We start from the raw sequence: 72,089 nt of genomic DNA on the forward strand, positions 1-72,089 counted from the left end.
CTTTAACATTGATTTCTGTCCTCTCAAAAACTTCAAATAGTGATGACATATTGTTACAGTTATTACAAACTGGTCCCAATATTTACGAATAATCCTTCTATTTACAAGTAAGAAGCCTAGTGTACTATCACTAACTGGTGCCGAGAAATGTTAAAACTAAGAAAAATTTGAACATTGATGAAGCTCTACTTCCATTATTTGACGCAGTTGTTATCCACGGTTATTTTTAAGCCGTTTAACAACGAAAATAGTTAGACAATCAATTCCAGGTCGGCCAACCGGTGGATGCGTACCAGAGACGAGGTTCCTGTCTTTTTTTTAAAAATAGCTTCCCATTTTTCACCAAAGTGACTTGGTACTGCTTGCATCTTGTTCTCACGTACCATCCAAAAAGTTGCCCGTTTTTTCGCGTTAGTTTCTCGTTTAGGAACAGTTTGGGCAACGATCCCTCTGCGGCCAGAGTCCTCAGCTTACCTCGCGTTGCGAGCCACTGTTCTCTCAGAGACACTGAAATCAATCTAACCAGGGCACCTGGAGGTTTATCGCGCCGAGATGGCAGACGACGCGCCATCAGTATGTCCCTGGGCTGAAAGTTTTCTAGGCCTGGCTTGTCAGCCAACTCGCCCACAACGGAGACTAAGTTTTCACTTAGAATATCAGGAAGTCCATGTATTTCAAGATTTGAGAGTCGACTGTACTGCTCACTATCGCACAGTTCGTTTTGCAGGTGCTCGATGGTCTGAGACTGCTCCGTTACGACGGTTCTTAGTAATGTGGTTTCCTCGCGAAACTTTGTTATCGCGGTTGAGTTGGTAATGGCTGTCGATAGCAGAGTGCCGTGCCGAGCCGACAGAAAGGCTGTGGCCTTCTGAACCCCCGTTACTGCGGATTTCAGACTCTCGAATACCGGCTTCAATGTCAGGAGCTAATTCATCTGAGTTGACAGGTCGAGGATTCAGTAAGGTGAGACACTCCAGTTTAGCTTCCAGCGACCGAAAATGTTCCGTAGCAGCAGGAGACGTGCATTGCGACAAGCTGGCCTCACCTTGTAACTCATTCTCGCTATGCTGTTGTCGACGTACACGGCAGCGCCAGACCTCTCGTTTTGCGGTCTTGAATGCAGTTTCAGCAGCACCGGAGCAAAGCTTCCCTAGAATGTATGATGTTCCGCACTCGGCGCAGGACATGTGCCGACCATCGGTCACAATCTTCTCGTGGCATTGAGAGAATTTGACCGGAGAAGACATGGCAGACGCGCAGGAGGGAAAAATGCGAAATTCTGCACTCCCGTGTCACGTGTGTTGCCCTGATGTGTTGCGAAGGCTGCCGCGAGATGCTTCGCTCACCGTGAAGATCGTCGTGCGAGGCAAGCTTGCGCGAGACAGGCGTTCCAGAAGCCGAGCCGGGCGAAGACGCGAAGTCACTTAGGCCTAAACGGTATGATGCTGTTAATGAAGACATTGAGGAACCGATGTTGATCAAAGCCGGTGCCCGTGACAACACCGGAGATTCATCGAAGTCACAGACAGCTCGTTGGCGCCGGATGTCTCGAATTAAATTGATTACGAGTGGAAACTTGCAGAGCAGTCGAAAAGGAGCGACTGTAGTGCCACTAAATAAGCGCAGCTCATTTAGTGGCTCCAGAAGCGACATTTCCCGGGGACTTCTTTTTTAAATAATAATAATAATAATAGTAACAACAATAATAATAATTATTCAACTTTCGATGTTTGTTTTTTACATATTCCTGCCCTTCAAAGTCATAGTATGCTGGTGGGACATTGCCCGGGAGAGGCACTAAGTCACTATCCACGTAATAAGTTAACAAACTAACACAGACAATCATGGTTGACCGGTGTGGGCTGTCAGTCACTTTGTGCATGATACCAATAGAGATAATGAATCACGGTAGACTGATAGAAACACTGTAGAGATATATACAGGTAAAATAAAAAGGTTGCAACAAGTTGTCAACGTAAAGTTAAGAAAACATTCATGAGTAACTAAGGTAGAGTCCAATCACTGAGAAATATTTTAAGTGTTTTTTTAGGTTAGTGTAAAAATGTGCTTAGGAAGGGAATAAAATATTTTTGAGAACATGAATATCAAAAATAGCTTGTCCGCAGCGGGTATAGGAACGAGGTACAGCATTGTGAGGGCAATCTCTCTGAGCACTCGGGGTGACATAAACGTTTTTTTTTTAAATCGTCCTTCTAAAAGTGGCGTAAGATTACTGAATTCACGAGCGAATTTAGAAAGGTAGGTAAACAAAGATACTCAAAGATACTTCCGTATTTGGTCATATCACAGATGTACGCCACGCTCTTCAGTAGGTTTCGCATAATATTATCATGCTTCACATCTTACGGGACAATTGGGAAGAATAGTAATCCCAAATCTTAAAACACCGTATGCAAGACTGCTGTCAGTAGCTCTGCTCATATAGATTGTAGCAGAAGGTCTAATGGTCTACAATAGCCAGGCCGTACTTCTAAGTTTGCTATAAATATAGGTAAGAAAAGTGTTCCAAGCAAGGTCCCTGTAAAAGTAGACGCCCAAGTATTTAACAAAATAGACATAAAAAATCGCCATACAGGACAAAGAAGCACCACCAGAGGTATAAATGAACAGAAGAATTTTCATCACAGTTTGTTAGAAAGGATTTTAAAGCACACTAAACGAGTTTTGAGGTGTTGATCTTGGTACAGTTGTCACGAAATCAGTTCATAGTGGTGAAAACAGCTTGTTGTTGCATTTGTACCGTCGATGTGTAGTTGGTGTAAGAGGTAACTAAAACTGCCCCATCCATATGTTGAAAAAAATGACAATTTAAGACGTTTTCTACAAGATAATTCACTTAAATATTAAACAGTAAGGGTAAGATAATGAATCCTTGTAGAACACCACAAGTAAGAGGCACGTCTGTACTGAGGTTGCGATTTCCCAGGGCAACAACATTCGAACGATTAGAGGGATAATTGCTAAAAGGTTGTGAAAATTGCCTCGAAATCCGGGCTTCTTCATTTTTTGATGCAATATACCGTGGTAGACCCAGTCGAAAGCTTTATAAGTATCTAAAAATAGGGCTCAACTGTAGAGATTATGGTCGAAAACAGAATGGAACAGGTGAAAATATTTTCGATAGTGAAACACTTCCAAGGTCCGGTACAAAGCCGAATTGCCTCGCTGAAATTATTAAGAACTTGTTGAGGAATCGCGACAGCCATTAGGAGGTGCGTTTATGAAGGCTGACCTATGATTGGCCGATAGTTTCCATATTTGTCTTTTTGATACTTTTTGAATGAAGGGTTTAAAGCTGCTGTTTTAAGGTTCTTGGAATTAACCGGTCGTTATGAAGCCGTTACGCATGAATAAATAAAAAATAGTCAATTTTCATTGTAGAATTTTTACTGCTATGCCATCAATATCATTTGGTCTCGTTTCTATAAAGCTAAACACGGAATGCAGGTCAACATCAGTGAGGACTGGCAAAAGTGTCGATTCCCAAAGTTAAGTTTTCAGGCTGCAAAGCCGTGAGAAGACCCTGGTGTCACTAGTGATGTGGCTGCAAAGTAATTCTTGGTTGAAGTTTCAACTAGCCGGGGGTCATCTTTAAAAATTGCAAAAGATGCTCTGCATGTGTAATTTTACCGCTTAGTTGGCTGGCGATGGAACATATTTCTTGGGGGTAATTGGCGGCTTTGTCAAACTGCCCTCAAAAGTAACGCCGGCTTGAAGCCCGTGTCAGCGCACACATTTAATTTCTATCTTAAATTTGAGGTTGAGCGCAGTAATGCTCCGGCACTTTTGGATCGTCTCCTCAACAGGTCTTTATATTGATTGTTTCAATAATATATGGGGTTATCCAATGGCTTTTCTTTTTTTGTAAAACTGACTGGATGCTTCGCCTCATATCTGAAAAAACTGGATTTGTTTGAAACTTTTTTTCACACATTGGACAAGCGTCGTTGGAGTCAATTAACGAGGTTCAACTGAAAAATTTTATAGACAAGTCAAGTTTCCGGTTATCTACAATCCAAGCGTCAGTTGTTCTATTTTCGCCTGGAGACTTTTGCGAGTCATGAGTGAAAAATGAAAGACGGTTACAATTCTTTGTAATTCCGAATTAGAGCGCAGCTCCTGAGGACGAGGAGGGGAGGGTATGGAGAGGAGGGTAACCTCTCCTCATCCTCCGTACCCTCTCCTCTTCCACTCCTCTCCTCCTCCTCCCCTCCTCCATCCTCCCCTCCGCCATCCTCCTCCTTCCCCTTCCTCCATTTACCTCCCTTCCTCCTCCTCTCCCTCTCTCCCTCCATTCTCTCTCGTGACGTCACTCGTGACCTTCATGATGTCACATTTGTCGTCACGTGTGACGTCATTATGAGAAACATCCAATAATGCAATGCTCAAGCCGGAAACGGACGCCTAAGAGCTGCGCCTTAAATAAAAGGTTAAAAAGCGCAAACAAAGGGGGACAATAAACACGGACGACAGGACAGGCGCTTTCTTATGTTTTAAAGACGTATAGATACGTAGATGACTATATTTTAATTTTAGGTACAGACTAGGGTTTGGAGGAAGCGCCTGTCCTGTCGTCCGTGTTTCTTTATTGTCCCCGTTTGTTCGCGCTTTTTGACCTTTTATTCAGGAATGGACCAACTAGCCCAAACCCAAGTTTTAATGCGCTTTAAAACAAGGGCGTCTATTGGCATGCTGGAAAATAATGGTCTGCGAATTTTTGATTGATTACGCAGGACTGAATGTTAAAACTTGGACCACGCACGTTTATGTGATCAAGACACGGATGTTACAAGCACCTAAAAAGTCTTCCCTTGTTGGGGACTGAATGCTCCATTCAATACCATGATAATAAGAGTGTGAGGTAGACAATTACTACCGGTTTGGATGAGGCTAATGCATCTATGTTAAAATCTCCCACCACGCACAACAGTTGTTCTAATGTCCATGATGATACGACATTTTCAAGTTCCTCAATACAATTGGAACTACTGTTGGACGGAGGGCGATAGATAGAATTAGGAGAGAGTGTTGGTTAAACATCTTGGTTGCTTGAACAGAAAAGGTATGCGCTGGCTTACCAAGAAGAAAAAACAGAGTTATGCTCGACACTCTGCAAAAGTCCTTTTAAAATGTCTATCTTAGGGTGCCATGCATTCGTACAGTGGGCAAGGAAGGCCATGCCACATCGCAATGCACTGTACCCAAGTGCTTCAACAACCATATTTTTACATTCAGTGGAACAAACGCTCATACTGTACAAGATGCATGCAACTTTCCTTAGCACGCTACATATATGTGCCATCTATATGTATTTTGTTTGTGAATATTTTGTTGACAAAATATTGACAACAACAAAATATTGTTGACTCAACAATCTTTTGTTGAGTCAACCCAGGGAACAGGATTACTACTATTATTATTATTATTATGATTATTATTATTATTATTAGTATTAATATGAATACTCTCATTATTAATAATAATCTTGATTTTATTCAAAGAAACTGATAAAAAAAACACCCAGCCCCGATAAGCAAAGGCTTCTTCTTTGTGGTGCCAGGGAAAACTACAAAGCACAGCATCAAATCTCTTATTAGCGGAGTGCGCAACCAAGAGCGCCGCTGTGGTCGCAATTCGCGGTTGGCCAAATGCTCACCGTGAAGTATTTAGATTGATACATTTTGTTTCATCGACGGAAATCAGCGCAATGTCGGGGTGTCAGCTGTGACGGTGTTTGTTTAAGAGTGCTGTTACTCCAGGTTTCCACTGCTATTTGTACACGTAGCATCAAAATTATAGTTCACAAGTGATGATAAGTAGTCGAATATTACAACTCGTGACTTGACGGCGAGGTAAGTTCTGGTCGTGATGTCACAGACGGAGTCCATAAGAGTTAATGCAAAGGTACAGGAGATTTGTGTTGTACTGTCCTTATGTTTCCCCACTCTCGAGGATTAAAAAAAAAAAAAAAAGTAACCATACGAGGACGCTACCGAAATACCTAGGCGCTTATAACACTAACCGAGTCTTTTTACTCTCTAAAAAATGCCTGGAAGTCTACTTTCACGCACAACACTCGGAAAGCCAATCAGCGCAACTTACGAAGGAAGCTCAGCGAATGGCGATGCCGAAACCTATGTTTAGACCAAAAAACGCAGTCTGAGTTGTGACATTAAGCTATGCAAAACGTCACGCTTGCATTGTTCAATGTCACAACTCGGTCTGCGTTTTTTTGGTCGCTGAGCTGCTTCCGTAAGTTGGGCTGATTGGTTCTCCGAGTGTTGTGCGTGAAAATAGACGCAGAGACTTTTTTTAGAGTGTACCACAATGAATGAAACAAAACATATCCATCAAAAGCACTTGACTGTCGAATCAGGCAGCTACCTACTTGCCGTGTAGCTGATAACAACGTGCCACTTTGTGAAAGGACAGACTCTTTGCAAGCAAGAAGGAAGCTGCAGCGTCCAAGGGGGGACCGTAGGTCAAGTGCGTTTTCTTTTCGGGTTCGCGGCCGTCCAGATCTCGCTTATCTCGCATCAACAAAGCCGCTTCATATACCAGTCGAACCTATGACGCTTCGATATTCCTCCTCACAGCCCTGCCATCGTGAGATCACGCATCACTCACCTGGCCATTCGTGACGTAGCTCGAGCATCGGCCCACCCGTCTTGAGCCAATCGCGGTCACGCTGATGTGTTACGTGAAAGTGTCGAACGTTCCGCGCTTTGTTTGATCAGTTGACAATGGGTCGTGCGACTCTTGATACGCGATTACGTCATTGAGTTTGTACATCTTGAGGGCTGGCGATTTCAATTAAAATTATTTACAGGGAATCACTCGTGAAAGTTGCTCGTTTTGTCATTGAATGGGAAACTATCGTGTCAAACATTTTTCTCCATTTAATCTGTCCAAAAAATGACTATTTTGCTGGAAACTAAATATATTACGTGGGACTAACACACAAGTATATGTTTACGAACGAGCTGAAATAAAAATTGCGACGCTCCGTTCGTGTGAATATTAATATTATACTAAGGGCTCTATTTCTCGGTCATGAAAGGATAATTGAAGCAAAACGAGGAATTATTGTGAGGTTTAAAACGTTCTCAAAGTTTCTGAACTGCACAATGATGCTATATATATATTCATAAACGTAGGTGTGATCGCGAAATCACATATGACCAGATTTTTAATTTTAATCCTAATTTAGTTCAGGTAAAATGGCAATATCGCTTATTTTATTGTTTAAAGCAATCTCACATTAATCACTTCAAGAAAGCGAAAAGTGTCATTAACTTATTTAACAATTAGTTCAAAATAAGTCAAACGCACACTTTGTGTCCGCAGATCACTGTAAACTTGTTTAAGGATAAGAAAAAACATACACAAAGCAACAAAAACAACGGACATCATCTGATCGCGCTGCTAAACGCGCTTCTTCGTTCGCGCTGCTGTGTTATGGAGGAGGTGCATTTTCATTTTTAACGCTCACTTTATTTTCCTTTGGTGCTGTTATATTTATAATACCGACATATTCAGTTTTTATTTGAAAATAAAAACAGATTCGCGCACATTAGCGAAACGGCTGCAATGAGGGGGAAGCAGTTCTTACAGAAGAAAGCCTTATGACCCCGACCCGTTTGCAGTCCAGATTTAACACCAGACGCAGTTCCCGGGAAAACAACGGCTCGGTATCTGAAGCAGCAAGTAAGCTGGTGGTATGTCTGCTTAAATGGCTTTACTCCTTCTTCCGAGAAGGCAGAGACGGCAGCGGGGGGCGTACGGGAGGACGACGAGGGTGAAACGCCAGAGATGGGGGAGGACTCTGACGTCACAGGGTAGATCACGTGCTCGCCGTACCCGCTTCACTTTCGATTTTCTTCTCTATTTGTTCTTCTCCCACTCTAATCTGCGGGGGAGCCGGAGAGGGTCGGCTCGCGGTCTTTAAAAAACTAAAAGGAACAAAAAACATTAGTCAAGCATTTTGGCCGGCGGCAGTTTGAGCGTCGTCTGCTCTCGAGTGTCGCCGCCTGCCTTTCCGGAGAAGTCGTTGTCTTGTTCTACTGGGTTGTCGGCCGCTCCTTGCGCTGCCACTGCTGCTTGACGCCGCGGGAGCTCGGTCTTGGCTTTTTTTGTGTTCGGCTGAACGATGCGGTTTTTGCGAGGACCATGCCAACTGCCCACAGTTTGGGTGGCCGCGGTGTGTTTGCTCTTCGTTGCTCACTGCGCGGACACGGCGACCATCGTAGAGAGGCTTCGCAACACCATCTTTCCCACCACGAATCATCCCATCATATTCGGTAAGTTGCGCATCAGCTTTTGTTGCTTTTGTTTCGTATGCGATGGCTCCACACTCCTGGACTCCGCGTTTCTTTGTTTCGATCGCTTTCGTAAAACCTTTCCAGAACTGTGTCACTGCATTCACGGTATAACTCTCGGTTAGTGGCGGACCAACCGAGATTCTATGAATGCTGCCTTTAACGTAGGAACGCTATGTGTTTTTTATTGTTTAATTCTATGAAGCCGCTTCTATGATCTACGCAACATTTACAAGTCGGTATGAGGCATATGTTTTTGTTTGTTTTTGCGGAGTATGCTTTCATTCTTGGAATATGCGCCGTAACGTCTGCTAGGCGTTCGCTTCATATATGACACATGCCAATACACAGTCGAAATGCGTACATTTTGCTACAGACCGTGCTGTATTGAATCACTCGCGTTACTTTAACGGCTTCTGTTAGTACTTAAATAGAGAAACTCTTCCGCCGTTGTGCTCGATATGATATTAGTGGGTCATTTATTGAGCAGTTTCGAATGAGATATTTGACAATGCTAAGGTGTGTGCATATGAGGAGCTCTCTTGACGCGCCACCCCATTCGTACACTACCCTTGGCAGTGCTTACTTTAAGACTGTCATAAATAAGATGCCAATCATTTCGTCCCGAACAAAGTCACCCATTGGGCTTCAGTGATTAAAATTAACAATATAACAAACATTTTTTGTGATGCGTCTAGATACGAGTAAGCCAACAGAAAACGAAACAGACTGATACAATTAAAAACCCATAAGCAATTGACGTGAATAACGAATGATCAGTTAATAAAACCGACGACCTTTTTTAAAATAAGTACACTGAAACCCCTAAACCAGTAATACTTTGTTCCTTCTGCACAGTTTTATTATCATTGAAGCTCTCTTATATTGAAGAAAAAAGCATCGGCTTCGAATAATGTAGTGTCTTTGATCGAGTTTTACATTATTTTTTAAAATGCCGAGACTAACGTTTTTTTCACGTACGCAGTCGAGATTTAAGACAGGCTTGCGATTTCACCTTTCAATTTCAGGGTTAGTAAATTTAATGTATGATTATTGGTTACTCCAGACAGAAAAGCTATTTGTTAGACTGAGACAATTTTCTTGAATGAAAATTCAGTTTTACGATCTACGTGCATTTAAGGACAATGAGCGAATACCAACTAGGCAGGGATGGGCAGTATTTCAAATACAAGTATTTGAATTACGTATTTAAAATAATTTGTGTATTTTGCGTTTGCACTTATTTACAAATTGGGTAATGTATCTGACGTGTTTATTTAAATACTAAAACGTGGGTATTTCAAATACAGTTGTAATTAAATACAATTTTGTGGGCGAAAATACGTCCGTCAAATTTATTTTCACTGTCCAGAGCAGGAAGAAACTACGCTCTGCACCGAACGCAGTGTCTCTCAATCAAGCACAAGCGTTTAGTGACTTTGTGATTACTGTGCTAGTCCAGGGCAAGAGTAGTGACGAAATCGACGTTCACAGGCAGACTGGCTAAAAAGGTGCCTGTGACAACTTGTGATGATTTCCAGCCTGATTTCCATCCATATTTTTGCCTGGAACTTTCTAAATGTACGGGTCGTCCAGATTTTCGTAACTGGTGCGAGTTGCAACAATAAAAAATTCTCTAGCTAGTGCTGCGCGTCTTGGCCGTCTCGGTTCTTTGTTGGTCTATACCAAAATGTACCCGACACAAAAAACTGCTTGAAGCTCTGTACTTTTTTCACATATTACGTCCAAGCTGATTACAGTTTTTTTTGTGATTATACATCTATTACGTTACTAGAGCCTCGCCCACTAAATCCCGAGTGTGCGATGCAAAATTAAAATGAGAGGCTTAGAAACTTGTTGCAGGTGCCCTGAAGGTCCAAATACATTTTGTCTGCTCCAAATGTATTTGGAGGAGACCAAATAGATTTGGTTGTATTTGTATCTTGTACTTAAATGATATTTTTGGAAATGTAATTAGATTTGTAATTAAATACATTTTGACGAAGTATTTTGTGTTGGTATTTCGATACATATTTGCATGTATTTTGCCCATCCCTGCAACTAGGTGACCCCGGCCACGATTATGCTCTTAGTGGCCCATAGACTGAGTTTTTGCCTTTTAAAAGATTTTTACACGGAAAGCTCAGCATTGCACAGTGTCGATGCTTCAGTGAAATAAATATTTCATACAAGTTCAAAAATATTTTAATGCTACATATATTGGCTAAATTGAGGTTGACTACACTAGGAAGAACCATGCCAACAACCGCAAGAGACTGAAAGGACATAAGACATTTTTTTATTTACAACAATGGCAATTTAAAGTTTCAAATGATCAGCGCAAATAGTGCGGTTGCTGCGCATGCCGGTTTTCAATTTCCAACACTCGGTGCCATTTGTAAATTGCCCATGCTATATCTTCTCTACTTTTTAGTATTACATCAGGAAATTTAGTGGTCTTATTTATTGCATAAATGATGTTTAAACGAGACATCGTTCCTGATATCTAGATACTGTAGAGTAGAGAGTTGTAACTTTGATCAGACTTGCGCAATGGCTGAAGGGGCAACCAGGAGTGAAAATATATGTTTTTTGTAATGTTCGGAACGCTGTCTTCACATGGTCGCTCCCATATCCTGTTTAAAAATAAGGACAGTAAATGTTACACCGGTGGCCTTGGATAAAATAATCTCTTTCGCGCGTTCCCTCAAACGATACGTATACGTATTGATGTGAAAGGCAAAATGTAGGACAAGCGGCCATCACCATCAACCGATATCAGCGAACGATTGACTCACAGTAGCGAATGTGTATCGATGGGCCAATTTTATCTTGCTGAGGGCGACAAGGACGTCGTACGATGCGGTTTTGCTATCGCGCGCTTACGCCACATGTCTTTTTTTATCTCCGCTAGGTCCTCTGAATCTGACGGTCAGAGAGCTACTGTGTGACAGCGTAAACCGGGTGACTGCAAAAAAAAAAAAAAAAAAAAGAGAAAAGAAACACTTTGAACTGTGATTTATTTAATAAGTAACACAAAGACCTTTTTAAAATAATAAAATAAAAAAAAAAAATCTACCCAATCTTTAAATGATAATATCTCGGCTTGATTCAAACATATTTATAATGAGCAAGGTAACCCTGCCGAAACAAACAGTATTAACTGGATTATGGAACAGAAAATCTAACAGGGTTTCTTGCTGGAAACCTGCAATCTAGTGAACAGGTAAACTGGAAACCTGAAATCCAGTTTGCAGGTAAACCAAATTCCAGGTTACCAGCAAGAAACCCCCCCCCCCCCCCCTTCCCCCCCAGTTACATTTTCTGCTCTGTATTCCACTTTATAGTGTTTTTTTTTGGTAGGGAAAGCCATGAAACGGGTGGTTTTGGGAATTTTCTCTTTTACACTGGCTGATTTGAGTCAGAAGCGCTGTTCTCACCTAAAATTGAAAACAAGCTCATGTGCAAATTTCGAGCGGCTAGAGACAAGAAATAATTTTTCAACGTTTGTTGATGCGTTTTTGATTTTTCAGGATCTTAAAATATGTAGATTTTTGTTTTTGAACTGTCTTGTATCACAAGCTGTCTTTAGTCATTGAGTAATGCGTGAATACTGATACCTCAAATCGGTGCGAGCTCAGCATATAAGAGCAGCGAGGAGAGGTACTACAAGCAGAGTTGAACAGCTGAGCATAAATGTAAGCAATTACCCAAAGGTCTCCTGAGAGTTTGCAAAATGCTTTTACGTTTGCTTATCAGCTTGTACTTTTTCTGCTCTAAAAGGCTAGTTTCAAAACGAGTGGTAACTAGATACATCTGAAAGCTTTTGTCGAGAGAACAAAATACAAATCTAAATAAAATATCCACGTAGCTGATTATTCATTTTGCGTGCTTTTGTACTGGAGTATTCAGCTGACATGGGGTTTAGCGTGTGTTTCTAGGTGTTCTCACTGTCTATTCTAGTGAAAACATTATACATTATAAGACATCTCGGGCGTCTTAATTCGAACAAAGCACTTTGAAGAGTCGATCTCTGCAGCCTGCGAGGGACCTCAGCAAGTGAGGAGAATACAAAAGAATTAAAGCAAATTGCTAGGCAATTGTGTTTCATACGTGAAACCTCCTGGTATCACAAACCTCTAGCGATACTCCGAGTTTTCCAGACTTCAGGCGCCTACGTTCCTGGCCCTCTTCATCAGATAGTTTAACGCGTACCACTTGATAGGTGTTCCTAGAAGGAAGCGATACTACCTCTAATCGAGCTGAAAAACCCGACGATCTTTTAGAGCCTTCCATACTACGGACCTCCTCTCTCCCAGTGCGCACAGATGGTCGTGCTCGTCCTCGCCTGCCTCGCTCCTCCTCGACTACTTCACTCCTCCTAGCATACTACTCTGGTCACACGAATTCGCCGTTAACCAATCGACGTCGAGCACCTGACTCCTTCCCTCCAAACCGTCAACCAATCAGGTCAAGCCTCGTGGCCACGCTTTTATCCAGGCTTCACTTTTATCTGGGCTTTTCGAAATGCCGAAAACCTAGCCAAAGAACGTTTCACGTGAATATGTTTATAGCTGAAAAAAAGACCAGTCCGCGATGTTGCAGTGAGGCATGGTAAAACATGATGCTCACCGCCATAGCGCAGAATTTACTTTAGGCATATTGTTTCAGACTCGTAGCTCCCTCAATAGGTTACTTTGATGAGCTCCCCAAAGTTCTTTGCTGGAATCTAGACATACTCGAAGAATAAATTCTCAGAAGCAGAAAACTAATATATATACATTTTATTTGTTGCGTTAGACTTTGCATAAAGGCACGGTCAACTGTCATGTGCCGAAAGACAGTTAAAATTTATCTGAAACTCCCACTGTGATTCACGTGGTGTCGCAGGTGAAAGATGTGTTCGAATATCATATACTACCTTTATACAAAAGCTTGAGTGCGCGCGTACTCTTGCAGTTGATTGTGTCACCACTGGGAAGGAAAATAGCCTATATCTTTATGTTTTATTTCTTTCTGATGAGCAAGTTACTCTGTCGTCGCATCAGCACTCAGTTGACGAAAGAGAAGATTTTTGCATCTCAGTTTACGCTGATAAGGATTTTATCGGAGCCACCCCATTCTGATCTTCCAATTTTTACAATGCACCGACAGCGTTCGTACAACTTTGCACAAAACAAAACTTGCCTTTATGGAATTGTTAAATGTTTGGAAAGTGTCAGCGCCCTTTAGCTTCAAGATATTTTAATACCCTTGAGTACTTGACACTGAACGGAGAAGGGAAAAAATACAGTTAGTTCACTGGAAAAATGAGGATAAGCGACATTTTCGAAGACACGATTTATTGTTTTATATACCGGGTGTCTCAAATAGTGGCCAGGCTCTTTAAATCGAGCGCGAAATTCGGTTTCTTAGCTTATGGCACTACGATTTTGTGCAGCGTTGCCCGCAGGTGGTTCATTTTTTCTATAAAATTTGCAAAGACCGAACTTTCCCGAAGAAAAAGTAAATAAAGGAAAAGGCTTAACTCCTATGGAAACCACGCAAAGCCACCGGTCTCCAATCAATAGGGCGCCCTTTTCTTTGAAGACCGGTGGCTTCGCTGGGTTCCCAGAGGAGTTAAGGCTTTTTCTTTCTTTATTTGTTCCTCAGGTAAGTTCGTAAGTTCGCAAATTTTTTAGAGAAAACGCATCGCCTATGGGCAACGCTGTAGAAAATCGTAGCGGGATAGTTTAAGAAACTGAATTTTACGGTCGATTTAAAGAGCCTGGCCGCTACTTGACACACCCGGTATATCTATTTTAGTGGAAGGGAATTTTACGTACAAAGGTTGCTCATAGATGAAGCTATGAATTCTCGAGACTCATAGATTCCTGCCACGTTTACAACAGAGAAACCAATATTTTTTATGCTTACATTTATTCACCAACTGTAGTTTTAGCGGCAAGTATTCTTCAATTCATTTTAACCTTTACGTACTTCTTTTTACATCTGTTGTATTCAAGAGGTTTCAAGCAGCTCGCGGTAAAGAAATTCTTGGTGTTGCGGAAAAGAATTTGACCACAGTCACATGCTTCATCCTCGCCTGCGTGTCTCTTCTCTTACGCTTCTGTCGGCACGTTGTAAAGAATAGGATGAATTGAATTATTTCTTGATATTACGATACGATGATAACATGAGTATTTAGTCAGAGGAATGCGCAGGTGCTCTAACAACAATTGCAAGCAATTCAAAAGTGCGATTTCTGATGCCGTAGCGCAAGCGATGAGGTCGTATTTCTGTTACTTGATCGAGACAAGTTTCATGCATTCATTGAATAAAACACAATTGCAAATCCTCTAAAAAAATATCGCGTACCGAATGCAGCGTCCGTGCCCTTTGTTTTTATGATATAACGACCAGAAACTTGACAACGAAGCGCTCGCCATTGTCACATAGAGTACGAAAAAATCTAGTGCGTCTATATTCCCACAGGACTCTTGGAAGCACCAGTGGCTGCAAACTACGAAAGGGGCTCGGGAAATGCCTAAGCTAAAAATGTAATTAAAAAAAAAAAGAAACAGAAAAAAAAAACACAGCATGACGTTTTAGGTGTTTGCGTCATGGTCAGTGTCGGACCGCAGACGGTTTTCTTTGAGGCCTGAACGTATTTCTAGCTCCGTTATTTGCTGATCTTGCATTATCCAGTGTGCTTTGCTAATTCCGAGTTCGGCGCGTTTATCCTTGCATTCTATGTTTTAGGTGCATATCCGTTTACATATCTCGATCTTCGCCCGACACACTTTAAACCACGAGCCAGCAAGAGTTCATTTACCGCACCTTTGCAGGGAACCGACGTTTCCCGATAGATTTCTTGACAGATTTTTTTTTGTTTCTTGACCGTAAAGGTGTCTCGCGGTTCAATTTAAAGACAAATACCATATTTAATCAAACCATTTTGGCGTAAGAAAAAAAAAAAAACTGCGAAACAACTACCTCTAGCTGGCCAACTTTCTAATTTATGTTCTTGATAGTAGTTTAGCAGATGCGCATCTACACTGTTGATAAGCGAAATCTAAAATTTATCTTTTTGGGGTACATACACCACAGCGCTCGTCCCGTGGTGTGTTCCTTTCCTTTTCTACGTTGCTACGCGCTGTTACACTGACACCATGTCTGAACATCTAAATGTTTGGCTCAATACCAAACTTTAATGTGGACACACAAGCTCCTGCTTTCCGTCGCATCTACCATCTAGCACTTTATTAACGCTATGTTGAGCAATTGGAGAGCAAGCATCGGGCAGCACAAGTCGTCTCTGTCAAACACATAATGCCCCTGTTTAGAAAATTAAGTCGCAGCCTTACTACGTCGCAAAAAATCAGCGACTAAAAAAAATGTTGCCAGGATTTTGGTTGCGTAGATCTCTGGACGAGAAAATAACTCGTTTTAAACTCGCCAGCTGGTGTTATTCTTTCTTTGTTATTCAACAGACGAACCTTGCCGAACTGTTTATCATCTGGTCGACCTTGTGTCAGAGTATTTACTAGAGCTAGGGGTAAGAAAGGTATTTCGTGAAGAGGAGACGTTGTTCTATCACAGGGGTCATCAGACGGACCCCCATAGGCGAGTCATAAAAAACAACTTTAGGTAAAAAGCCACCGTAAAAAGGTGGTCTGACATTTTTGTTTGGTATCAGTTGGTGGCTACAGCGAATTCCACACATTAGGAATTGCTCGTTATGTTTTTTTTTTTGTTTTTTTTTTCATTGTGCGTTTCTATATTGAAAAAAGCATCTTGAAGTTCGACTTGAATCATTACGTTACAGTCATGTAGGAGTTTGCCCGGCGGTGTCGCACACTGTCTTATCTTACCGCATTGATTGTTGAGAACAGTGTCACAGCAGTACGTATGGTTACACACGGCTGCCAAGATGCACGGTGTCTTTTATTTTACGACCGTATTCTCCCGATGTCTTTCTGATTTGTGGGCCCGGGTGGAGGAGAAGGGGGGGGGGGGGGGTGGGCGGGTAAACTTACTAGACATTTGAAGGCGGGGGCTGCACTTGGACACTCGAAGAGCCGTTTGCGGCTCGAGAGCCGGAGTTCGGCCACCCCCGTTCCAGCAGAAAGGCTGAATTTTAATATTTATATAAGGGGTATCAAGAATTATCAAACCGATTCGACAAATTCAACGCCCAGTCGTGTCACGTGAGAATAATGCTAGATGTCTAATGGTAGAGAACAGATGGCTAAAGACGAGCAGAGCTAGGAATAAAAAAAACAACGAAATAAATCGACGCGATGATGGTGCTGAAGGTGTTACGATTATGGACGAAAAGGGCGATGCCTTGTTTTTGTTTACGTCATTTTTCTTGGTTTCTTTTTATTCTGCTGAATTGGTTTTCCCGACGAATTAGCCTAGCAGGCTACGCTCTGAGATAACCCATGTTTTAGCAGTGTAGCGCATGAGGAAATATTTCTCTTCTAGCGGCCTTCGAGCTCAAGGCAGTTTCTCTAAAATTGGTGAAAGAAAAAGTTGTATCGCATCGCCTTCTTATTCGCTTCTCATGCTCTTCCTGCCAGTGAACAGGAAGCCGACCCTGAGAGATTTGTGCGGCCGTGCTTTCGCGGATGTTCATGGCTCGTGGTGTTATCTGACACCGCGACGTGTCAAGAGACACCGCACGACACATAGCATTGCATGCTATGTGTCGTGCGACGTAGCGTCACGTCCCACAGCGTCACGAGACCACGTAGCGCGGCGTCAGGTCACAGTGCCACGGGACACCACAACTTGACATTATGGGACGCTCAATGTTTATAAACAAATTTGAACGATCGCTTCTTAAGTGCAGATATTCATTATAAAACCTGGGGAGTAAATCCCACCGCAAATTCTTTAAAAGGCAGATTTAGGACATTGACAATTTGAAGTATTTATGCGTGCGGCGCCTGTTTTTGTGGAATTTTTATGGCGCAAGAAGGTTACTCCTTGAGTGACATATTTGGACATTGAGTTTTGCAGTTTGGAAACACATGAGTCGCGAATGAAAGGAATGTTTATCCTTATTTGTTATTTATAAAATATATCTATATTTGCGTTACATTCGGAATGCATTGGTTATGCAGGCATTTCTCCAATTTGTGTCCGAAACTTCTGCGAACGTTCATTCCTTTGTGCCTGCATTAAATGCACGCGCTGTTTCGCACTGATAGTTGGTAAGAAAACCGCCATGAAAGGCAATGTCTCTTCGCCCAAAGCGCTCTGGCGGTTTTCTTTTATGTGTAATATCTAGCGCAATCAAACCCCTCAATAAAAATGAATTAAACTAAATAGTTGGTATGAGGAGTGTTCAATTTAACATAACGCGATGTGCAAGACAGAAAGCCACGACATTCCTGAAGTGTCTACGGTGCTTTGTTAACGCTAAAGCCTGCCTAACAGCCGCTAAAGTTTTTTTGCGACTTTTAGCGTGCAATTTGATTAATTTTTTAACATTTGCAAATGGTTTTCTCAAACTATATTCCTATGGTGGCATCAATCCTTAAGCATCTTACTAGATACGCCGAAAAAAAGCGATATTACGTAGGAATCCATTAAGGTGAGCCCGTTGAAATGTAGATACTTAAAATTGAAAGAATAAAAACACGAAGGACGAGGACGATACAACAGCACTCTTTTGTGTGGTAAAGTCGACATTTAAGAGAACAACAGAAAAGAGCGCCGCTCACAACTATACGTTTACTCACAGGAATAGAAAGGGAAAGGGTAAGACAAAATGATATACCCCTTAGATCTCCATCTAGCACCCCTTGTGAGTGATGGTGGCTCGTTCATCAAGGCGCGTGTGGAGCCTTTATTGTGTGTTGAAGGAATTCGCTTTCCTTTTTTGGTAGCGTCACGGATTCTACACTAATAGTACAGTTCTTGTCTTTACAGATGATGTTGTCAGTGGTGCTTTTTTTTTGTTCTGTTCTTCTCTCTGCTTTGTGCGCTAGTTTGTGGACCTAGGGAGCTACGTTTTGTTCACAAATTAATTTTAGTAGTCTGTTATACCTTTTTACATTTTCAATGCGTAGAAACGTTCTAGTAACAAATGATAACGCAATTCTTGCAATTTTGAAAGTGGGACGCTGACGCAGATGGCCGAATCGGGATAAAAGCCAGGTACAGTGTTCCTTTTGAAAGTTGGAGGTGTTTGGTGGTGAGGTTAGGAAAATTCCACGACGATGGGCTATGGACAAAATTGAATATAAGCTTCGTTCAGTCTGTCTCCATTTAAAATTAAACATGTACAGGTCGGTTAATGTTGGGAGCCAAATGAATCTAGTTAGACGCGATTTTGTTGATGACGCGTCGCTCACGGGTGTAAACTTTTTTCATTTAGGTGCCCTATGGTGCCAGCTCTCATTAAAAAAACACTTGCACGCCCAAAGTTAATTTTTTTATTGTTCGCCAGGTGATTTAGTACGGCGTCAGAAGACTACTTAATCGGTATTTTGCTACAGATTCACGTATATTTTAATAAAGTTAAAAAAAAAAAAAACGCAACTGCTAGAAGTTGCAACTGGACTGGGGAAGAAGAAGAAATGCAGAGGAGAGGGGTGGCGGAAGTCACGTGACAGTGATACTTCTTTTTCCCAATCATCGTATTTCCAGCTTTTTAGAAGCCACGAAAATTGGCCATCGCATTTCTTTTCTGGTTTTAATAATGTGTGTGTTTCTTCGATAGCCCAGGACTTTATTATATTTGGTGGCTGTGTCCAAACCACAGGAAACGGCACGCGACCACGGAAAAGAGGGTGAGCGCCACTCGAACCGGCCAGTTCTCGATCGGCGGTTTCGTGCGAAAAGAAAGCGAATTTCAAGCCGCGAATCGTTTTCTAAATAGTTGGGCTCTATTACTTCATGGACGAATAAAAACCGTGGCAAGCAGGCCTGTCAGTGTCCCTTTAAAAAAATTGATTAGAGAAATAAAAAAAAGTAAAATGCGATGTGCGCGAGGACGATGAGCGTGACGTTTCAATTATCGATTGTCCCCACGCGCGCGTGATATTTTCGATATCTAATTGTATTTTGAACCATTCGCTGGGATCCTTCTATTGTTCGCCGCGATTGGCTGTATCCGTGTTCTGACACCTTCTAGATAAGAAAGCCTCTGCGCTGAATTTCTTTCTGCGTCTCCTACAAAAGGTTAGTGCGAGGCATAGACTGTACACTATTGCTGAGTTAGCGTTCAGTTGAAACTCGGGTTCAGTCAGTGAGTTCCTATCTGGGAGGTGTCGGTATACTCGCGGATGAATGGGCCCGTATAAAACGTCTCCGCGACCATGGGAAACTTTACATAAAGAAATGAGAACGCTGCCATCTGGAGCACGCCGAGAGACGCGCACTTCGATGCTTCCGGTCGCTATATTCGAGGCTTTGATTTCTTTTTTAATATTCGTTCCTTCAAGCAGACGGACAGCCCACACGTGTTGATTTTCTCGGAGTTTTCGAATGCGCGATACCGCCCATCAAGACGCCTATCTGTTTCCCGGATGTGGTGTTCACGTGGACGAGTATCGCGTGAAGCGAAGACATGCGGGAGGGCGCGAGAAAAGACACCTGTGCCGTGGAAACCGACAGGAGTGATATTTGGTTTTCTCTTCTATCGACAGATGCCGCTTGAATGTGAGAGCATCGGCACATTATGCATCCCTTGGCCGTCGACTCCTCCTCCTTGAATGCTCGAAAGTCCTTGATATAGCAGACCTAGCAGTCCATGCTATGTAAAATCAAGGCTTTAAAATTCGAGTTTCTTAGACGCTGCTAAAATATGCTTGAAGTTCTTTCCTAAAGTTCGACAACGTGCCGGGACTGGAAGCTTTTTTTTTTTTTTAATTTCCTTAAGCGTAACATTTTTTTTAGGTTAGACTGTGCGCACTTTGCAAAATGTTCTCAAATTAATCTAATAAGAGTAATAGGTGCATCCTATAAAAATTTCAATCGTACGCGGTTCAATAGAATCAGATTGATGGACATAATAAACATATCATTCAAGGTGCACCCTAAAAAAAGCCCGTGCGTCTGCTTTCTCGCACAATACTCGGAGAGCCAATCGCCGAAACTTACGGAGGCAGCTCAGCGAATGACGATGCCGAAACATAGGTTTAGACCAAAAAACGCAGTCTGAGTTGTGACATTAAGCAATCCAAGCATGACGTTTTGCATAGCTTAATGTGACAACTCAAACTCCGTTTTTTGGTTTAAACATATGTTTCGTCATCGCCATTCGCTGAGTTGCCTCCGTGAGTTGCGGTGATTGGCTCTCCGAGTGTTGTGCGTGAAAGTAGACGCAAAAACATTTTTTAGAGTGGGACGCCTCGCTGGCTTGGGAAGCGCTGACCTACACTTTAAGAAATACCTACGTATCTATTTACCCCCAGAACACTGAAACAGCCAATCTCTGCGATCTTCAAAATCGGCTCACCGAATGATGAGGCTGAACATATGTTTAGACCTCAAAATTAAATCTGCGCCGTGGCATTACGCAATGCAAGCATGACGCTTTGCATTGCGTAATGCCACAGCCCAGACTTCATGTTTAGGTCTAAACTCTAAGCGTATGTTCCGCCTCATCATTCGCTCAGCTGATTTCGTTGATCGCAGAGATTGGCTTTTCAAGTGTTTGGAGGGTAAGTGGACGTTCAGGCATTTCTTAGAGTGTACGAAGCCCCAACTTTTGCGAGGGATTATTGCTGAGAACGGCGTCGAAAAAACTGAGATCCTAAATGCAGGCCAAAATATTTCCATCTGGTAGAAATACTTTTTTCGTGTTTTCTCGAGGTGTGCTTGATGACCTTCCTTAGTTCGATGGGTAAACTTTCAAATTTGCTTCCAATTTTACGCTTCAAAAGGGTCACCTTTGACGAGAGCTTCGTTAAGTGACTACGCCACAGTGATTTCTCTCCGATATTGAAGTCGGCACGTAAATTATGGCTGAGACAATCCAAGAATATCTGATAATGTTCTGGCACGATACATATTTTTTATACCGTGTATCGCAATTCATTCCATGTAGTGTTTTCCAAACTAACTTGACGCTGCCAAGTGACTAATCGGTTTAGGCATTTCGAATGTTATTCGTGAGGCCACCCACCGATCTGTGGTGAGTCTTTTTTTAAATTTGTTTTTGCGGATTTCAATCATCCGCACAGGGGGCAAAGATAAAGGCATGATGCCTCACAGCGCCTCTGCCCCCCTGCAGTTTATACAGCGGAAATAACATTTCAAACAAGTCACAGTGATAATAAATAACAAGACAGGAATGTCATAAAAACAAATAGAAACAATTATTATAGAAATATCTGAAAACAGATGAAATACGATGACTCACTCAAACAACTACACAAACGGCACAGCTTGAACAATGTGGGCGATATGCTTTTCATAACCCAGAAGTAAAATAAAATTGAAATAAAGATAAAGATAAAAATTGATATCGGTTTTTTACATATCTACTAAAAATTTATAAACAAGGCTTTATAAAAGAGAGCGGAAACAAGCTAAATCAAAACCAAAAATCATGCTACAAAGCCAAAAATGAGAATTCCAAAGTTTCGTATACGTTACGCTTCATTGAAAATAAATATAAATAGATATACATGTCTTAAATAGATGAAAATGCGATATCACTGCAAACCAAAGCTCGTCTGCAGTCTTTTTTGAGCTTTGGAAAAGGGGAATTGAAATTAACATGAATGCCGAGGGAATTTAATGATTTAGTACTCATGTACGATAAACTTTGCCTGCCATAATTTGTTCGTATGCTTGGCATTCTACGTTTCGGGTCTCGTAATGTGTAGGCACTAGAATTAGGTGTCTGTGTCAAATATAGGTTGTTTTTGTAGATCCACTGAAATAATTTAAAGTGATATATCTGCTCTGCCTTCAATATAATATATTTAACAAAAAGCGGTTGAGTGCTCAAATTCCTGGCATTACCTCTGTAATTTTCGCAAATACGACGAATTTTTTTCTGAAGGATGATTAGTGTGTTGTAGTTAGATGCAGTGGTCGTGCCCCAAACCAATATACCATAACTGATCTTAGAATAAAAGAGAGAATAATACAGCGTAATTTTAAGCCAAGTGGGCATCAAAGTTTTCATTTTATATTAAGTACCAATAACTCGAGACAGCTCTGCCTTCGTTCTAATTACACGGGTGGACCACGTGAGCTCTTCGCTAAACCAGACGCCCAAGAACGTTTGCTGTGCAACTTGTTCTATAACGGCGTTTTCAAATATAATGTTAATAGAGCTGTTGTCTCGCTTACTAACAGGTTTGAAGATTATGCATTTTGTCTTACTTTTGTTTAGTTTCAATCTATTTACTCGTAACCATTTCGATAAACTAATGAGGTAGGCATTGCAAGCATTTTCTAGGTATTCTTTAGTCACACCAATAAAAAAGACATTTGTGTCATCCGCATGCATAACTAACTCAGGGGAGCCTGGCATTATCGCCTATGCCATTCACATAAACTAGAAATAATAAAGGACCGAGAATAGAACCTTGAGGAACGCCGTGCTGTATTCTCAATTTACTAGATGCTATGTTGTTAATAGAGACGTACTGCTGACAATTTTGTAGATAAGTTTCTATTGGTTTCGCACTATTCGTCTTATACCGTATCTCTCAAGTTTTTTTAGCAGGATATCATGCTCAACAGTATCGAAGGCATTTTTTAAAATCTAAAAACAAGCCAAGCGTGAGCTGTTTGATTTCAATGTTTTCTACAATTTTGTCCTTAATATCTAGAGGTGGTTGCTCCGTTAATTTATGTTTCTGAAAGCCATATTGCTCTTTCATTATTATGTCACACTTTTTGAAAAAAAGCTAGTTAATCTATCATTGATCACGCGTTCACAAATTTTTGAGAATATTGGCAGAAGAGAAATTGGTCTGTAGTTCTGAATATCTGCTGCTCCACCTCCATTGTATACAGGAATAACGTTTGCTAATTTTGGTTCGTCAGGAAAGTCACCATTTACAAGCATCTTGTTTATAACGTCGGATAGTAATGGACTCAGCAGAGCTGCTTTATATTTAATCGGCGGCGCCTTTATTTCGTCATCACCGGCGGAAACATTATTTTTTAAGCTGTTAATTATTTTATTAACTTCCCTAGGCGTCGTCGGAGCTAGCATTATAGATGCAGACGGATTAGCGGTCGTTGTGTATTCAGCTCTGTAGTCATGTTGTTCAGCGTACTTGCCGATATTAACAAAGTGCTGATTTATTTTGTCGGCAAGTGCTTTACCAGATACACTCTGATTATCTATTAGGATATGTTCCACGTGGTTGTTTGCTTGCTTTCTATTAGTGAGATCGTTTACTGTCTCCCATATGTTTCTATGGTCATCGTGATTGCGTTCGAATTTATTTTGATAAGAATAATTTGAACCCGCAAAGAACCCGGGAAGATATAGGAGCTCGTTTGGTGCGTCATTTATCTTTGAACACACTGCAACCGCTCAATATTTGAGAAACTGAGCAAAAACAAACAAACAAACAAACAAACAAACTATATTGAGTGTTTTGTGGCAGGAATAGCTGTAATTTTTTTTTAAAAATAGAATATGTAAACTATGTAAACTATACTGTGCGATGCATAACGCTCACAAAAACCTTTTGTCGTAAAACAACAACAAAAAAAAAAAAAAAAAAAAAACTAACAATTTTTGACGAGAATGTGGGAACTTAACATTTGAAGATCAACAGCATCTTTATGAATTGATATGAATTTTGACCAATTTCACGGCCCTAATGTTAATATAAGTATCATATTTTTATCGATGTTGCTTAACCAACAGGAACCCACATACGACTGGTTTCCCGTACTTCAGCCAGAGCACGCAGTTTCCGGACGGCGTGTCCATCTGACGACCTCGAATTCCTGGGACGCTCGTGATGACGGCGCTGTTGAAACGGGACTCGTTCAAAATTTTGCGCCCTTGAAGTACGAAGCTCGCTTACGAAGTTGCGCATGGACGTTGTTGTGCAAGGGAAATTAAAGGCGATTGAGAAATATATTCGTCAAGCTCTCCAGAGTGCGTCGTTGCACACGCGAGAAGGATTGCCGTTGCTAGTTTCATGCCGTGATGCGTCATTTATTGTCTCAGATGACAGGACTCCATGGCACAGCTTTTGCAATTCCATAGCCACGCAACGCAGTAGGTTTCCTTTTACTTAATGCGCATGTTGTATCGTAAACGTCCGCTGTGCTGCCGTTCACGATACAACATGCGCTGTATTCGCCCAATTTTTACGTTCGGCAGACTCTATCCAATCGCGAACAAATAAATAGGTAAATATGGCATTCCACAAAGGTAATATTAGGCCGCGTGATTCGCTTTCATATCGGTAGTGTTATCGGTGACCTGTCGTTGCCGACATTGTATTCAACCAAGTGAGTCGTCAAATGGCATGTGATATGACGTATCTAGTAAAGTATACACCAACTCAACTCTCCTACGTCACACCGCGGTGGTGGCGCGCCGGACGCACTTCCGGTCTATGGCGGTGGGCAGAAGTCGCCGTGCCAGACATGCATTCCTGTGTTCCCTTGGAAGAAACGAGACAAAAAACCTGCTTTCTCGTCAAAATGCTGCGACGGGGGTTGTATTAAGAGAGTCTGGAAAGGTTTGAAGATCAGTTTTCACGTGTTTTTGCTCCCTCCGTTCGTCCGAGAACGTGGATAGTAGCCGTGAAAAGGGCAAACCAGACGCTGTCGAACTACGATTGCGTGCGCGGACAACACTTTGTGGTCGCCAGATGTATTTGCTTTGTTCCAACATAAACGAGAAAAAACCGCCAAGTTGTCCGAACCACGCACGGGTTCAGTGCGTCTTCAAGATCACACGGCCGCCTGATCGTTCGAACTTTCGTCTGCTCTTTCAAACGTCTGCTTTTTGTCGTCTGCTCGTTCAAACAAAAGCGGCCCGTAGACCAAACTTTGACCCGGTGATTGCAATAAGAAGTAATTGCAGACCTCAAAAGACTTAAGTAGGCTTGGTGTAAAAAGTAGATACAAGATGTTGATCATTGGTACCGGTGGTCATCACCGACTTGTTAAGCTTGGTCTGTTCCCGCTTCCAATTTTCAGTATTGACGTCGATCATCTCCGCTACCTTCTACACTTCTGCAACACGAGCGACGTCGCTACCGAAAATAGCTGGAAGAATAGGTAGTTTTCGTAGACCGCGTTGCCCCCTCCGCTAAGCGTTCCGCAACGAAGAAGTTGCTACTGCGCCTGCGCGCCGATAGCCTTGACTGTGGAGTTCCCGCTATCATAGCGGGTTGCGGAGGGCCTTGCGGGACGGCAAAAACGATCTACGAAAACTCCCTAATCTCATCATGGTTTTGGCGTTCATTCTGCGGCGTTCATGCGAATGAATCGCCGCACGTCAAATTATTTACGGAAAGTTTAGCGGCGTAACGAGCCTTGATAATTTCGCTGAAGCGATTAAAGTGGTAAGACATTGCGATGTGGACGTAGAATCGACAATTCCAACGCGAAAAAGAGTAGGCAGACTCACACAGACGCCGACAGCGTAACATTCGAGTGGTTTGTTGACGCCGGACGGCGGTGCTTCTCGCCCGTACCCCATTACGCATGCGTTCGAACTGTCGTCTGCTCTTTCAAACTTGGCCGCTTTTTGTCGTCAGCTCGTTCAAACGACAGCGGCCCGGAAACCAAACGTTGACCCGGTAATTGCGGTAAGAACTAAGTGCAGGCCTCAAAACACTTTTGAAGGTTGGTTGGGGTAAGTAGGCTAAGTGTAAACAGATACAAGAAGATGTTTATCATTATTGTTACCAGTGGCCATCACCGACTTGTAATGCCCGATTCTGCTTGCGGTTTTCACTATCGACGTCCACCATCTCGGCTACGGTCCACGCTTTTGCAGTCCGAGCAACGTCGCGTCTGAAAACAGCGAGCAGAATCTCATCGTGGGAGTCAAGCTTTAGCGCCCATTCTGCGGCGTCCACGTGAAATGAATCGGCGCACTTCACATTATTCGCGCAAAGTTTTGCCTCGTTAGTTTTGCTGAAGCCGCTCAAGTAGTCAGACATTGTTAGGAGGACATAGCATCAACAATTCCGACGCGAAAAAGAGCACGGGGACTCCCACCGACGCCGACAACAACGCAATTCAATGGTTTGTTTATGGGCGACGGCGGGCTTCTTGCCCACCATCCACCGCGCATGCGCGGCGCCGGTGGCGTCCGCTAGGGGCGCTCCGGTTTGTTTGTAAACATGAGTTGGTGTATAACACGCTTCCTCTTTCCGTAATAGATTACTATCAGTGGAACGAGTCACGCGTATCGGACTTGGCACGAGCAACGCATTGTCCCTGATTTTTTTTTTACTTTGGGAAGTTTGGAAGACCTCTTTGTTGTGCTGTTAACAAACTTGTGGAGCTAAATTTTTAAAAAGAAAAAAAAAAGAAGCGTCAGAACCTGGTTAAATAAACTGAACGAAGCGTAATAGATGCGTCGTTCCGCTTTCGAACTACGTATCTTTGACGATGATCGAAGGAGATTACTCCGTTTTTGAATCTGAGATGCCATGCCGAAGCGAAGCTTCATTACGTGTGACTATGGCAGAAAAAGAAAAAGAAAATTATCAAGTAGTATTAACTATACCCTAATTACTAAGCTAATATTTTTATTATTAGTATTATTGTTATTATTTTTTACACGTTTTCAGCGATCATTGGAAACGTGATTGGTAGAAATATTTTGTATCTTACTAGGAATATTTTTTATTTTTTTCTTGATGAAAATTAAAGAAAGAGCATGAAAAGCTTTTTTTTTATGAAAGTAATAGTGTAAGTCATTTTCAAGAGTAACTGTGACTGCGCATATCTTTTATCTTTTTCCTTTTGGAAAATATAAAAGCTTCTTTTCTCCTTAAGAAAAGCAATTCAGTAAAAATGCGTGCGCGTCTTCCTTTTTTTTGTTTGAGGAAGTAAGCCAGCCTTTGGCAGTTCGCTCCTGCTTCCGATACGACTACGTTCTTTATTGTACCCTCGAGCTACTGTGCATGTGCGTATGTGTGCAATGCTTTCTCTAATGAGACTACGTGTTTTCCCGCTCATTTTCAAGACCGACAGAAATGTGAACTTGCGCCTTGAGCAGAAGATATTATCGGTATGTGATTCGTGTTTGTGCGTGTGTGTGTGTGAGTGTGTGTACGTGACAATGTGAACATTTTTAATATCCTTGCTGGTACTGCCGGGTCTAGTCCCACAAGCCTTTGAGGCTTTGGCAAGACCTGGAACTTGATCCTGACTCTAAGAATTATTTATTAAAGATTATTATTATTATATTATTATTATTACTATTATTTATTCAGACAAAAACTAGAGTGAAAAATTCAAACCCTTTATGATATTTTGAGCTCGAATACCTTACTGCGCATTCCTATAAAAGATTTTGCGCATAATTTGTCATTGTTGTCTAGTTAAATTATTGTTTACCAATTTGATTTGTGCTCGTTGTGGTATTCGGTGGCTCCATTTTTATTCCGGATTTTTTTTTCGCTTGACGTGTCTCGCACACGCTTAAAGTCCTATACATTTTTCTAAGGAAGAGCAAACATTATTGACATGCAGTATGCTTTAGGTGGAAAACTATCTTTATCGATACTATATGCTTGAGTTTGTTTTTTGTTTCTAGAGGTCTTCTGCACATGAAAGCATGCAATATATAATGAGTCTACCTTGTACGCCGTAAACGGAGAATATCTTTCCTCTTTAAAGCTCGGAAACTTGCAACCAAAAATATTTTCTCAATATATATTTCCCAGGCCGTACACATCGTTATTCAAAGGAGGTTTTCTCATTACATATGAAAACTAGTGTTCCGTTCAGTAGAAAAAAATACCGTGTTTGGAAAACTTCGTTGTTCGTGGACATACTCCTAAGCTACAGGAGAAATATATTACAGCAATGACATGCCACATGCTAGTTGTGACAAAATAACTCATTCAGTTAGTAATTTTTTAACTGGTGTATATATCGAAAGTATATCTAGAACTACGAAGTTCTAAAATAGATATTAAGAAAATAATTAAAAAAAAAACCAAAAACGAAAAACATATTTTTATGGCAGCCTACCACAGGTTGTCCACCAGGGTGGCGAGATTGAGAACATTCAAGATTTTACTTCGAAAATCACTCCTAAGAGTGTAGTTGTTCGAAACTTGCACGTCTCGATGACTAAAAGGCATGGGCGTTGCAACTACAAAAAATAAACAAATAAGCAACCAAGATTGAAAAAAATTTAAGAAAATATGCACCCTTTCTGAGGATGGTGATAAACTTAAAGAAGAGATGCACTTCTTCCAAAAAAATAAAACTTACTCGAAACAGTTTGTGGTTTAAACTGTTGACGGCCAAATGTGACGGCAAAACAGTTTTTATCGAGAGCCCAACGCAATAATTTTTGAATCTAAGGGAGGTCGCGTTTTAAAGCATGAAGCTGTCATTTATTGCTGGTTATTCTTTAGATATTATCTCGACTTGGGAAACGTGAGTGCATTCTGCAGCGCTGTAGTGTGACTGAATGACCATGAAATTTAAATGTAACACAATAATTTTAAAATTATTTACGTTATTAATCTCATTATACCAATTGTACATAATTTCTTAGGAGTAATGCACACTTAGCCAAAACGGCTGTATTCCTACAGCCTTTGTCCCATATAAGACACCCCAAAGCTTTAGTTCGACGTACAACGCACAGAAGTCGATCTGACAGCACTAACTTTCACGAGAAGCTTGATAGCCGTGTGGTACAACTTAATAAAATAGCTAATCTACGTGCTACTGTCTACAAAAAAAAACAAAAAAAGAAAACGGAAAAACAGACATTTGGATTTTTTTTGGCCCTATTGCAAAACCTCAGTATTTTCTTTCTGTGGTCTTTGATACGCAATTTAGCTATTTAATGAGATATACCAACCGTTGTCAAGTCCCTTATAAAATATGGGGCCGTCTGTTCGAGTATAGTGCGCTGTACGTCGAACTTAAGGTTTGGGGTGTATTATATCGGTCAAAAGGGTGTAATGTGATACCCTTTGTTTAGAGTGTGAAGAACGCTTTAAATTTCCTTATCGAAATGGGCGGGAGCAAGGACGTGTGTGCTGCAGCTGTTCGGAGCTCTCCTACGAAAGGCAGCAATATCTGCATCGTACTGCACCTTGCGGGGCGCGGTTTTACTCCAAGTGCATAGACGTGGCGGGAAACGACTACGAGCTTTTCATGCCCAACGTCAAAAGTACGCACAAGTGTCAAAATTTTACAGGTCGGAATGGCGCTCAAGATGTCGCCATGCACACAGACAATAACGCCAAACCATGCCCTTTTCTACAAGACAATGGAATTCAGATCGGCGTTTGATAGATGTGTCGCTTGTGGCTGTGCCAACAAGTTGGTCGCGGCTCTGTGTGAAAATATTGACGTTTTTGCGAAAGGCTACGTCTGTGAAGGCAGATAACGCGTCCTTGCTGGTACATCCACCAGGAACTGGGAAGTGCTGCGTTGCTTGACTGCTGAAAATGTCTATCTATCAGGCAGAATTACCGTCACGGGTTTCCCAATAAAACGAGGCCCTGCAAGCGTCGCTAATATTGTCCGCAAAGACGCAGGACGCTCATGGTACAACTCGAAGCTTGAACGAACATAATAACAAACCAGAGCAGACCGACCCGCCCGAAGTCGCCTCAGCCAACCATCAACCATCACGCCAAACGTTCGTGGATAATACAGCAACAGAAGCTGATAGCTTCACACTGGTTCAACGAAAGCAAAGGGTTAAGCTTCCATCACGATCGTGCAAGAACAGGCAGCTGGCTTCGGTTCCAAGACCGCCAAAGACGCAAAGCACTCTTTCTTCGGCGCCTTCACCGGACCACCACGTACAGAGATGTTGAAATTGTGCATGCTTCCATTTTAGAAGATAAGTAATTTATGTCTACTAAATTGACGGCGAAGCACGAAAGTTACTCGTAGTTTCACATTTATGTGAAAGAAGGGGGTTTTGAAGATAATAAATATTGATAACGTTTGACCCCTGGCTCGTTTTTCAGACAATTCCTTGGATTAGACCCCTTTCGAACGTCACGTGCCGATTACTAGAAGGTCCGAACCCCTGCACAACGGCGGAACAACTGACATTGTAAAACGTGAAAGTAATTTCATAAGGTAGCGAAAGCTGAAGCAGGGCCAATGCTAGGAGCTAACGAGCCAATGAAATAGCGCCTAAAATGCAGTGTCACAGCGCTCATCACTTTTCTGTGGGTGTGTTTTTGCCTTGTAATTCAACCAAACGCATAAAGTGTGCCGTGACGTTGCAGTTTTAGTCCGCCATTGTGCAGGGATTCCACAGCTGCCAACAAAGGGTAATCTCTCAAAAGGGGTCTGTGCTAACCTAGAAAAAATATATGGAGTGCTCTTTATTTTATCAAAACGTTCGCGTACTTCGCACGAAGGCCAATACGCGTTTTACTAGCAATTGAAAACGAGCGCGTTGGTTAATAGATACAAAACTTGAAAGTATAAAACAGCGAGGACGAGGACGGGAACAGGACATCTTTCATTTAGCAACAACATAGAATGGCACAACGATGAAACCGCCCCCCAAGGGTCTCAACGCTTCCCTTTTTGAGGATGTTGAGACCTTTGGGGGGCGGTTTTATCGTTGTGCCTTTCTATGTTGTTGCTAAATGAAAGATGTCCTCTTCCCGTCCTCGTCCTCGCTGTTTTATACTTTGAAGTTTTGTATGTGTTTTAGTAATGCTGCTGTAAGTGATTATGACCTCATTTTAACAAGAGAAACGTGGTTAAACTGCTCTTTTTCATCAACTCATTACTTTTCCCCAGCAGATATTGTATTTCGTAGGGATCGAAATTGCAAGAACATGTTGTTGATGTTGGAGCATGTCGGTGTACTTATAGCCGTTAAAAATATCTGGAGGCCATACGACGTTTTTACCTGGAATGCAGGGCTGAATCAGTCTGGGTGGAAACAGCTTGTAACAATGATTTAGCTTGCTCGTTGGCAGGTTTTACTACCCACCGATCTTTGATGTGAGTGACTTTTCGGAACATATGACCCTGCTATGTGATAAACTAGACGGAGACAAGTAGCGCATTTTTATTCTTTGAAGTCTTAATGTCCCTGATATAAACTGGGCTTCAGAGCACCCTTCCTTATTTTCAGGTTGTGTCACATATAAGGCAAATACTCTGCTCTACTTTGTGGATTATCTAGGATTGAAACAGTGAACTAGTTTTCAGAATACAGCCGGGGATGTGCAGGATCTCGCTCTGTATGCTTTACTAATCACAGCCTCGTTCCGGTTGCTAAACCTCTTGTTCTTTCTGATGAGTGGCACGCCCTATTCTCCATTTCTTTCGAGGCTTTATGTAAGTAAGAACGCAAAGGTTAAAATGTATAATTCGTTCGCTTTTAATGGGAATGACTATCTTGGCATTTTATATTCTTGAATGGCGTTGATTCGGCAACAGTATTTGAAGCAACAAACGTAAATTGGATTGTGCAATTACAAACTCACGCCATTACAAAAGCGCTCAAACTGTTTGCTCCAAAAAAGTGTCGTCGTTTGTCCCGCTACCCTTATTGGTTTTCACACGATTGATTGAGAAACAACTGCACTATCATAAGAAATCTAACGTAATGCAAACACAGTTCTGGTATATTAAGTTTTCAAAATCCCAGGCATTAAGTAAATTGTTAAGCAAACGGGATAAGAAATCTTATCCCGAGTCAGTTGAACGCAGCTTGAATTCCGACCCCAAGTGTCTCTGGCGGTAGGTCAAAGATTGCATGACCACTTCTTCTGCGATAAGCCTATATGACGTACCCTGTAAAGTGCTGAATGAACCTAATGAACTTTGAATATGTTTACGGCCCAAATCAAAGCACGCCTTGCACGTTGAATTTGAAGCTGCAATCAAGAGACTAAAGCTATCACTTGCATTTGAGGGCATTCCGGACTTTATTGTTAAAGTGTAGCTCCTTAATTTCTACGGCATTATTAACACATAGTTTTAATTGGCCTCCCTCAAACTTTATTTTTTCTGAGAATTGAAAAAATTTTGTCATTGTGCCTGTTCACAAAGGATGAAAATTTGATGATGTAAGGAGATACAAACCGATGTGCTTGTTTTGTGAGTTTGCGAACGTTCTTGAAATTGTCTTACTTAAAGGGCTCTGCAGAAACGTTTTTACTGGTTTTTGATTTGCACCGAACCTGAGCGCACTGAACGTAGTAACTTCTGAAACTGTTCTTTTTCAAATTTGCCTTTATTATAAAAGTTATAGGCAAAAATAAAATTACAAAAACAAGCAAAAAATAACCTCCTTCATACCGTCATCGGTCGCTTGAGTGGCCGTGAAGCAGGGGAGGCGTAGTGAGCTCAGCGAGCACTCACGGCTGCCGCATTCCGTGTCGACGGCTCGAGAGGGCGACACTAAAGCATGTTCTGCATATGCTGTATGAAGCGGGCGGCCAGGGCGGTTCGCATCGGATTCGCTGCATGATTAAACACTAATTCGGCATGACACTTCATTGTCCACAAACGGCAGCAAACACGGGGTAAAGATCAGTCAAAATGGGAGCCACTTCGCGCTGCCATACCGCCAAACCTGCTCGCCGAAGCAGCCGAAGGCCTTCGGAACGCTCGGAACCGGTCGGATCCTCGACCGCAGAGCCGCCGCGTACATGCGGGACCTCTCAACGCTCGCCGCTCGTCGGTGGCTAATCCCACTACCCCTTTCTAGTGTGTGCTGCCTTTTTCACCGCTTGGTGGCGGGTATGTCGACGGGTCATTTCTTGTTTCCGTACTTTATAAACTGCATTTGTTTCTTTTCTGATCTAAAACACTGAAAAAAATCTACTTTCATAAATAATTGAAACGGTTCGCTCCACTTATATTTTGTATTCTGACTAAAAAAAGCTTTTAGCGGCTCTGACCAGTAGTAAGGCCAGGACCAAAAACGTCACATATCGCGCGCTTTCGGCACCGCGGGTTGCCCCCGTAGGTAGAGGAGGTTTCTGCGTCGTGCGGGCTAAAATATGACGCACTGATATTTAGTTACTCTCTCCGTGCCAGCTGGCCTGCCCGAACCCCAAGAGATGTGGAAACCGAAAAAAGGTAGACGTTTAAGTTGCATTGCAGGACCCCTTTAAGCATTTGCAGCATTGTTTTTAAACGACAATTAAGGAATTTAAGACATGGTTTCTTCGCTGGCAAGTTTGTTGGGACCAGTTTGGCATCTTTCTTAAACTTTGTTACGCCGATTATCATTCAGCGTGGGCCGGTCTTACACTGTATACTTCGATCTATCGAAGGCATTTGACTCTGTTAATTATTCGAATCTTGTTCATAAATTAGTATCATATAGAGCAAATAAACAGCTTTGCACACTTTTATTGAATTGTCTAAGACAGAAAAAACTTCGTTCAAATATTGACATGGTTCTAGACCTTATATATTAAATTAGAGTCTGCGCAGGGGTCCTTGCATGTAGAAGTTTTATTCAATATATTTAATGTATGATCTTGGCTCTTCCGTCCACCCATTCAAATATATTGCAATATGCGGATATCAAATTGTTTAGATATGTTTCAGCAAACTATGACTGTGGAAAGATAATGAATGACGCCAATGCTGCGCATCACTGGTGTGACCGTGATTTGTTGAAGCTGATTCCTTTTAGAATTGCAGCTATGTCTTATTGTAAGAAATCCGAAATTGTAAGGTTTTTGTTTTTTTTTACATTCTTTACAACTTGTCCCTTCGTGGGAATTAGAGCACATGGGATCTCGGTGTACATATTGACTTAACTTGATCCTTCAATGAACATGTTTCTAACATTACGATTGCTGCCTGTGAACACCAGGTGTCATTTCCAGGATAACGCGTGAATTCCATTCGTCAACTTGCATATTGATTTTATATTATTCTTAATGCGTAGCAAACTTGAGCTTAGTTGTGTTTTGAATTGTATTGGTTGCGCAAACCAAGCAAAAACAAAATTCGGAAATACTGTTTTTGCATTGTTTATGATAGGTACATTGGTTGCAGAGTTTATGATAATTACACTTTTACGCTGATGCGGTTGTTCTGCAATATACTTGAGAAGAGTTAAGCGAGATTTTTTTTTATACATGTTTATAGTCTTTTTGATTGCTCAACCCTCACTTTAGCTGTTAGTGTATGTGTACCGCAAGTAATTTTGAGGGTTACTGCCACCTTTTCAGTCGAAAAAATCAACCTTATCAGTCTCATGAATCGCATTCAACATTTTTTTAACACCTTCAACGGACCAAACATTGATATTTTTGACTCAAGCGTTCAGATGTTTAGGCATTTTCCAAATAATATTTGACAATGAATTAGTTGCCACTTTTCCTGAAGTAGATATTTTCGCTGTTGAACCTGCATTAGAGCGTGTGTAATATATTTCTTCTTTTTGAGGGGTGGAGTTGGGGGTGTAAGGGGGGGGGGGAGAGGGTGTAGGTGTGGGTGAGTGGGAGGCGGGTGTTCGGCCTTCATGTTGATATTGTTTATTGTTGCGTTTTTTGCAGTTCTAGCACTTTCGTCATTGAGTGTGCATCATTACTCAGGCAACCCGCCGTTCATAAGCAAAAAAATATAAACTAAAGAGTGAATGAATGAATGAATGCACAAATTTAAATACAGTGTCGTTGCTAACTTGCACACCTTGTTGAAAGCCCGCCTGGAGCCGCTCTGCTTTACACAGTAATTGCTATGATGATGATGATGATGATGATGATGATGATAATAATAATAATAATAATAATAATTACAATAAACATAATTTATTGCTGGGGATTGAGAATAGTCAAAATAGAATGCAGGTACGTCAAAGCCATCAAGGGCTTAAGGGACAAACCTTAAGTTGAAGCGGCACCAAGCGAAGCATTAGGAAAAAAAAAACTTAGGCGTCGCAGTAGCATCAACTGAAGTATTAGAAAGCTTAAGCATTGCAGCGCCTTTTATTGAAGTTTTATAAACGAAAGAGCTCAAGCGTCGCTGTAACCGTAAGAGTACTAATAACAAAAAAATGCGGTGGCTTAGCTCGGCTATGCCAGGATATACGTAGCGTGAGCTTATGCACACAAAATGAGAGGCGCTATCAAGCGGCTCCGGTGCAGCGTCAGATTCGGCTACTGCGCAAGGGAGGCGCACAGCTGGGCACGCGGCGGCGTCGTTGCGTTTGCCGCGGCTATGACGTCACTCCTCTGTAACGCGCAGACCGGCCAGGCGCGCGCGGCGGCGGCGGCTCCGGCGCGCCAGTTGTGCGCCATGTGACGTCACCGCTCCTCGCGCATGCGCAGTACGGAGCACGGCTCATTATGCGAGCCATTCGAAACTGCTCAACCTCGGCCAGTGGAGCTCACGCTACAAAAAATATATATGCCAGCTTTGTCACAGTCTTAAAAAAATCGTGAAGTTTCAGAGGCTAGTCATGCGACACAAAAATGTTAAAAGTTTTTAATACAAACAATACGCATTCTGGAGCACCAATCATTGTGATCAATTACCTCTAGTATATAGATGTCTATCAGTCTTCGGTACTTTCCAATCACAGCTGCTTCACAAAGTAAAAAAGTAAATAATAATATTCATAATTATAATGAACAATCCAGAATCAGTTTTATTCGGTGCCCAGGAACGACCATTTCAATTTGAATACTGGCGCAAAAAAAAGGAAAAAAAAAAAGAAAACGCGCTGCACACAACATTTAAACTGATCACACAAAAATTGAAGCAACGCCAGGATTGAAACCCAGTTTTACAAAGACATGACCTGCACAATAACAAGACGCAAGTCGAACAGCCCCTGGCAAACGGAGACGTGAGAAGTCACCGTCATATTCAGCAGAGTAGGAATTAACATTGAAAACGAGACGAAGGACACAAGATACGTATTTAGGCCCATATACCACACGAAGTGATTTTAGAAAAGTTTCTTTATATCCACCAAATGTATCCACGTCACTGCCATGACCTTTATATGTCTTCCCCATACGACACAGTGGACCATGATCGCATTGAGTTGCGGTGTACATAAAAAGACATCGGCGATCTCGTCGCCTAGTATGAGACTCTGAATGACATGTTTCTTAGCAAATCAGAACAGTCGCTTACACTGTGGTCTGGTTTAGAAAATAACAACAAATATGCGTTTTATGGGCGCTCAGCTAAGGTGGATGAACCTAGGTCATTCATTGAATACCTATTACGCTCAAACGATGAGCCATTACGAGAAGAACGATATCTAGATCGAGACAAATTTATTATGAACTCGCTCTAGCTTTAAGAAGGTGCTATTACAAATGCCGTTCTGCACTGCCACCGCATTCTCGGGTTGAGTTCGAGTTAGAGCGAAGTATAAAATAACAACGTCTTAGGATTCGCAAACTCTCTTGTTATTCTACAGGCCAATCCGAGAGTACGAAACGCGGGCATTATTACTTCAGTAACGTGGGCGCCAAAACGCAGGGATATGTCAAATGGTCCGCCTCCCAGATCCTGGACCTCTCTAACGCGATATAATGCCTCCGAATGAACCTGACAGGAAAACGATATGGTATGCGTTCTTCACGTATGAGTAACTATATTTGTTTTAGCTTTGTTTAGAAGAAATTATTGGTCAAACGCCAGTTACTGAGTGCGCACACATCCGCCTGAAGCATCACGCAATCCCCAGCACTGCGGGCCTTACAAAATATCTTAATTTTATCCGCATACTGTAGAACCGAAGAATTAATTGCGACTTTTGACACATCGTTCACAGAGATAGAGAAGAGGCCCCAACACTAACAACCCCTGAGGAACCCCGGATGTGACATCTTATGTCCGTGAACGTTTTCCTTTCGTACGAACAAGATATTCTCTTCGTGAAAGAGAATTTTTCAGTCAGTGGTATAATGACCCACATACACCATACCTAGACAGTTTCGATAACAAAAATATTTTGCTTTACGATACCAAAAGCCTTGCTGAGATCAAAGTATATGACATCCACCTGTCCTCTTTTATACACTGCCCTCGAAACAAAACTAAGTAAAAAAAAAATTGTTTTAGTCGAGCGTCCCGATATGAGCCTGTGCTGATCTAAAACAATTTATTTGTGAAGAAAAAAAAGTTTTTTGTTTTAGGGGGAGGAAAAAACTACAACATAAAAAAAAAACAAAAAAACGTGCAGAGTAAAGAAACGGCGGGTTGGTAATTTGACACGTCTTCTTTATTTCCCAAACTATGCACTGGAATCCCAACTGCCACCCTCCAGGTACCTCGAAACACGCCTAATGGTAACGAGTTGCTAAAATTGACGAAAGCACGCGAGTAAGAAACTTAGGATAAGCCTTTACGGGAGTCCCAGGAATCCCATTATGACCAGCCGCCAAATTCAGCCTCAACCTTTCTACACACTCGTCGGGAGGGGAGAGGTGCTCCCTGTTCCCTACTAAAGGTAAGCGCGAGTTGTCCGTTGTGCTTAGACGATAGATGGAATTGAAATGTTTAGCGAATGTATTTCATACATGGGACGTGGCCTTGCCATCCTCGTCCAAAAGTACAATATCTGTTCGAAACTGTTTTCCCGAGTGACCGTTCACGTACTTCACTAATTTTCTGGGATTTCGCTTCAGATAGGATTCTACAGATGCAACGTATTGGGCGTGATCAAATGTGTACTGCGTTTCGCACAAACGCCGGTAGTACGTAAATTTTGAATCCCACTTCCTCAAACCCGTCTTTTTATGTTTCTCACGCGCGAAAGATTTTCGCTTCAGCAAAAGGTTTAGTTCGGGAGAAAACTAAAAAGGTAATTTTAGGGTTCCATACTTTTTGCAAAAACGAACTTGTTCATGCCCTCCTGTACAGCGCCAGTCAAACGAAGTACCTGTCCATTCATATCAGTTTCCGCAGTAATAGAAGACCAATCACAGGTTGATAAATCATTATAGGTAATTACCTGCGGCAAAGTTAAACACTTTATTTGTTTAGGTCTGAGTCAACTTTCCGCAGAGGAGGGGCAGGTCAGAATGGTGACGACTGATGATGATGTTCGGCCGATGGAGGTCCCCCGGAAAGTTGGATAAGAAAAAAACAAGAACTAAAAGTTGTTCGATCCCGCTGGACACATTACGACGTTGGTTGGTTTACGATGGCCAGTGTGGCCACGTTTTTTTTTTGTAAACAAAATGACAACAAGTCAACAGTAATTTACAATTAAAAACTCCCAAAATTAAAACCCATACTTTATTCCCCAGTCTCAAGCGCCGAATCTCCCTGATCTCAAAAGCCAATCCCCGAGAATCCTCTCGGCACCCCTTTTTTATACTCGTAGGGGCCTCCTTTACCTCAGACGGACCAATCACTTCAAGATCGCCCATTGTCACGTGGTACACTCTTACCCAATGATCAGCGAGCTGTCTACATGACACCCCTCCGACACCTCAACGGTCGGACCCAAATTCCTTGCACAGTCACTACATGCTTTCTTCGCCGCCTGGCTGGCGCCACCCAGCTAAGTTATTGCGTCAATTAAAAGCGAAGTTTCTACACTAAGCGGCGAAATACGCCGGACACAAGCACACCCGCTTAAAATCCACAAGTGCGGAGAGAAGCCCAAGACGTGGGTGTTCCGGCGCACAAACTGAAACCCAATCCGTTTGTTAACGACCGGGGTCCGACTCTTCCACACCGAGCCCCGCGGCTGCTCGAAGCCCCCCGCGCGTGAGAGAACGACTCCCCGTGCATGCTCTCACCCCCTCCCCCCCACCCCCCCGCGGGTCTGCGAGCAAACACCCAAAAAATGTGGACACAAACATAGGCAGATAAAAAAAAATAATGCCGAAGCAACTGTAGAAAGATAGACTTTTCTAAAACAAACCTTACTTCTTTCAAACAAAATCCTTCGTGAGTTAACAGTCTCGTCGTCATTTGAAGTCACCAACGAACAAAAGGAAAAGGTATAGTCACCTCGGAGGCTGGTTGAAATTAATCAATTGGCACCATAGCGAATTCACTCTCTGTAGCAGCCACCGCGTCGAACCTGGCGAGGCACAAGTGAAGAGTATTATCGCTGCAGTTTTTTTTTTGTATTAAACTGATTTAACCCCAAAAAGAATGCAAATTACATAAAGCAACTGCTTTTCCTGGCGACATTTAGTAATAATAATAAAAATAATAATCATAATCATAATAATCAAGAATCCAGAAGTTTTTTTTCAAGAATCATGAATAATTTTTGTTAGGTGTCCAGGAATGACCATGCGGTCTTGGTATTGGCACACCGAAACTTACACACCACAATAAATATGATAAAAAAATCTTAATGCCTTGAGTAAACGACATGATACATATAACGCATGCCGACACAAAGATACGATTTACACAGCAAGCAAAGAACGGAACATATATGGTCTAACGCAGGGTAGAAGACTGCTACAAAAGCGAATATACCTTATTAAAATAATATATAATAACATCACAACCACGACAGGTTTAGCGAGACTCATACAATACTCTGAAAGATCTGACAAATTCCGACACGCAAAAAAAAAAAAAAAAATATGAAGATGGCTTGCAATGCCGACACGTACGAAACATGGGGTCCAGGATATTTAACGTCCGAGGAGAGTAAAAGACGTTGTCAAACGGGTCGCTGTCCGAAGAACTTGTAGAGATATTTGTGAGAGCAGTTTTGAACAGTCGGTCATGCCATGAAAGGCTTTGAAAAGGAAAACCAGATGCATACCCTGTCAAGTTGTATTTTTATTGGCCTTTTGTCTGCACCCCCGTCATCTTGTAAATTCATGTCAAATGAATTTGAAATTTGTAACTGATTGCATGACGTGGCTCCGACAACGTTTGGAGTACAAAAAGTTGCCGGTTCTGTGATAGTCACCGCAAAGCTAGCATGCTAAGAATTCCAGCTTGAATGACCTTCTAGACCTACAACATTGGCGCCACAGCCTTTGCTGATGTTTTTCTATGTTGAATGGTTGTCTGGCTGGCCATGGGCTCTCAGAAAAGCTGTGGCTAGGACGTTGCACCTAAACTGTAATGGCAGTAAACGTTCGTCGAACGTTTGCTGTCGGTACGTCAAATGCAAAGAAACATTTGCCATTCGTTGACGCAATCTATAATTAAGAACTGTGCCCAATCCGAACCTGTGTATGGCTTAGCAAAGTGAACACACTACCATCTGGCACGTGCAACAGCAGTTTCTCGGAACAGAAGTTTTCCACGCATAAACCGCTGAAAACCAACTCGTCGGAACCCTGCGAAACTGCACGCTGCACACGCGGAGCAGTAACCCGACACTAAAACGAGAATATCGTAAATGAAATGTACTGTATCAGCTCATCGATGCCACTATTGCACAAAGAGGCAGCTAGTTCTAAACTTTTAATCGCTGCATTTGCTGTAAGTGACTGCGACAGATCGAGCGCTCTGTAATATGGTGGCAGCCGTTTGTTTCTTTCTATCTGGTACGGCCAAGGGAAGTGTGACAATGATAACGGAACTGGATCGGAAAGCAGTCTTGCGTTTGTGTTATCCTTATGGTCAGGAACGAGTGAAGAAACCAATACTCTAGTCCCTCGAGAAACCGAGCTCTTAAGCACTCGTAATTATACTATTATGAAAAATGGTAATGTACTTCAAACACTATAAGTAATCTAGAGCCTCTTCTTTACCGAAAGCACTTGCGACAGCTAATAGCTGCAATCTACCGAAAGTGTCTTGCAAATGACAACAATAAAAATATGTTTAAATCTAAAAAAAGTCATGCTTAGAACTACAGCACTGACAGTTTTTTTTTAAAGGTATAAGAGTATTTTCACTCACGTCATTTTCCTAACGCCCTCCGTTGAATGCAGCTTTTTTTTTTGTCAAGGTAGAAAAAGTCCTTATTTTGTTTGATAAGCATAAATTAAATTTGATCTCTTTGATTTCAATAAGATTTATTTGACTTAAATCAGATTGATTCGATTTAAATTACTAGCACAAAAAAGTGAATCTTTATCGAAAGATGTATGTCTAAACATGGCGGAGTAATTCACCAATCCGTCCGATCACTGCCGTAATATTGCGGGAGAGATAATTACTGCAAATTTCAAGTGGTTTAATTAACAAATGTATTGGTTCATACAAGCCAAATGAGAACAAAAGCCGCTTGATTTTGTCAGTTAGTGTAAAAGCTGTATTTTCCTTTCTCGCGTTCTGACTTGTCGCAACCGGACATCACTTCTCTCACTTCGTTTCTTTTTCAAGTTCTGAGATGCTTTGCGTAACTGATGAAAGACGTGGAGAGTACAAAGAAAGCTCAACGCTTCAATAGCTCAGAAGAGCGCTGTTTTTCGCTCGTGTTTAACTTAGTAAAAATATTTTTTCCTGGGGGATTTTTTTTTATAATTTAAGTTTATACAGATGCACACTATAGACAGCATAAAATAGGAAGTTTTAGTAAATCGTGTTTCTAGGCCACGCTATTCGTAGCGGGAGCTCGTCCCGCCACTTCGATGCATGCTCTGAAGCGTGCGCCCGTAGCGGTAGCAGGCTTTCGAAACGATCTACTAAAACTCCCTATTGATACTTTTGACTGATAAATATAAATGGCAAATGAAGTATATATTCTCAGGATTACTTTTGCCGAAAAGGTTTTGTATTAACCAATATTAAATGCTTGTTCTGATTGGATTAATTGGTCTAATTTAAATCTAGATGTAAATCGTGATTCAAATCACAATTGAAATCATCTTTAGTTTTATTCACCACCCTCTATCTTGTTTTGTGAAATAGAGCCCTAACTGACGGTCGCAAAACAATCAAAGTGTCATGACTGTGTGTTTTATAAACATAAAATCAAGAGCGGTTCTCGATGATTTGTCATAATGAAGACTATTTATAGGAAAATAACGCTTTTATGTGACAACGCTATATTTGCTTGATTTCAGATACAAGGAAAACACTAAATTACAACCACAATAAAATTGTTTTTCTGTGTAAAATCAAAACGCGCAATGTGAGAAAATTGATTTGCTTGGTTTTAAAGATTTACCGAAAAATGCATAAACATTTGTCTTAGAGCGCTGCTCTTAGGCGCCCGTTTTCGTGTTTCCCGGCGTCGGCTTAACCGCGGTAAGTTTAGCGGGAAAATTGACGTCACGTGACCTCACCAGCAATTCAATTCCCCCAATTTAGCGGGAAGTTGATGTCACATGACCTCAATAGCAATTCAATTCCCGTTATTTAGCGGGGAATTGAATTGCTGTTGAGCTCACGCGACGTCAATTTTCCCACTAAACGTAGCGAAGTAACTGAATTTGTTCAAAGGTGACATGACACCAAGTTATGTGACGTCATTTTCCCCGTTAAATTTAGCGGGGAAATTGAGAGAGGGGGAGGGTGTGGAGGAGGGGGAGATGAGCGTATGGAGGAGGAGCATGGGAAAGTACGCAGAAGTATGAGGGGAGGGTACAGAGGAGGAAAGGATGAGGAGGAGGAAGAAAGGAGGATGAGGAGCAGGAGAGGATGAGGGGAGAGGGGGAGGAGGTGAGAGGAGGACGAAAGGAGGAGAAGAGGACGGGAGAAAGAGAGGAGGAGGGTAGGTGGAGGGGTATACTTTCCTCTCCATAGACTCCCTTCCTCCTCCTCAAGGTCTGCGTTCTAATTCCACATTATAGAGATTTGCAAACATCTATAATTTTTTTAAAGCGCAGTTTTTAGGCACCCGTTTCCGCGTTGAGCGGCGTCGCCATCACCGTCGCCGTCGGCGTCGGCGTTACCGGCCCGCTAAATTTAGCGGGAAATTTAATTGGTGTTGAGGGAACGTGACGTCAATTTTCTCGCTAAATCTAGTGAAGAAACGGAATTTGTTTATGGGTGACGTGACACGAAGTCCTGTGATGTCATTTCCCCCCTAAATTTAGCGGCGAAACTGAATTGGTGTTGAGGTCACGTGACATCAATTTACTCGCTAATTTTAGCGGCGAAACTTAACCCGCTAAAATTAGCGGGGAAATTTTCCCGCTAAATTCCGCGGGAAAATTTCCCCCATAAAGTTAGCGGTGAAATTTTTGCCAAATTTAGAGGAAAATTTGCGGGGAAATTTAACGGGAGGAGGAGGGCAGGAGGAGGAAAAGGAGAGAAGAAGGGGAGGGTAGCGAGTAGGAGAAAAAATATACCCTCCCCCCGTACCCGCCAATCCTCCTCCTCCAGAGCTGCACTCTAGTTTCGCATTACAGAGATTTGTAAACGTCCTTGATTTTGTATTAGGTCTTTTCTTATTTTACGGTAATATTGCTATGAACGTTTTTTTTTATTTTCTTCTTCAGTGCCCGGAGATGGAGGTAGTCAAGTGCAAGCCAAGCTGAACAAAACTTACGCGGTGCACTACCTCTGCGAGAAGAAGACGCTGGACTTCTTCGACCTTTGGGTCAACTTAGAGCTGATGGTGCCCTACGTGCTGGACTGCTGGGTTGACAACATGAGGTGGGCAAACCGCCTAGGAATATTATCAGTACCTTAAATGCTCTCACGATTTAGATACACAGTTATGTGAATTGGTGCGATCTAGTGAAGGAAGCAAAGCTGCAAAGCTTGACATATCAGTGAATGTTCGATCGTTCGCAAATATCCCTCGGCATACTCATCGAGCATATTTCGTGATTCTTTAATATTCTGGCTGAGATGAGTGCTTTATATTGTTGCGCGAAACGGGCTACCATGTTGTTTCACAATCGTGGTTATTGTAAACAGTTGGTATATCTTAAACTTAGGCACGCCTGGCTCTAGCTGCAGTCGGCGTGCTTTGGAACCATTACTTGCACGCGCTCTTCGGGTTATATACAAGACGAATTCAAACTATGATATGAAAACATATAAAAAAAATGTAAGAGTCTACTTATGCTTCCGAATAAAATAACTTATCAGGGAAGAAAGAGATGGTTAAGTCACATGTTGCCTTAATTACAAACGGCTCCAGTGTATGAACAAGGCTTGTGAAAATTTTAAGCCTGTGACCAGATGACGCATTTGACAAACTACAGGAAGGTGAGGTCTAAAACAACAGGTCTGTAACAGTCTTCCGTTAAGCGTTTTTGGGGCGGAGCGAACGTTTATATATTTTATAGTGTATTTACGCTATTAGGCTTCGGTCACCTTTACAGCGACACTGGAGGCAAGGCTGCAAGCGCGAGCTATAACATGCGCTGATTGCTTTGGGACGAAGCTTTTCAGCTTGAGTGCTCGTTCAGGGGAAGATCTTTTCAAAGTCAAGGTTTCGTGCTACCGCACACATAGCCTTGGCTGCTGTATCAGCTGAAAGCGATGCTCTGGGGCTTTAACAGAAAACGTGTCATATGGCTTGCACCCACCTCATGACATCCGGTTAGATGCCAGTAACGGAAGTTGACAGGCCGACTGCCAGCCGAACTCTGACGAAACGCTCCTCTCCTCACTGTTTGGACTCCAGTTCCAGCCAGACCTCTTCCTCGAGTTACTTCGTGTTACTCTCGGCCGGGGGTAAAACATCCCGTGTTCAGACATACACCGGCGCTCTGCTCCGTGAAACGAGCGCGTTCCGGGCTTTCCCGGACAAAGTGTGCTAGAGAGAGCGAGAAAAAGCAGCATAATTTTTTTTCCGCAACGGGTTTAGGTTGTTCCGATTGTTTGGTTCTCTTTTGCTGCGCCCTGGTGGCAGGGCCTCTAGGCCCAGGGCTCTGCGGAGCGCTGCCTCGGCGGATGCGCCATGCTGCCAAAACTTTAGTTAGCGGGATGCAGACAGAATGCCACAGAGAGCTCGTGCCGTCTAAGCACGCGCACAGCTCTAGTGAAGCACGTGCAGAAAGATTAAAGTTCCCTTGATCCATTGCGGCAGCGGTGGCGTAACCAAATCTGGCTGGTGAGATCGGTCCGCACGCTCCGTCTACTGCGTTCCACACTCCAACAGTGTCCGAGAAAGTCACACTTCCACCATAGAAGACGGCACCCACAGGGAACATATCTATGGAGCGCTTATGGGCTTGCCTTTCACGACACAGGACCACTTCGCGCCGTCCAGTGTCTACACGAGTACGCAGTTTCTCCACACTAACCCGTGACAATTTTGTTACCCGTGCCTCTTCTACGCTAGTATGGCAAAGAGGCGACTTTATTACGGTCCTCGATGTGCCCCAAAACTATCTAAAAGCCCCATTCAAGTAGGTGAATGATATCACAGGCCATGATAATTTAGTTTTCGTGTATACTGCATTTTTAAGCTTGGTCACCACTGTTTTTTTTGTTTACAAACATGTCTGCTTGCAAAAAAACAAAAAAAGTGACGTTAGCGGCAGGCAGAGGTTTATTCTCTTGGGCTGGAGAATTGGGTCCAAATTGATGACAAGAAGTTTAATGGTATCAGATGAATGCTTTGGAAGCTCCCTGTCTCCGCCGCGCAGCAGCACGCAACCAATGCGCGGCATACTGTGTTTTCTAGACTGTCCGCTCAACCTGCATGCCTGCCTCCCAATGACGTCACGGCACTGAAAAGCACGGGTACATTTGAATGTTGCTCTTGGCATCGCTTTTATTCGCCGATTTCACGATAACTATTCTGAATTTTGGGACACAAAATAAGATGCCGGAAAAGGGTAAACACCAAGTATTCAGAAAATATAGTGAGCTTGGATAGCTCAAGAAATCGCCGGAGTACCCCGTTAAGTGTGAAGGGAGTATATATAAAGCGTTCCATTGTCCGCACGTTTTTCCTATTTATTCCATTCCTTCCACTTGTACCTTGTCTTAAAACCGAGTAGTAATGATTTACCACTTACGTAGTTCTAGAGAAGACTGAAATTTTAATCCTACTGCAGATGCATCTATACGTAGCTTTTGTAACGCCCGAGAACACTAAAAAAATAGTATCTTCACGAGCTATCGCAGCGAGGGAGTGGCAATATGCTATTAAGACTTCAGGTGTAACACCAAATAAAAGTCATCGCTATTTAGATATTTATCAGGACTCAGAAAAGTGTCTCAGTTTTAGTGGGGTTAATATCTCTACCCCAGAGTTGACAACTCGACGTACCGTAGCTGGCGCTGCAAGCCCTTGCAGTTTCGCACCTTACAAATTGCATGGCTTCCAGTGTCGAAACAGTTAATGTTATCAGGAACTTTCTGGTTAACACTTTGATACTCACGCTCTTTCTTTAGGATTCTCTGGACTACTCATACCATAGTTGGCGACATTTCCTTTTCTTCTTATTGCATCGTGTGGGATGGATGCAGGTAGCTTGGCTGAATCGCTTGTCGGGCTTGTTCTTGCAGGCTGGTGTACAACAACGTCACCCGCACCACCACTCCCCCTCCAGGCGTGGAGATTCGGATTCCTGGCTTTGGTAACACGAGTACTGTCGAGTGGCTCGATCCAAGTATGGTGTCTCCGAGTAAGTTGCACGTTGAAACGGAATTCACAAGCAGATTGACATTTAATTTCATTTTGATATACTAGGTGGAGTGCTGTTCGGCAGACATTCCTTTTACGTATCATTTCACTGCTTATTGTACGTCCTACTATCGTTATCACAAGCCGCGCGATCACAGAGATCTCTTTATCAGTTCGTCAATAATGCTAACGGCAAAGAAAAAAAATAGTTATGGTTCCGCGTTTTTAGTACATGCCGACAATTCTGCACAAAGTAACACCGAACCGGTTTCATAAAAATTTAACAAAACCCAAACCCCCAAAAATGGATCTGTTCTCCAAGAAAAATTAGTAAAGATTTGCGTTTTGTTTTTTGAAATCGAGATATTCCATATATTGTTTTTTTTCTTCTGATCGGTAGCTATACATTCTCCAAGTACTCGGGTTTTACGCACGTTCCACGGAGCTTAGGGTATCTCATGACCGTAGTTTCCTGTTTACGTCAACATAAACCTTGGTAAACAGCGATTTTATAGATCGATTTAAAAAAATAAACGTTTCAAAGCACCGAGTTCATTGGACAACTAAACCCCGAAAGCAGGGGTCACGGACCGATAGTTCGTCGCGCTACACGTGATTCCCTTTCAGATTGCAAAGGACAAGATGGCGTTGGGAAGCTTTGTTTGCAGCTGGTAAAATGCTAGAACACAGAAAGTAACTTATTAATTTTATTTTTGGCACTCATGCCTTCTTCAGACAGGGGATAATATAGGAATGTGTCATGCTCTGAATAGCAGTAAATACATAAAAAAAACACGACTTGTTTTCATTTTGTGTACTCGAGTGTGTTCGTATCTCCGCAATCCAGAGTAAAAAAAAAAAAAGGACTGTGAATTTTTAAATATTTTACGGGCTGCGTGAGACAAAATTATGTGTCGGAATAATTTATCTTTGTTTAGGCAGGTTTGGTTGATAATCTTATAAAATAAAGAATAGAAGGAGACTGTATAGCCGTTCAGGAAGGCGAGCTAAGAAAGTCAGGAGCTACCGCGCGCTTTCTTCACCGAGTGAGCGCTTCGTTCGATTCTTATAACAATATTTATCTTGTTTTTGTTTTTTTCAGCGGCGTACTTCACTAAAATTGTCGAGGAATTTGTATCCCTTGGATATCAACGAGGCGTCAACCTTCGTGGAGCCCCTTACGACTTCCGAAAAGCACCCAGTACGTAGAAATCTCTCATACACTTTACGACTGAAGAAGTAGATTCGCCTAACATATTTTTATGATGCATTGTAAAGTTTCCCATGACTTTGTGGTAAATGTTTACAGAAAGAGCGAGTCATAATTTACGTCAAACACGAAGCATTTACTGTTCCTTCGTATCTTTCTTAGAAGCCAAATACTCCGGCAAATGTCTGTGAAAACCCCAGAACCCGATATGTGTTGCTTGCATATTTTTCTCATTGTCATACAAGTTTAAGTGGCGACACTTCCCAGCACCTCGTATAAACTGACTGTTGCTTGGTCGAGTTTTGAACATGCCTTACCTTTGTAATTTTAATATTATCGGTGTTATTGTAGCTTTAATTGCGCTTGTAAAGAGCAAACCTTGTCGACTTTTCAAACAAGCTAGAGGAGCAGTTGAAGCGTTTCTATACTGCGTCTATATACTGGTGCAATTTCTACAACGTGGTCTCGTAACACTCCCCCAGATGAGCTCGGAGACTACTTCGACAAGCTGCAGGGACTGGTGGAGGAGACGTACGAAATCAACGGGGCCGTGCCCGTGGTACTGGTGTGCCACAGCATGGGATGTCCCAACCTGCGTTACTTCCTCAGTCAGAGGCCGCAGGCGTGGAAGGACACCCGCATCAGGGCCCTCATCACTCTCGGAGGGGCCTGGGGAGGCGCAGTGAAAGCGCTTAAGGCTTACGCCTCCGGTGGGTCCTGGTCGTGACTTTGCCTTCTGTTTCTCAGCTATTGTTCCATCAGCACCTCCCGCAGACGTTTGCAGGTTCGACCCCCGGGTGCCACCGTCTTGCTGGATACGTATATACGAGAATGATTTGAAAGTTATTTGCATTTAAAATTTACGGTGGCCGTACAGTCTCCGGCGATATGAAAGACCCACTGGGAGCGCGTGGCCGAGGCAGTGGCTGGCGGGGGCGCTACGAGCGCTCCGGACAATTCCATTCTGCTTCGAGGGGAGGACGCTCACTCGGGGCTCAGCACATACTGATAAGCGCGCGCTTTAGCTGAGCCCCGAGTGAGCGTCCTCCCCTCGAAGCAGAACGGAACTGCCCGGAGCGCTCGCAGCGCCCCCGCCAGCCACCGCCTCGGCCACGCGCTCCCAGTGGGTCTTTCATATCGCAGGAGACTGTACCTTCTTACCTGCGTGTTTTGCACTAGGTTGCCGTCTCTCCAGTCACAGCTGTGAAGGTTTGAACGGGTTGAGTCAGTTTAGTTGTTGGGTAGGAGGTGCTAGAAACAATGAGTGCCCCCATTGGGCCGTCATCGTTTCTTGTGCCCGCATTCATCGAAGGCTTTGTGCACAGTGCGGAGGAAGTGTTATGTCATAATGAAGTACATTTAAATGAATAAGAAGTTCAAAAAACGACGCACTAGCGTCAGCCATAAAAAAGGGACCGGACGCTCGGACGTGTCCACGACTGATGACGACATTGAGCGTGCACTTGAGCTGATTCTGTCTGGCGGACGAGTGACAGCGGATAATGTGACAATTTGCTTAGAAATCAGCCGAGGCTTTGCCTGCGCAATCATCCACGATATGATTGGGTTTGGAAAGTTTCGATTAAAACAAATTCGAAACCAAGAGTGCGGACAATTTTTCAATCTCTCCCATGAATCGTCTGATAGTCAAGCCTCACCCACGGTTTCTAGACTGGCTGTTTGAAAACGTCTTTAGTTCCAAAAATAATTCACAGGGTCTCTTATGTTATTCCTAAGACGACTTGAAGGCGAAAGCCCAAGCGCCCATGCATTAAAGACAGCCACACGATTTACTCGCTGAGTCATTCCTCTTAATGTGCGGAGCCATCCTTCGTACTGTGTGTTTAGTCAACCTCCTCAATGTGCTGAGTCGTCCTTATCAATGTCCGGAGTCATCATTTTAATTCGCTTTGTCATCCATTGAGTGGTCACGTAAACGTTTTGGCACATTTCGCGTCGCCGACGTGTTTTCGTTTGAGGACTTTGAAGGTCGAGTGAACGATGAGACATATAAGGCTTTCGCCTTGATAACATTAATAAATGCGTTGCGTGATAAACCCGAAGCTTAATATTATCGCTTGGCAGCCAATGAGACGGCGGCGTGAACCTATGAGAACAGTGGAGAGCGAATCACAGAGTAGGAAGCGTTTCGGTGAGTACAGTTGACAAGACGGCCAGTGCTTGCGTTTCTGCCTCATTTACCTGAAGTTAACATGGGACCAGAAATGCTGCGTCGACATTCAGCCGGTACTCGTGCTCAATCGCTGAGAATAAAAGTTTCAGCTGAATGGCTACGCAGTCCTAGTGGACCATGTGTGCCCTGCCATGGACTCCGGTGGCTGACGTAGAAAGCATCCAGCTCTACGGCCTTGTAGCGTAGGAGGTGTTGCTTTAAGAACCCACCTCTTTGGTACCTCCTTCTCGCTTTCTGGACTCCTTCGATATATAAATACAAATTTTACACTTTTCGTTGGCTTATTAATAGAGAAAGTGGAAAGAAACGTGATGGAAACGTGGTCAGCGCTCCAGGATGGAACACTTGCAGCGAAAAAGGAATAAATAGCAATTGATACTGATGGTCAGAAAGCGTGTTGGTGCGGGTCAGGATTGAAGAAAGAATGAACGTGTAAGACAAGGACAGCACAACCACACCTTTACCGTAGACACCTGGATGTGGTTTGTTGTCCTTGTCTTACAGGTTTATTCTTTCTCCAATCCTGCGCATTCATTGATTGGTCCAAATTCTTTAAGTGGAAGATTTAATGAAGCACGAAGAACGCATTGCATGATGTCAATACAGACTTTTGAAATGTGTTATTGCCCAGTTATGCCTTCTATTCGGAATTTTAATTTTGTATTTTCCTTTCTGGCGTTAGTGTAATACTTGCCCTTTAAATTAGGGGTTTGTCTCCGACCGCGGGTTTTTGTCTAGCCCTATTGTTTTTGCCTTTGTCACCATGTCGCAGCTTACTTATGTTTTTGTTGGAGCCCTTTCTTAGAGTGAGTTTTTTTTTTTTTTTGTTAGACGTCTTCGTTTCTGTGGTGTGGTTTCGTGTCAGAGCTAAAATCATCGATAGATGGACGAAGTAGAAGGTGTTGGCTTCAGGCATCCAGTACTTAATTGTGACCTATCCCTAATAGTTTTCTGAAATATCTATTTATGCGGGTGCTTCACCAACGGTTGAGAATTATTAAAAAAGGGACACTGGAAGATATAAAATAATTTTGTCAGAATAAACTCTTTGAACGCGGTGGACGTCGGGCTACAATTAGAAAGTGATAGTTAGCAACCAAATTATGGAACTAAAATCCCATGGTTAGCATTTTGAATATTCGCACGATCTGGTACATTTTAATTAGAGATGTGTCGCGCATCGGTTAAATGTGCGACGAAGGCTACAGTAGGCAGAAAACAAAATTATTTTCCACGCTATTAAATGGGCGAAAGTAAATTGAGTGGACCGTTCTGAAAATCAGAAAAACAAATGCTCCGAAACTTCGCGCTCGAAGGTACATCAGTGTGCGGCACGCCATTTTTACGAAACATGGCCCTTAGATAACGTGCCGCTGCGAGATCACTTTGTGAAAATTATAATATCACGTCAGATGACGTGACGTGTCATAAAATTACGTCAGGTCAAGTGACGTCAATTTTGTCTGTAAATTTAGTGGGGAAATTATTAAACAAGATGTACTCACTCCTGGAACCAACTGTTTGATATCTTCTAAACCAATTTAAACGATCGATTTTTAAATACTGCTTTCATGTTGAAGTTTAATGGAACCTGTTCTATGTTCATGGAATGTTTCATGTTCATAGAACATGGAACATTCCATGTTCCATAACCTTGAAGATAAAGGTTGGCGAAAATGTTTTGTGGCTCCCGCTTTGTAAACAGGTGAGAATCTCGGCGTGGTCGTCATCAACCCGCTGACGGTGCGGCCCGAGCAGAGGTCTGCACCCAGCCTAGCCTACATGATGCCCGACCGGCTGTTCTGGAACAGCAGCGAAGTGCTCGTGTCCACGCTCACCGCCAACTACACGATCGCCGACTACTACCGCTTCTTCAAGGACATAGGATTCCTGGACGGCTACGACATGTACAAGGACACTCGGCCCTACATGCTCGACACCACGCCGCCGGGCGTCGAGGTGCATTGTCTCCACGGCAGAAACGTCAGTACCATCGAGAGGTACGAGCCCTTTTCGCGTCGATTAAGAGAAAGTTACACTCGCAACATAATCCTTAAAACAAACATTGCGAGAAAAAAAAAATTGTCTGCAAATTTCTACGTGATGTTCACCTCCCGCAGACAGAACATATATCTTCCGGCTTTTAGTGTTAACAAGACTGCTTTTTTAAAAGCGAAATGTAGGTGATCACTGTTTTACAGACAGACCTGAACTTGTAACCAAGATTACAAGCAGTGTTGAAGGCGTTACAGGAAAAAAGTAAAGAAATACGTTACTCGTTACTCACAAATAAAAGGAACGAGTTCCCAACTTACGTTACCTCAAAATAAGAGGAACACGTTACCGTTACCGCAACAGATAAAAAGTAATGCACGGTACTTGTGCGTTATTTTTGTAATTATGAATGACCACGTTTTACTCTTTTGACGTTAAAGATATGCACAAGCGCCATATATCAAGAAACATTATGCCGATCTAGAAAGTGTACATGATTACCTTTTCTTTTCTTACGGTTCTGCCTAAATACTCACCTAAAAACGCAAAAAAACGCAACATATTAGATAACTTGGTGCCTAAAACACGAAAACAATTTAAGCGTCACTTTTTTAGGTCTTGGGAAGAAGTAACGAGTAACGCAACTACGTTACTCAAAATGAGTAACGTAAGTACGCTAGCCGTTACCGTTTGAAATTAGAACGCGCACGTTACAATGTGCGGGATTTTTGCTAGCTACTAACAGAGGTAAGGAAAGAGTAACCGAAGGGTTACCTCAACAGCGGTGGCAATCTCAAAGGAGACGTCAAACCTAGTAGCGCGGTCCCCACATCTAGGTTTGTGGGGACCACAGCGCGGTCCCCACAAACCTAGTAGCGCGGCAATGTAGACGACATTTAGGGCTACTTTGCCGCGGGTCGGTTCGATAAGTTACCTTCGTCGGTGCCAATGATCGACTACCTTGTCTCAATCTCTCGGATATAGCGGAAGAGAAGACACGCGTACCAGAGTAAGGACAGAGTCCAAGAGCATTTATTATACCACTCTTGTAAACGAACTACCATGTCCCCATCCAAAATGCCCGAGTACCTGCCCTGAAAGGGAAAGCGGACGAGTCCCTTTCCCGAAAGAGGGAAAACAAAAGGCGAAACCCCCTCGCCGGTCAGCAGTGATCGGAATCCGAGCGGGGGAACGGAAATCGGACCCCCGAGAGAGAGTGAGGGGAGAGACCCCTACCCAGGCGGGGTACAGATTCGTCTGCCGTCGCACGAGGCTCGAGGAGGAGGATGAAAAAAGGAGGGGAGAGGGGGAAAGAAGGAAGGCGAGGAGGAATAGAGAGAGAGAAGAGGAGGGAGGAGGAAACTGGGGAAAGACCCTTCGGAAAGTTTGTTGTGAAAAAAAAGGGGGGGGGGGGCATGCGTTTGGTCATGTCCCCCCCCCCCCTCCCCCCCAAATTGTTGTTGGTATTTTTTTGTGGGGAAGCCGACGATTTGAATGTTTGACTAAACGCTAGTCGCTTACTGTTATAGATAAATAATAGGGTTAATATTTTTAATACCCTCGGCTCAGCGCATCGTGGCGATTTGTAAGCGGAATAGGAACAGCCCCAATCAAATCAGTTTGGGAAACAGATTTTTACCCACGATTGACCGAGTGCCCAAAATAGCTTTACGTCGTGAAATAAAATAAAAAAAACCTAAATTCTAAATGCTAAGGAAGCAGCTATACGAAATCAAAATGATTAATCTAGTGGGTTCTTGAATATCCGAAAAATAGGCCCAATTATCTGTGACAGTGCCCACAAAAAATCGACGGGGAACGTCCCCAACCGCATGCTTCCTTTTTTTTTTCACAACAAAATTTTTGGGGGGCTCTTTCCCAGGTTCCTTATCAATCTCTCCTCTTTTCTCTCTCTATACCTCCTCTGCTTACTTCTTTCCTCCTCTTCCTCCTTATTTCCTCCTCCTCCTCGAACCTGGTGCGACGCCAGACGAATCTGTACCACAGGCGGCCCTCCGCCTCACGAACAGGTCGGAGCTCATGGCGAAGACGGCCGAGCGTTACGACCCGCGGCCGTTACCACAGCCATCGGGGAAGGGAGACCACAGGAATCCCCCATCCCCCGTCCTTAAAACGGTAGGTGGGTCTCAATAAAGAATAAAGGAGGCCCACCTGCTCCCATAAGATAATTCCCTGCGCACCCCCAACAAATACACGCGACACCCTGCGCGCGTCTTCAGTGTCCGCCGTCAACAGCTTACACACCAGGCCGAAGAAAAAGAAAGTTTCAGTCCAAAGCCCTGGACAGTCGTCGCCACAGCACCGCAGAGCATCACAGGCACCGTGCTGACACTGTTGGACCCAGGTGTCGCGGTACGAACTGGCTGCAGTGGAGGGCGGTGAGGCGGTCATGAAGGCGACAGCACCAAAAGGCCAACGACCGCCGCCCACCAGTGGAGACTAGCTGGGGAAGTCCCGGACACGCCGCCCAGGGATTTCGGCACCATCTCGGCCGCAGTGGGTTGGTGAAGGGGGTGGACGACCTCAAAGCAGACCTGCGAAGTCGTAATGCCAGCAGACAACACGCCCAGAACCGGCCGCAGCCCTCCCGAAAGGGAAGAATTGGCGCCACAGCCTCAAAACGAGGGGGCGCGCGTAGGTAGCTATACAGGAACTCTAATGCTCGCCTGGCCTGGACCGCAAAGGCGGCAGAAAGGGCAGGAGGAAACGACAAACAAAAACCACAAAAAAGGTGACCAGTTTGTCATCGGTGACAGAAAGGCGCACATTTGGGAAACGGACCCGACGAGTGGCCACAGGACATATGCCAGAGTTACCCGCTTCGACACCGGAAGAAGGAGCCATAAAAGGGGGCCCCTCAGTTCGGAACGCGTCCACATACCAAGCAAACTAATTGAGTTCGCTTAATCTGGACACAGGGGAGAGAGCTTCTAGGAAAAACGCCGAGTTCTCAATCCTTTGTGCAGGCAGCTAAAACATAGATTGCCCAAAAATACCCGGTTTTATATTTACCGGAAGAGTTTGTTGACAATAAGTGGTCAAAAACAGATAACAGTCTGCAGCTGGCTCGTCTTCTAAAGTCGAGGTAAATGGATACGGGGACTTCGAAGGGGCGGATAGAAACAAGCCACCATGCGTGCGCGTCTGCGAGCGGGGAAGATGCAAGTTCCCGCGCAAAATAGCCGCCATGTTGCTCCCCAAGGAGGAAGACAAAAGGGGACCGCAGCTCACACGCTGAAACCTGCTAGCTTCGCCAAATAATCGAGCTAGCTAGCTTACCGAGGCTAGAAAAACATGTCTTGCACTCGATACGGCTTGATCAAGGGCTCACAACGGTGTGGACCTTTCTTTTGAGGCAAGGCCAGGTTTCAGAGCAACGTAACTGCTGAAGGTCTTAGAGTCACTCTTCAACCTGGATCACCCGGGTCTGACAGACATCGCCAGAGGGCGCTCTGGGTACATGGCGCCCGGGTTTCAGAGCAACATAACCTCCGAAAGTCTTAGAGTCACTCGTACACCCAGATACTGTCACAGTGCGCCCCGGACCGCATAGCGCCACCACCATAAACACAAAACTAGTGTCGTTCTTGGAAAACAACAACAGGCTACAGGAGTACGTTGGCATCAAGCAGATACAAATCTTTCGCGAAGAAAACCCTCCGCGCCCACTGCAATGCCAGCAGTGAATACAACGCGCGCGTCAACAGTGTACAAAGTGCTTCTCGACGCCGACGGTTACGCGGCCCGTCTCTCGGAGCCCGTCAGTAGCAGTACCAGCTACTTATCGACGTCATTGGCAGTTGTACCGTCCGACTCTAAATGAGTGTCCACGACTACTCCGAGTCAAAGAAAACGCGCATATTTACATTCCCAGATTGCACTACTGATCCTTCGCTACTCTTCTCTTCAAGCATCGCTCCCCGCCGGACATAAAACTCCACCCAGTTCCCCCCAAAAAACGTCATCGATACATCTATATACATTTTCCCTTCAGGACAAGTTGTTGGTGGCGCGCTAGGAACCCAAATACACACAGGTGAAGGGTTCGCCTCAAGCATGGAGAACAAAGGGCCTCCCGCAACAACGAATGTTGCTTGACGCGCGCCAATTCAAGACAGGAACAGATGTACGAATCACACTGCGCTCGCTCATAGGAGTGGCACTGCGGGCTGCCGACTCGGCATTAATCGCTCAGCCATAAGTGGCGAGATCAGGAGTCAGGACGCTCGTGGTACGGGGCGATAAAAGGCAAAGAATGTCGGTAAACAAGGCCGGACATGGGGACGGAGGCCAGGAGCCACGACCAGGATAAAGGAAGCCGTGGCCCCACGTTGGGCGCCATTTTATGTAAGATTTTGCTAGCTACCAACACAGGTACCGATAGAGTTACCAAAGGGTTATCTCAACAGTGGCGACGATCCCACAGGGGACGTCAAACCTAGTAGCGCGGCCCCCACATCTCCGCGGCAATGTAGACGACGTTTAGGGCTACATTACCGCGGGTTGGTTCGATTATCTCCGTCGGTGCCAATGATCAACTACCTTGTTTAACTTTCTCGAATATAGCGGAAGAGAAGACACACATACCAGAGTAAGGACAGAGTCCAAGAGCATTTTTATAACACTCTTCCAAACGAACTACCCTGTCCCCATTCAAAATGCCCCCCACGCCGGCAAAGTAAGAAAAGGTCCCTTACCTGCCAGAAGCGGGGTTCCGGAGAACCTAGATGGGGAAAGCGTCGGAGAAGTCGCTGACACGCGTCCTATCTCTTTCACGGTCACCGGACGAGTCCCTTTCCCGAAAGCGGAAAAACAAGAGGCGAAACCCCCTCGCCTGTCAGCAGTGATCCGCACCCGAGCGGGACACTGAAATCGGTCCCCCATAGAGAGAGCCAGGCGAAATTCCGCCTCACGAACAGATCGGAGCTCACGGCGAAGGCTGCCGAGCGTTCCGACCCGCGGCCGGCCGGGAAAGGGAGACCACAGGAATCCCCACAAATGTTAGCGGAAAAGGTAACGCGGTAACGGTAACGCCCCTACTTGTAACCCGTTACCGCCAACACTAAGCCACATTTTTTTTTTTTTTTTGCGGAGGTTTTGATGTTTTGTATTTGGTCTGAGAAACTAAGAGGCTCTACTGGTAACACTGCATATGTGATGTCAGATGTTGTAACATAGGGAAGTATGGGCCAATGTCATTAGGGAGTTTTAGAATAACGTACGCAATTTTAGCGCACGCTAGCGCTAAATTTAGCGCTTTTATTAGCGCACGCGACGCGAGAGAGTTTTAGAATAGCTTTTCTCCGTCGCGACGCAAAAGCCCAAGCATCTCGCGCTTGCGACGCCACCAAGATGCAGTCACAATTTTTATTTCACACACGAAATGCTCTAACTTAAGAAAAAACAAGTTTTTTAGTCCAGTGTATTATTTTAGATTTGTTTAAACGTGAGAATGCGACGCGAGCGGTTGACCGGTCGTGTCCGCTTGCGTCGCCTCGGCAAGAGAGGTCTCGTGGACTGACCTTCGCCGAGAAATGTTCGTGTGTCACAAGCATTAAGCTGTCGGTGACCGTTGTCAAACCGAGTACAATGTCGTCCCGTATTGAAAATCGCAGTCACGAGGATGCCGCCGACGTCGCACTCACGACGTCGCCAAAGCAGCCGCTGACATAATCCTGGAAGCCGCCATTTTTTTTCAACTCTGCTCGTCTTGGCTTTAGCCAACTTCTCATCACGAATCCTCCTTGGAGAAGCACAAAGACCCTTTGCGTACGCACGCTATTTCCGAGAAATAGCGCACGCTAAAATTGCGCACGCAAAGCGCAAAATCTGGTTTGCGTTCGGAGCATGCGCAGTGGCGACGACGCTATTCTTTGTGCACGCAAAGCTTTTGCGTGCGCTATTCTAAAACTCTCTATTATCTCAGTCGTGGAACTCCCGTGGAATTTGCTACCGTCACTCATGTCAATCCACTTCCCGTCGTTCTAAGCGCCATTAAGATTTTCGTTTATGAACTGTGTTTTCCATAGGGTACGACGGTGGACCCCTGAGTCACGCGCATGTTTGCACATAATACACATATTATTAATTCATCATAATCATCATTTATGAAACTTTAAAGAATCTTAAGTACATTACACAACGTGGGGGTACAGGCTGGCGAACATTTTTATATAAAGCGAGAAACAGGATAAGTGACTCCCCCCCCTCCCCCCCCCCCCCCCCCCCCCCACACGCACACACACACTCATGCGGCCACTCAAAAACTGCAACTTGCACCGCCTCTCTACGAGCCATACCGCTCGCAAATATTACACGTTTTCACCGTCATCAGGGTCTTAGAAGGTCGATTCAATTAATATGGTTACTCAAATACGATTCTTAGCGATCAATCTCTTGTTCCCCCTGTAAGTTTTTTTTTCTTTGAAATCCTGCAGGATCGAGTACCACAACAAGGGATTCCCTGACATCCAGCCCGTGGTGGTCTACGGGGATGGCGACGGTACTGTGAACTTGCGGAGTCTTCAAGGCTGCCTCAAGTTCAGAGGCCTTCAGAAAGAGAAGGTCTTCGTCAAGCCGCTGGACAATGTGGAACACATGGCCATCTTGTACGAGAGAGCCAGCATCGACTACATCAAAGCAATCGCCCTGGGGCACTGATGACATCGCTTTTGAGTTTATACTGTGAGCGCAATACCTACTCGGCTCATGGAACTTATCATCCCTCATTGCTATTTCGCCTGTGGATCTGAAGTCTTTTCTGGCAGACTGCCTCCGGTTGTATCACAGTTCTACCAACCCTTGGAAGTTACATCCGGCTTAACTGTTTTTATTGTTGTGCCGACAAAGAGAACAATCTTCAAGTTTTGTTTGTGAGCGCATCTGAATGCCGGTTGGCTTCTGCGGAACTGATAAGTTGAAAGTGTAGTAGCACGCTTGAACAAAACGCGTCTTAGAATTGTTTTAATGTTATCTTTGCTGGTGTGAGCAGAACTTGTCATGCCAGCTTTCCTGTTTTTATTGGTCATAATGATATATTTGTTGTATCTCAGTGCATTTTGTATGCGGTCATGCTGTAATTAAGAGATGTCTGGTGTTAGCAGCTTCCGTTCATGCCTAAGTTGGAATGGCCGATGAAAGCGGTGCCTTCAACCAGATAATCACCAAAACAAAATATAGCGTTTTTTTTACTTGATTGTTGATCAGATCTACCCACCTCATTTCACATGCGAGTTGTTAACGTGCGTGTTTCCTGGAAACTTTATGTGAGGCTGGAGGCAAGGAGGAAAGTTTTCAACTGCCCATGATGGAGGCTATTGTTTGTACAAAATCGCATTCTTCGTAGTCAACTAAAGCGTCTCGAAATATTTCGTAAAATAAATGTTTTCTAATGAAGAATAGAAGACCTCCAAGAATTTTTTGCTTTATTAGCGAACAACGTGTCCCCATCTATAGTGATATTGGAAGGGAACATGGATCAAATAAAGCGTGTTTTGCCGAATGCCCTGTTAAATAGTTTTGTTTATGTTGCTAACGCACTGCCAGTCTTCACCATTGACAGTACTGTCAAATATCTCTGTCATAAATGGCGCTGATCTCCAGTGAAACATATTTTGTCCATCCTTGTGAAAAGGTAAGATTTCGTCCAGGCTCCTAATATAAGGAGGCAAATGAAACGTGCATAGGTACTAACTCTATATACACAATCAAAAATATTGAACATTATTGGAAAGTCTTCTTATACTGGGAGATTTTGCTAGGCTTTACAGATAAAAAACTACAGAAATCTGGTTTGTGCAGGTGAGTTGCTTGGATATTGGGACGTAATACTGGCGCTAATTGTCACGATAAGTCCGTTAATATGTACAATTTGTTAATGAACTTATTAACTAGTCGAAGTAACCGTGGGGTTCAAACGACACTTGCTGAGCGCCATCAAAAACTTCTAAATCAGGCAATTTTAGGAGCATTTGGGGGGCGCGATTAGCGCGGTGGGGCCCTAAAGTCACGACTCGATAGAAAAAGAGAAACAGCGCGTCCGCGCTGTTTCTCTCTCTCTTAGAACCCAGGTTTTCGCACTGCCAGCTTTGCACCCGATGCACGAGTGGTATCTTTAGCGCACTGCCGTGTTTCGCGCGCGCTCCTAATCTTTCTAAAATTTTCTTATTTAGTACTTTCTTCTACTTGGAAGCACATGTTTATTTTCAATTAGTAACAACTTAATTAACACTTTATTTTATTTTCCGAGTGATCGTAACGAGTAGCCTCCTATACTACGTACCTGCACAAACCCCATACGGTGTGGGTTTCGCGACTTTTTAAACGAAATTTGTAGAGCCTAAAAATGAATACCCTCTATATAAAAATGATTAATGAACCGCGAATCGCTCGCACAACCCCGTAATCACGGTTTTAATGATGAGAAAAACAAGAAATTATTTCAAATTTACCCTGGGGTTTGCGCCTCCAGATATTTATAAAACCGAGATAATCAGATCCTTAAAGAACAATCGGAGTATTTTACTGGCGTATTTGAACTTGTGAATCAAAATATAACGATAAGTTGGGCAAAATATATTATCACACACGCACACGCACACGCACACACACACATCACACGCACACACACGCACACGCACGCACGCTCGCGCGCACCGCACACGCACGCCCACACATACACACACGCACACACACACATACGCACACACACAAACACATACACACGCGCGCAAACAGACGCACACATACACACACACACGCACACGCATTCACACACACGCACATACACACACGCACACACACACACGCCCACACAGACACACACACAAACGCACGCACACACACACACACAGTGTCGCGGAGGCGAGAGCACCGGCCTACAAATCCTCATAGGACCGAAGCGCTCAGTCAGTCAGTCAGTCAGCAACTTTATTGAACCTTATTAAATGGGCTTATGCCCAAAACGAGGGTTCGTTAGGGAGGGGAATAGGGGAGGGATCTTCTTTCCGACAATCGGGTCTTTAACCGATGCTCTATTTCTAGTGTCCTTAGAATCACTGCCAACTGTGTTTCGTAGTCCTCTGAGGCCAGGAGCACACACCAGGGAAGATCTTCGTCTTGATCGTCCAGTCTGCTTTGGAGCGTGACTGGTATCGGGTTGCTCGGGCACATCCCATACGTGTGCGCCCAGCCACCGTCAACACTACCACATTCCTCGCACTTGTCGCTGAAGAGATCCGGCCAGGTTCTGCTCAGCATGCGGGGAGTTAGGGTGTTATGTAGCTGAAGTCTTCTCCATGTCGATTCTTGGGTTCGCGAGAGTCGCTTATGAGGGGCGCCCATGAACTTGCGCTGCATTCGGATACTTCTTAGAATATCGTTGTACGCTCGAGGGCCTCTGTCGTATGGCGCGGCCCCGTAGCAGTGGTCTCCGTCCGTTGTGGCTCGGCAGCTCGTCGCCCGGATTTGTTGTGCACGGGTTACGAGTGCGTGGGCCTCTTCGTTTCCCGAGTGTCCAGAGTGTCCGGGCACCCAGGTTAACGAGAATCTGGATCCTGTCTGCGGTGTCTTCTTCTGAAGGATCATGCGGGCTGCCTTGCCAACCTTTCCATCACCAAAGTTCGAGATGGCCGTTCTCGAGTCTGAGGCGATTGTGGCCTGTTTGGTTCTGGATGCCGCGATGGTTAAGGCCAAGGCGACGGCTACTTCTTCTGCCTCGTCAATATTCTCCGCACAGACAGAGGCCGTAGTCTTGTCGTTGGTGCTGCAGACTGCTATCACGTACTTGTTCCATGTTCCTGGGCACGGGCCTGCGTCTGCGTGGTAAACATGTTCCGGGTCGCCGTGGAGCTTGTCCAGTGCTTTGGCTCTGGCTTCTCTCCTGTCCTTATTTCTCTCCGTGTCCATGTTTTTCGGTAGGGGCGGAACTCGTACCGAATCTTTCCATTCGTGGGATATTGCATTTCTGCTTGTGAGGACGTGTTGTTCACATTCCTTGATTCTCTGGAGAGTCCTGCGTCCCGTTTCCGTTCTAGAGAGCCGTAGTACTTGCGACTGCTTCTGTGCAGATCTCATTTCCTCGAAGCTGTCGTATATTCCTAGTTGTTCCATCGCTTCTGTAGACGTGGATACTGGTATGCTCAGTGCTATCTTGAAAGCTTTCCTCACAATTAAGTTGAGTTGCTTGATCGAAGCCTCGGTCAGATCCATGTACGGCGCCGCGTACATTATCCTGCTGAGGACGAAGGCTTGGACTAGTCGGCATGTTCCACTCTCCTTCAATCCGTAGCTCTTTCGTGATACTCGTCTCACGAGTCTCGCTACGTTGTCGGCGTTTCTCTTGATGTCAGCGATGAGACTGCTCTGCTCCCTCTTGATGGTTACCGTCATGCCGAGAATTCGAACTTTTTCGGCTCTCGGTACGTCGATTTTTTGCAGCTTGAGGTAGAATTCCATCTCTTCTCTTAGAGCTCTTTGCGACGGTGGTCTGACTAGGAGCGCCGATTTTTCAGTCGCAAGCTCCAGACCCATCTTTGCAGCTTCTTCTTTGACAATTTCTACGCCGGCTTTCATCACTTTCCCCATGTATGGTGAGTGGTGCGCTGTCCAAATCGTGATGTCGTCAGCGTAGATTGCGTGCTGCAGCCCCGCGACTTGCTCAAGTTTCCGCGACATTGGCAGCATGGCAATGTTGAAGAGGAGCGGAGATATTACTGCTCCTTGAGGAGTTCCGCTGCCAACATTTACTGGGAAGGTTTCGGACGTGTCTCCTTCTAGCTGAATGTTTGCCGTCCTATCTGATAGGAACGAGCGAACATAGTTGTACGTTCGCTTCCCTAGTCCTAGCTCCGAGATTTGCCTGAGTATAGCCGCGTGTGATATGCGATCAAAGGCTTTCTTCAGATCGAGTGCTGCTAGGGCGGTCCATTTCTTATTGTCTTCTTCCTCTCTGAGCTGTATAAACACGTCCTGCGTCGACAGGTGTCTTCGAAATCCGAACATCTGGTGCGTAAACAGGTTGTTCTCCTCCATGTACTCTTGAACACGTACTTGAATAATGCGTTCAAGGAGCTTGCCCACGCAAGATGCGAGGGAAATCGGGCGCAAGTTCTCCAACATGAGTGGCTTGCCCGGCTTCGGTATAAAGCAGACCGTGGCGTGTCGGAAACTGCTTGGAAGGTTTCCGCTAGTCCATAGCTCGTTAAAGTATTCCGTGATTCGCTCCACGGAATTGTCGTCAAGGTTTCGTAGCATGCGGTTCGTAATCTTGTCTTGGCCTGGTGCGGAAGTTGTTTTGACTCCAGCCATGGCCTTTCTGACTTCGCTTTCGGTGATGGGCGCGTCCAGCTTGTCGTTTATGGCCCCTTCGTATTCCGTTGGAATCTCAGTAGTAGATGGCGGAGATTCTAAGTATTGCGTCCTGAGTTTGTTATAGATTTCGTCATCCTTGAGGTCTCTGACGAGTTTCGCTAGGAGTTTGCGCTTCTCGAGTTTGGTATCTTCCGGCGCCAACATGCGCCTGAATAGGGTCCATGGACTCTTGGTGTGAAGCCTTCCCTGCAGTTCGTCACATATTTGCTGCCACTGTTGTTGATTTAATTTCTGAGCGTGTTCTTCAATCTCCTTACTGAGCTTGGCCGCTTTTTTCCTCAATTTACGGTACCGCTTTCCGGTGTTCCTCCATCGTCTGTATATGGAGCGGTAAGCTTCTAGCATATGCTGGAGTTTACTATCCATAGTCCGGGCTTGGGTAGGATTTTCTACTTCGGTCGTAACAGACTCGTGATCTTCGACTAGCTGTGCGCACCATTCTTCGATCGTGTGCAACGGCCTGTCTTTCCGCTTCTGCCTGAACTTGTCCCAGTCCGTGCATTTCTGCGTTGGGAATTTTGCGCTCTTGTATCCGGGCAGGGGGACCCTCGTCTCGATGACGTAGTGATCGCTGCCAAGATTTTCACGCGTGTTCAGCCACGTGTAGTCATCGATGTTGATACCAAATGTGAGGTCCGGGTTCGTGTCTTTCTGAGCACTGTTTCCGATCCTGGTGTAGTCCGCAACTTCGTTGAGGAGAAAAGCTTCGTGCAACTCGGCTTGGTTAGCGATTTCCCTCCCCTTGGGTGTGTCTCTGCCGTAGCCCCATATGGTGTTGTGCGCATTGAAATCGCCCAGCACCAGTGTCGGATTTTCACCCGCTACGCGGCTCGTCTCTGCAAAGACCTTGGCGCATGCGCTCGTGGTGTCTTTGGGGTTCGAGTAAACGTTACAGATGAATAAGCTTTTGTGCTTCTTTTTCTTCGGTATAATTTCCGTGACTATTGCTTTCACCGATTCATCCAGGTCAACTTCGTGTTGCTTGACTGGGAGATGTCGTCTGACGAAAGTATGAACCGTTTTTCCGTTTGGCTGAACTTCTGCATCGAATCTTGCGTACCCTGGCAGGTTACATTTGTCTCCAGATTCTTGTACCGCTATAATGTCCGGAGGAGTTTCCGTATCCATGATCAACATCTTGAGCGAGTTGATCCGGGCGCAAAGTCCTCCGCTATTCCACTGCCACACGACGATGTTATTACTGTTGTCCATTGGCGCGCTGTTCGAGCCGCTCGAGCCGTTCGAATACGTTCTGGAATGCCTTGTCGTGGTTGTCCATTCTCTGTTTCATTTCGTTGAGCATAGCCTCAAGCCTAGCTAGTCTTGCCAGGATGGCGTTCTGGTTGGGCTCTTCTTTTCTTCTGACCTTCCCGGGCCTGCTGGTCTTGGTTTCGTCACTTGTCTGTACAGAATTGACGGTGCTCTCTGAGTCTGTGCGCTTACGCGGACGTACACTGGGCAGAGACGGAGACGGTGCCATTTCCACTTCTTGGACTGTCGTCTGTTCATTAGGCGGTTCCGTAACCAGTGGGTTTGAGCCGTGCCTCTCCTTCTGTAGCTCCCGTAGGAGTTGCTGGTTGAGTCTTCTGAGCTCTTCCTGTTTTCGCAGGCTCTCCTCGTGCTTGCGTACGAGGTCTTCGTATTTCTTTTCGAGCTCCTTAATTCTAGGATTGGAGTCTTGCTTCTTCCTGCTTGCGCCTTTCTTCTTGCGGAGGGTTTGAGCGTAGCTCAGCTCCTCTTCCGAGTCTTCTCCCGCTGTAGTGACGTTACTTAGTTCTGGAAAATTCTTCTTTCCCATGTCTATTTTCACCGTCTCCCGATCTTGTTCTGGAGTGCTCTTTTTCGGAGACCTCGGCTCGGGCAAAGGCTTGTATCTGTCCTTACATTCCTTTCCTCCGGTGTAGTGGCTGCCGCCGCAGATGACGCATCTGGGTTTGCACGTATACTCCGTGCGCATGCCTGGAATTTTCCTGGGGAAGTCGTGCTCCTCGCCGCAGTTGGGACAAATTTGGCTGAGTCCGTACGGGCAGGAGTCTGCTCGGTGTCCCATCTCTCGGCACGATGTGCACGCTTGCTTTTTCTCTTGGTATAGGTGGTACCTATTGGCACAGCAGTAGAATACTATAAATCCAGGAAGTTCCGTGGTGTCGAGGGTGACGAGAATCGAGGTGGTCCGGCCCATCCTCTTCGCGTCGGATATAGGTATCTTGGGGTTCTCCAGTCTGAGTTGCTCGTAGATCTCCTGGTCCGTGAACGGAATAGAAATTGGGAGGCATTTGGAGACCACTATTCTTACAGACTCCTTTCGGTTGGCCGTGTACGCTTGGGTTTCTACTTCTGCTCCCTGGTACTTGAGTGTGGTGATACCCAGGTACTTCTGCGCCCTTTGCTTGTCGTTTGTCCTGATGGTGATCGTGTTGTTCATGGTGTTCTTCGTCACGAGGTCCGTACCGATCATGTCTCGAGGCGATACTCCGGTCGCGGTGGCGATCGCGGCCGTGATTTCACCGATGACGATAGTCTTCAGGTCCAGTCCTTTCGTACGAATGATGATTCCGTATGCTCTGTCCTCGTCCTTTATGGTGGTCCGGAACTTCCTCGACAATTTGACTCGAAGCTTCTTTCCACCCACAGTCCTCCATTGCGACTTCTCTCTCGCCGCGTCTGTTTCCGGTGAGCTGGCTTGCTTCTCCTTTTCTTCATCGCGCTTGATGTAGTTCATGAGTGTGGCTAAGTTCCGCTGCTCCCTCGTTGCGACCGCCATGGCGCCTCGTGAGGGACGGAGCGTTAGGCCTAGCGCTAGGCCTAGCCGCCCGACTTGAAATTTCGTCCGAAATAGGCCTTTCTTGCGGAAGTTTCGTGTAAAACGACGATTCCGTGGCTTCGCTATGTCGTCCGCTGATCGAAAAGAGTTAAGACTCACCCCCAAGGGCCCAGGTTCCGCGGCGAAACGCCGAAAATCCAGGAGCGCAAGGGAGACGCGTCCGCACTGCTCGACGTCTCGAGAAAGTTCCACCGAAGCGCTCAAGTTTTGCCGCTGACTACAGCGCCATTCCAGCCCCTGGTGGGACGCCCCAATCCGAGTTGCTCGTTGTTTTTCGCCTCGCTTCTCCGCCGTAGGCGGTCGGGTACGCAAGTCAATAACAATAATTGCGATAAAGAAGATAAAAAGCCCGGCTAGCACAAATATCTTGTTGATCGCAGTAACAAGCTGCGATATTGATGTAGTCAGTCCTTAAAGTTCTACCGCTTCCCTGAAAAGCCGTACGAGACTCGAACGGCGCCAAGCCTGAACCGCGGCAGTGCTCCGACAAAAGTAAATTCTCGTTCGTTGGAAGATCAGTTTTGCTAAAGACGCCGGAAAAACAAAATGAACTTGGTGTCAGACAAATAACAGCATGACTACCGAACGCGGGAAAGTCCGTTGGCAGTGCCTGCGTGACGGAATATTTGATTTTCGTGCGCGTCTGTCCCTTCCCTCGAGGTGTTCGACGGGGCCTCGATCGCAATGGTGGATCCCTTTGGCACGAATATTTCAACTATAATTACTTCCAGGATGAGAACGGTAGGGAGGAGCTTCAGTTCCTCCAGCTTCCAACCTTCGATAGGGCTTCTATCTCGCGAGCCTCGAGTGTGCACGTACAGCAAAATGGCAGCGAAGGGCAACGAAGACGTGCTGGAGCTCAGCCGTTCACAAGAGGCGCCCTGCCGTTCTTACTTTGTCAGCAGACTTCTAGCTAGGGGAGGGGCTTTTGGGGGTTGCGAGTACAGCTTTGTCCTGCCGTGTGTGTTTCTTAATCGCTGTTCCCGTTTTTTCTAGCTGTTTATAACCATCATGTACGACCCTATAATATACAGATGCATCCCCCCTCCCAAACGACACACACAAGGAATACACATCCAAACCGACTCAACCAGCCCAGCCCAGCCCCCCCCCCCCCCCCCCCCCACCCCTTTAAAATTTTCCGCTGATCACAGTAGGGGCGGTTCAGTTTTGATTCTCCCAACGTCAGCGAGGATGTGCAGCGTGCACTTTGTGAACACCTGCAAGGACGACGCTGAGGCTCATCCTGCAACAAGTGACTAGACGAGATGCCAGCTGAGGTGTTGAACAAAGGCTAATTGCAGGGAACCTACCAACCCTGTAATTGCTCGTGAGAGATTCTTAGTTAATTTAAATTATTTTCACTCCCTCGCTCGAAGATACAGGTGACCTTTCCTCATATATTTTGCATTCCCTATATGTGCCCGGTTCTTAGCCAGTTAAAAGTATCGTTAGTTGATTGGCAACTTCTGTATTCTCTTCTGTCTTCGAGTTACATGTTTTGGTTTAGTCTGTATTCCAAGATTCAGTATAGCTTGGCTGAAGATAGATAAGCTTAGGTGATGGCTGCTTTCTCACGAACTGGGAGAGATCTTTCGTGAGATTTGGAATATCATGAACAGCTGATCTGCCATGCAAGATCCCTGAAATAGTCGGGGTTCTCGGCCCTACAATTTCTTTGACAGTTTTTTGCTTCTCAAGATGTGTACATCATCTGCAAGTGTCCTGCCGGCCATACTTTGAGTCTGTGCCAATGTCACCGTGTTAAGAGCATGGGAAGAATTTTTATATTCTCACAAGGTTGTGTGTTTACCTACTCGTGGTTGTGATAAAACTCAATAAAGATCGTTTTCACTGTCACCAAAACATTTCGGAAAGCGTTGCATTATGCATGCTGTACCATATTTTCCAGACTATAGTCCGCAGGGGCGAATTTGGGATAAAAATAAAAGATTTTGGTTAGATTGTCCCCACACGGTGCATAGTCCGCACCAATTTTGCTTATTCGTCACGAATATCTTCTCATAGATGGCACAGATTGGGAAATGTCTCCTTTCTTAGCTCACGAAAAAGCCTATAATATATAAAAATCATCATTACCATGGGCTTTCATTCACAAAATCCGTCTCGTCATTATCAACAATACTGAAAAACAAAAATCCCGCATAGTCCGTACACCCTAAAATTTCAAGTGTTAAAAGTATAGTTCGGAAAATATGGTATATTACTGGAAACGCTAGAAAACACGCAACGAAACAAACAATATTCCGCGAAGCAGCAATTAAACACTGACAAGCATGAATTATTTTTCCAGAAAATAAAAATTGCTCTAATAATGGGAGCCTATCATGTGTCACTAATGTTTTCTTTGCTGCACAACATTTTTCTTCCAAAATGGTCCCACACAGAAAAGTATGAATGAAGCCCCCACCCAATATTTGAAAATCTTGCATGTGGATTGGACACTTTGAACCTGTAAGAGAAATGAAGTTTTTATAACTCCATCCAACTAAACATTCTCATGGAAATTCGACAAAAATTTTGTGCATTCATCTGCATAGGAGACATTTATGCAGGAGATTTGGTTTAGGCTAGCCTCTTTTCAATTTCAAATGTTTTGCCCCTCTTTCTAAAAGAATCTCGCGGCACATTATTGTTCAAACTCGCAGAAAAAGTAACATTGATCAGCAGGAGCAGGTCCCAGTAACTGCAACCTACTGCCTCAGTGAAGTGGGACAAAAACACCTGGTAATAAATCTACGAGGCCTTTGTTCAGGTAGTGCCCTGGCGTTTTAGTTCCCCACTGCTGAGGCAGGCTGACGCAGGAAGCGTGTTCAGCAATACTAATAAAATTAAGATCGTGGGCAAAATGCTCGCACCGGTCTGCGACTCCAGCCCAGCGAGGACCTGTAGCCGCAACTGTACGCGGGGACTTATTTCTTCCCGGAATTATCAGCCTATGCTGGCATGATCCTCGACACGTTAATATTTCTTCGACGTGGACGAGCGCGAAAAGTTATCCCGCTCGTAACCTCTAGTGCGAGAGCGTAGTCTGCCGCTGGTTGAGCGACCAAAAATATAGTATGCCGACGTCGTCTAACAGGACTCACGAGAACAGTGGTTTATTGTGATTAGTAATCTTTCTTTTAAGAAGAAAAGGCACAATGTCATTACAGCTCAAAGTTTAAACAAGTGACGCTCACCTTAAAGTTATCTTCTAGACGCCGCACGGCCGTACTTGCGAGGCGGACCCGACTCGTTGGCGGGGAAATCAACCGCTTTCTCGGCAGAAGATGCGTGTTATTGAAGCTTCTCTATCGTTCCTTGACACACCATGAGAAATAATTGTCGCAGGCTTTCTATCCTTCTCTAAATCTTCACCGTACGCTCGAAACACCTGCGACGCCAATGCAACGCTACGAACGCGACCGACGCGACACGCCCAAGTGTTGTACTGCGGTGGTGCTACCATACCATATTTCAAAGCAGACGACGACATGCAGCAGAAAATAATTGCCGAAACAACAACAACCGCAACAACAACAAGATAATATATTGGTTGCGTTTTTTTCGATTTATCTTTATTTTTGTGTTTTATACTGGTAGAATAAAATGATCATACGCTGACAATTTGTGCAGAAAAAGAGGGCATCGCTTCTGGCTCAGAAACATTGTCTCCTCTCGCCGAGGGCGTCAGAAGCGTCCGTCGTGGCCAGCGTTATTAGATTAGCTCAGTTACGGAACTGCTCATGGACGCTGCATGCACGAGCAGTAGAAGTACCCTTCCCCCCCTTTGAATCACCCCAACTCGCCTGCCGTCGCTCGACGCGGCGGACGGCTGCGTAGGTAAGTGCAGTGTATTCTGTGGGTTACGCACGTTTCGAAGCACGGCGTATAGATGGCGTTCGACGCGACGCTCAAAGATGAAAACATGGCCATACTAGACAGCGTTCGACACGACGTCCAAAGTTTGGACCGAAGCCATTCCGTGCTACTGATGGTTTAGCATTCTCGTTCTGTACACTCTGGCATAGGCGGAGGTGTTGATGATTGGCAATAAATCGTGAAAGCAGTAAAATAGTTTCTGAAATATAAGTGCTAAGAGTAAATTGGAAATATCAATGTGTTCCAATTATAAACCTGCTGTTTTCTTCGGTACTTTTCCTCCGGGCTCCGAGAAACAGAACTCCGCTTTGGCTTAACCGTTCGAAGACTACTATAACATCATCCTGAATATCGCATTTGCTAGCTATAGGCCCGGTCCCGTGGTGGCCCCATAGAACGATTATGAAACGCGGTTTAATTTAATACAGAACTATAAAAATACCTACTCAAAATTACCTTTGCTAACATATTTAATTTATTTTTGGGGATTCCAGGGCAAGCTAATATTTATTATATATTAAATAGTTTTGCTTCAGATGGTATTGCCTGTGGCTCGAAACTTGAAGCTCTTAATAGTGGTGAAAAATTGTCCTCTCTACAAATATTTCAGGTAGAGGAATTAAGGGAACATGTAGTTTTAATGAAGTATTATTATACTAACGATTTCAAGTATATAGTCAACAGACAAAAAACATCTGAGACATTCTGAAACCTTTTCAAATCCTATGGTATACACAAATTACGGGAGGCGTTTAAGAAAATATTATATTCCATTCTACTTTAATAAACTTCCGGAAGAATTCTACGACCTGCCATCTCTGAAAGACGCGAAACAGAAATTAAAATAGTGGTGTTCTCGTCATGTTTAGGTTGTGGGCAACCTGGCGGTTCCAAGCGGTTGGCTCAGGCTGTCCCTCCGACAATCATAAGTGGTTATCTTGACCACGAGGGGGCCAAGGGCAACTGGCCACGCGAGCGGCGCTCCGCCGCTGATAAAAGGCCGTCGCAGCGGATGCGCGGGGGCTGTTGGGATCGCGGCGCAGGCGATAGCGCTCATTGAATGTTTACGTGTTGTTGAACCGGTGTGCTGTGTCATTCTCCGAGACGGGTAGCAGCAAGGGAATTCCCACAAGGTGTATACATGCTGTTCCTTCATTTCTGTACACTTTGCCTGTGTTAACAATGTATAGCCTGTTCTTAGCAAAAGTGTTTGTGTCACCGTTGTTTTAATTATTTTGAGCACTCTGTTGGGTTGCCGCGGTTCCGCACACAAGCGCTCGCGCGCTTATGCGGGCCTTCGATCAAAATTATATACAAGAATTGCTAAATAAACGATTTATTCTATTATTATTATTTTTTTATTATGACGATAAATGGATGAGGAAATATTGCCATGTGCTACTCGTTTTTCGCCCTCAATATTAATGTTAAAATAACGTCCATTCTACTCCGCATGCTCAGTTCTTTTTTTGTAATAAAGTGGACGAGAATCTTTTTGATAATTGTGAACATGTACAAGCTTCTGCTTATTCGTTTTAGTTCCTTCTTTGTGTTCATTTTTATATTCTTAGTCACCATTCTTACGCTTTTCGTCGAATTTTTCGTGTTTTAAAGAGTAATTTTTTCGACAACACTTCATACTTTTTAGAAGCACTTAAAACGAAACATTTGAAATGTTATAGTTCACTTCATTCTAGTATTGAGCATACATGGGTAAA

The 72,089-nt window shown here is 44.1% G+C and overlaps 1 protein-coding gene across 1 annotated transcript; it reads left to right on the forward strand.

The window, feature by feature from the left end:
• The first annotated feature begins 7,761 nt into the window (after window positions 1-7,761).
• On the forward strand, window positions 7,762-59,793 carry LOC8041039 (phospholipase A2 group XV). Its single transcript, XM_029981900.4, has 7 exons — window positions 7,762-8,321; window positions 43,781-43,937; window positions 46,755-46,873; window positions 47,975-48,073; window positions 48,565-48,792; window positions 51,982-52,276; window positions 58,730-59,793. Exons 1-7 carry the CDS (start codon window positions 8,171-8,173, stop codon window positions 58,950-58,952), a joined length of 1,272 nt encoding a protein of 423 aa, XP_029837760.2. The 5' UTR covers window positions 7,762-8,170; the 3' UTR covers window positions 58,953-59,793.
• Window positions 59,794-72,089: the final 12,296 nt, after the last annotated feature.

Source organism: Ixodes scapularis, unplaced genomic scaffold, assembly GCF_016920785.2.
Source record: "Ixodes scapularis isolate PalLabHiFi unplaced genomic scaffold, ASM1692078v2 PGA_scaffold0__279_contigs__length_252992795, whole genome shotgun sequence".
Taxonomy (NCBI): Eukaryota; Metazoa; Arthropoda; class Arachnida; order Ixodida; family Ixodidae; genus Ixodes; species Ixodes scapularis.

What these genes read in the sequence shown, in the direction of transcription:
- LOC8041039 (XM_029981900.4), top strand. Translation starts at nt 8,171, where the DNA reads ATGCGGTTTTTGCGAGGACCATGCCAACTGCCCACAGTTTGGGTGGCC. An exon ending in GAATCATCCCATCATATTCG is followed by an intron (nt 8,322 to 43,780) that starts GTAAGTTGCGCA and finishes TTTCTTCTTCAG; the next exon opens with TGCCCGGAGATGGAGGTAGT. An exon ending in CGACTTCCGAAAAGCACCCA is followed by an intron (nt 48,074 to 48,564) that starts GTACGTAGAAAT and finishes ACACTCCCCCAG; the next exon opens with ATGAGCTCGGAGACTACTTC.